Raw genomic sequence first — 71,284 nt, forward strand, 5'->3', positions numbered from 1 at the left:
ACGCAATTGATGAGCTGCTAGAGCCGTTAGGTGATGGAGATGAAAGGCTCTAATTGTGACACGTCGTCTCTTGTTCGCGGCTGTACTAAAAAGAAGGAATCCTGATGGACGCTTGCCAAACACGGCCTTGCAAACCATGCATTTTCACACACGTAATGACTAATGTACCCTTGAAATATTGGAACTTGCTGGCCACAGCCACACATTGATTTCAATTTAAATGACTCATTTATATATGTTAAGAACATTAAATTAATAGATTAAATTTGTAAATTAAATTATGCATCACCAATAAGAAATAATTGTGCAATTTTTATAAGAGTTTTTTTTTTTTTTTTTTTCAAATATAGAAAGTTTGAAGTGCACTATTAAATTTTTAAAATGCTAATAACAATTCTCTTAATTAATTACATTTCTATTGCCACCTAATACTGTGATCTAGTGATATTCTTCTTCAAATGGTCTTAGGTTTGATTTTTTCCAAAAGTAAATTTGAATCACATTATTGTTAACCAATTGTGAGGCTTAGCCCATTTTTTCATCCCGTTAATATAAATGGTATCGTTTGTTTAAAAAAATTCTTATTTATTATCGTGGTGTGCGGTGCAACTTCATGACTATCCATATTCTTAGAAGAGGTCGAGGTCGAGGTCGAGGTCATATATGTTAGGGGTACATCATTAATTTTGTAATTGACCTAAAACAGTATTTCTTAGCACACGGTTTCAAATATCCGGTTTAAGATTTCCTTGGGGAGCAAGTATGATGAGGTTGCGTGGATGAGATCGTATTTGCCAAATTGGCATTTCTCCTATTTTAATTGGGATAATGATAGGAAAACTAAATATGTAGACTATACTTTGTAAACTAAATGATATGAAAGTCGATTATTAGATTATTATTTAAGTATTGATTACCGTGATTATTTTTTATTTATTGATGATATTGCAATTTTAGTCTATAAATTTAGTTTACCGACCGTTACTCTTTCAATTACATCATGACAAATTTGATGAAACATTCATAATACCAAAAATGCCCCCTTTTTTACAATTTTTAAAAGTAAAAAGAAAAATTCTAAATTATAATTATGAAATACCTAATTTTACAAATCCTATTTTGGAATTATACAATCCCTAAATCTGCACAATCCTAACTTCTTCTTCTTCAATCGGAAAATATTACAATCAAATTAAAGAAATTACCTTTTGGGAGTATTAGTGGTCAAATATGAATGTTAGATGGGAATTTGTATCTCGATTCGTAACCTTGCATTGGATTATGGGCGGAGTCGATGGTGGTGATCGTGATTCATTACTAGTGTGGTGGTATCTTAGATACACATGTGTCGTGGTAATGACTTGGAGAGAGAGTGCGCTTCCAGTGTCAAGATAGAGAGAACACAAATAGAGTTGGTACTGGACTCTGGCCTAGGAAAGAGATAATATAGAGTGAGAGTGTACCAAAAAATCCAATGGTAAGGATTTAGGGTTGAGATTAAGTACTAATTTTGGGTATAAAAAAAAAAAAACTGAACTAAAAAAGGTGTTTGGTAAACACTTAAAACAACTTATTTTCAAAGTTTTGGATGAAAAAAAAGCTGAAAATGTAAAGCAGCAAAAATGAGTTTATTCTCATAGCATAGTAGAAACAGTTTATTTTTCAAAGTACAGCAATACCAAACCAGCCCTAAATCTCATGGCTATTGTAGTAAGGTTTTTTAAATAGTTTAAAATTATCAAATTAACCTTTTCTTAATTGGTTGAAACGAGTTACCTGTGGAATTTTAACGGATGACCCGATAACGTTCCAATTATTTAACATGTTGACCTGAAACCCGTTATTTTCGTGTTAAATTAACGGAACATGTAAAAAAAATTCTAGGGTGCAACTTGGATATTGGCGTATGTGGTCGGGGTCACATGTTAGGGGTACATAGGTAATTTTGTAATTGACCTCAAACAGAATTCTAGCACCGTTTCAAAAACCCGATTTAAGATTTTCTTGGGGAGCAAGTGGATGAGGTTGCGTGGGATCCAAGTCGCAACGAGACCGTAGTTGCCAAATTCGCATTTCCCTCCTATTTTTAATTGCACCTATATATTACAAGGGAGAAGTCAAATTTGATGAAACCTTCGTAATGTAAACCTGTCCCTTCATCTTACAACTTTTAAAATGTAAAAATGAAAAACTTAATTAAATAAGTGAAAAAAATTTCAAATAAAAATTCAAAAGAAACAACCTCATCCACGTAAAGAAGTTCGTGGCCTTTATTATGATTTCATTACCAAAAAAATTGTAAATTGTTTTTTAAGAATTAAAATGCAACGAAAAAAAATAACAATAAAAAATAGTCAATTTTTATAATAAATCTTATCATTGAATAGATAATTATTGATAATAATTAGGGTTACAACACGTTATCAGCATGCTCTTGCCAGAAGCTAAGGAACTAAAGGTTCGTGGTGGAGGTTCTTCTGCAAATTCAAAGGCTCAGTTGTTTTTATGCCTATCAGGTTCTTTAAAAATAAATTAAGATATTTGAAACGACCATGAAGCATGAAAACATACATTCCCTATGATGCATGAACCCCTTATATTTATATTTTCCTTCCGATATACATATATATATATTGTATATGTTAATATATTTGTCAATATATATATATATATATATATATATATATACACATACACATATTCATGCATTACGCAACTATAATTATACTATGTCACATCCCGGCCCGGGGTGGGACCACTTCCCGGACCCAACTCCACCATAGCACTATATTGTCCGCTTTGGGCCCCAACCACGCCCTCACGGTTTTGTTTCTGGGAACTCACAAGAGAACTTCCCGATGGGTCACCCATCCTGGGATTGCTCTCGCGCGCTACTCGCTTAACTACGGAGTTCCCGTGAAACCCGAAGCCAGTGAGCTCCCAAAAGGCCTCGTGCTAGGTAGGGATGAGAATATACATATAAGGATCACTATCCTGGGTGATGTGGGATGTCACATACTATGTGGAATTTGTGAGCCAAAGAATCAAAAGAAATTAGAAGCAATTAGGGTTTTTCGAAACCTAGAAATTTTGAAAAAAAAAAAAAAATTCTAGAATTTTGCGGCTGAGTTGCGGCTTCGAGCTGTGCTGCCTTGCTAAGCCACACTAGCTAGCATGCAGCCAAGCTGTGTCCAGAAAAAACGACCAGCCTCTGGCCTTGGTTTTAGGTTTTAGTTGGGTTGTAGAACATGTCTATAGTTTCCTCAAAATATTATAATACTAGTATGTAATAAGGTACCCTGCAACACAAGTGAGTCAAAATATGTATGGTACAACAACAAGATATCTCAACATCAAATCTAAATCGTTATCACAAGAAACCAATGCTCATTAATTTATGTAGGCACACAAGTCCATTGTAGAGATATTAAGACAATGGAACATACTAGGTGTAGGTTTTACATTCTAGTACTACATCACATGAGATGCGCTAGTCGCATCACATACGAGTCCAAAACATCACACAAAAGGACATGTTGGCACCTAACTCTAGATCCAAAGCGAATGTAAATGGTGCATGTAAACTACATGTGAAGCTGGTCCGTTGTCTAGGACAGTACAAATAACTAAGAGACACTGTGCAAACATGTAACAATACGCAAATAAGATGTAAGGGTGTCATGCCACAAGGTTATACTCACAAATAATATTATAAACATAAAGTGTACAAAAAATCTATTTGTAAAGCTAAACATGGCATGTCACATCATAGTATATAAAAGCAGTTGTCCGAAAAGACCCACTCACATATACATGCATGTCATAACGGTCCAACTATTCTGCTCGTGGTACACCTTCGGATGGTCCTTTCCTAAATGGGAAACTACACTAATGATTAAAGTAATAATAATTGAAGTAATAAACCTAATTTTCTTTAGGTTGCTCAGAACATAATTTTCGTCAGAAATTTGGAAAGAAATTCAACTGCCCCGTTTGGAGCCTTTACACAACCAAATTTGACCTATAATATATCAAAACGAAGCTTAGGATGAGAGGAATAAGATTATACCAATTTTAATGCCAAAAGCTGGTCGAACCTCATCGGAAAATGACTTGAAAGTGACAGTCTGAGTTGGAGTTATTCGTTTTCGTTGGTTTCAAAGTGGATTTGAGCATGCAAGCTCAAACCCATAACCTAGGGATTATGGGAAGTCATCCTACATCTTCAAAGTCAACCATATCAACAAGGTTTGGTTGGGTTTAGCTTGGAAAAATCCTACAACTCGCCAGAAAAACAGAGTTAGGAAGTTTGTCCTTCAAATGCACTAAAAAGTGCATGCATGCTAAGAATACTTACTAAAAACTCGAGGGAGAGTTTGAGAGAGAAATATAGGCTTACCATGGTCAGAGGAGTGATGGTTTCACCGATGTTGGTCGAGCTTCGAAACAGAATTTTCGTTTTCTTCCAAGTGTTGCAAGGCTAAGGAGTTGCTAAGAATGCTTTTGTAGCTTTCATAAAGTTTTTGAGGTGGTGATTTTGTTATGTTTGGCTGAGAGAAATAGGGAATGGAGAGAGAGGGAGCTACAGGAGAGGTAGAGAGTAGAGATGTGAGCAAGATAAGTGTACAACGAGAGGGAGTAGTGAGTGATGTGAGGCGTGAGAAATAATGGGAGAGGATGAGTGAAGTGTTAATAGGATGAATCTGATGGAGTGTGTAAATGATGTGGTCAATGTGGAAGAGTGTGAGAGAAATGTTGAGTGGATAGGTAGAGAGAGAGATGATGTCGCGTGAGAGAAAGAGAGTAGTGGCAAATGGTATCTGGTGGATTTGATGGGTGACAAGAATGGAATTTTAGAAAGGAAAACTAATGAAAATGGTTTGAAAATTTTGAGTTTTAAAGATAAAGACAAAATAAAGGGTAAAGTAAATAGTACCAGGATTGACTTTTTAGTGTGAAAATGTGGTTTTTCATTAAAATGAACAGTACCAGAAGCTTTTCATTAAAGTTTTTTTGTTTTAAACCCAATTAAAACAATATTAAATGGTCACTTGTTTGTCAAATGAAACCATTTCAGAACATTGTTCTGTTCGAAGGAAGAGGATCCTCTCCGGAGTCGGTTTCACCGGAGCCTCCGGATCCTCCTTTTTCCTCTTCTTTCTCTACAGGTTTTTGGCCCCTAGAGTCGGCGTCATGTTTGTTCCTCCAGAGTAGGCGTCGGGTGAAGTCAGTGTTGTGGCATCCCTGGAACTAGTTATCGGAAAACTTCAAAACCACACAATCAGCGACGACTACTACGACGTTGTCGATAACTAGCTCCCGGGAGGCCACGACGCCGACTCCGATCGATGCCCACTCCGGGGGATCACGACGCCGACTCCGGAGGGCGAAAAAGTGCAGAGAAAGAAGAGGAAGGTGGAGGATCTGGAGGCTCTGGTGGAATCGGCTCCGGAGAAGATCCTCTCCCCTGTTGGAAGCCTTTTTGAGGCTAGTCTAGGTTTCCTATGCAGCATAACGCACAAGATCAATCAGAAAACTGAACCAAAGTAGTGATGTGCGCTGCAAAGTAACGTTTTGAATTTAAATCAGTCCATATAAAAATATAAACTTCACACAGTTTTGTGCACAACATATTTCGTCTGCGTCACATGTTCGTAAAAATGAGTGTTATTTGAAAATAGTAAAATAAGAGTGAAAAAGTTAAAGGAAAATTGAGGTCCACGTGGAAGGCCTACATGGCATCTTAGGGGCATTTTGATAATTTCACCCTTACTCAAAATAAAATATAATAAATTTCGGAATGGGATGTCACACTGTGTTAACAAATGTATTGTAAAATAATTCTCAAGTAGGGTGAGAGAGGGACGACAGAGAGATAGAAGGGCTCATGTGTTTGTGAAACTGCGTTTTCATCCCTGATGGTTGTGCCTTTATTTGTACTAATACAAGTTGTAAAGGATTTGATCTCCCAAATCCAATGAAATTCCTACTTCTAGTTTACACAATCACATTCCTAAATGAATACTAATTATAACAAATCCATAATAAATTGTCGCATTTTTTATTTATTTATGAATATTGATTCACGTTGACATAAGGGTATATTTTAGTTAATTGTTAGAGAATTTGTCTTTGGTTAATTGGTAGATTCATTGTTAGGGATTGTTTTTTAGTTGATAAATCGAATACACATCAAGCTATAATCCTATGTTTCAAATTTTGATAATTAGTCATGGAAACTTTTAGCTTGCAATTTTGATTTTACAATTAATTTGAATGAAAGTACTATCGTTTAATTTTTATTGTTACTTTTTGTCTAATAATTTTTTTAACACTTTTACAAACTGATCTCTTGGGGAAAAATTAGATCCGCCATGGTATCCGCTCCATTAATCTATAATGTTTGTCAACGACCTATTTATCTTTCATAATTTAGCCACCAAAAATATGCATCAACCATACTCGAGAGGCGTCAAAATTGGCTTGAGTTGTTCTCGATGGCATCTCGAGTAGTGGGAAGTGAGACTTAGGTAAAGTTTTGTTTTTTTCAATATTTAGGTGTTCTAAGTGGGTCGGGAAGCCTCAATCTCGTATGAGGAGGTCCACAAGGTTGCTTATTTTCATGGTGGCACTAACCATCCTCAATTAGGTAAAGAGTTTGAATGTAACTAAAATTATAGGGTTGTTTAAGTGTTTCACGTATAAAACAGTACATATCTAAAAAAAGTTTGAAAAAAGTGGAACATGTTTTTTTTGGAGAAAGACTTTGCTCCCCAAGATCCTCCTCATTTCACTTAATTTTTTTTTTTTCCAAATGTAGAAAGATTAGGTGAGATTAGCTTTTCAGTAATGGTCGCGTGCGAGACACCTACCATCTTCCGAGAGGGTGAGGACCTTTACCCGCAGAAACCTCCTGTTCACCTCTCCTCCACCAAATTTATTGATAATAAATTCATGATGAAAGTAAACGATACAAGTAAGGGGACTATGCCAACACCCGTAAGACAAAACGATCAACAAAAACGATAATAAGGACAAAAAGAAATATCACAAGCATGGGTTGAAGCTACAATATCTGGAACTGTTGACCACGAGTAATAAGCGTAACTATCTATCCCAAATGAAGTTAAAAGATATGCAACTTGATTTTCATCTCTATAAAAATGTGTGCACATAAATTGTATTTGACGAAGTCATCAGAGGCAGTTCTTCCAATCCACCATAATAAACCAAGGGCACACATTAGGAATCTTAAAAAGATAGTGAATAACCAATATGGAATTTGTTTAAATCCATAAATGTTTCCAATCTTTGACCTAAGTTATACGCACGGCCTTAATGAAAGTAAGAATTTTTGCACCAATTGAACCTACAAATTTTATGTTTGATTCAAAAGCACCAAATGCCCTACCCTCCGATGAGCGAAAAATCCCTCAAAATCTGGCACATTCATTAGCATAAGACCCATCGACATTAACCTTGAACCACCCAACATTTGGCAACCTTCAAATGACTGGAATAAAGGATGGAGCCATAATAGAAAGCAACGAGATACCCAATATTGAGAAAATAGACAACATTGAAGAGGATGAGCTACCACTTCACAAACACAATAGAGCTGAGTCACAAAACCGAACGGCTAGCCAGCACTTAGCATCTGCCCTGAAACTAATTTGATTATGAAGAAACCAAATGCCCATATAAAAGTATGTGCCACTATAATCCAAAGTTTTCCATTACAACCAGAAAAAGTTCAAAACCGAACGGCTAGCCAGCACTTAGCATTTGCCCTGAAACTAATTTGATTATGAAGAAACCAAATGCCCATATAAAAGTATGTGCCACTATAATCCAAAGTTTTCCATTACAACCAGAAAAAGTTCTAAGAAATGTTTTCCAAAAAACATGTAACATTGATTGTACTACTAGAGAAGGACAACGAAAAAGCTCCAACAACCAAGACCAAAGACCAACAGTCCAAAAGCATTCTAAAAAAAATTTGAGGGAGATACTCAAGAGCTGACGTATCAGTCAGGAGACTAGTGTGTAAGACTTTTCCAAACAATTATGATTTGCTTTGGTTAAATCTGATGAGACCAAATGATTTTTGTGACATCCCGTCCCAAAATTCATATTAACGTACGTGTGAAATTACGACTTTGCCCCTAGTTCGTTTTTGTCACGTTATTGGTTGTTTGGTGTGGTGTGGCATGTGTTGGACCACACACACACACTCACACACACTGTCTCTCTCTCTCCCGTGTTTCCCTCTCCCTCTGTTTTTTCCCTGTTTCTCTCTCTCCCTCGAGTTCCCTTTCCCTTCCCACTCACCATAAACGTACGGACAACACACAACTCACCCAAACCTTAGTAGATCGAGGGAACCAACTACACCATTGAACTCGTGAGGTTGAGAGGAGCACAATCATACCATTTTCAGGTAAGAACTCTAACGTTTTCACGTCGATTCGAGGTGGTCCGATTTGAGTACTATTCATGCAACTTAATCTAGCATGTTTTTGGACTTTTGAAGCTCATAGGTGTCTTAGTGAGGTCCCAAGGAACCTCGGAGTGCTTCGTTGGACGAGTTTTGACGTCGGAATAACCTGGTTTGAAGTTGGCCGACTTTTGAAGTTGTTGACAGGTATGATCTAGTAGTTTTTAGGCTTTAAAAGTGGTTTATCGTGATTCTACTAGTCCTAAGCTTCATTTTGGTTCAAAAATCATGAAAATTGGTTGAGAAACGAGTGAGAAAACGAAGTTTGAAGTTTTTCCAGTTTTCCGGCGCCGTCGCCGGCGCCGGAGGTTCGCCGGAGAAGGTGACGGAATATTCCGTCAAATCTGACGGAATATTCCTGACGCCGTTGACGGAATCTGTCAAAACTGACGGAATATTCCTAACGACGTCAGTTGACGCCGTCCATGTGCACCGCACGTGCTTGCGCGTGGCCGGTGCGTGTGGCCGTGCCTTGGCCTGCGCGTGGGGGCGCGTGCGGCGGAGGAAAATTTTTCTAAAAATATGGTTGTGATCTTGAGGTTGTGTAGAGTATGTTGGTATATTCATTTGTCCATTTTGAGCAATGTATGAGAAGTTATTACGAGAAGTTGGTTATGTGCTTTTAAATTAACGTTTTCGTAGTTATTTCGCATATAGGTGATTCGTATCCCGAGGACGAGCGTGCACACTCGAGGCAGGGGGGCTACGACCCTTCCACTTACCAGTGAGTGGGCTTTTGGTTTTCCGTATATACCTATATACATTTATATTCCCAGAAATTGATTTAAAAAGGGTTAATTATGTTATGTCATGCACCATTTATTTTTATTTATGCATAATCACATGCATTAGTAGTGGCATACATATACATATGCATAATTGGTGTTGTGGACGTACAGGTAAGTGCTAGGTAAGTGTTATCCACGCTTATATTCAGTAGTAGCTTGAGATGCTTAGAGAGCTCATAACCTGCACCCCCGGTGTTAGTGCTCCCGCCCTGAGTAGGGCACAGTCCTTCACGTGATGTTCACCTCCCGCACCACACGCTCAACTTGGATCCAAGTTAGGTGTACAATCTTGTCGTACAGACCACATTAGGTGGTTTCGACTCGTAGGTGACCCGCGATTATTCGCACAGCCTTCACGTGATCGTAGCACTAGAGCGTACATATATGTTACACCCAGGCTTGTCGTACAGACCACTTTAGGTGGTTCCGACTCGTGGGCAGGTTCAGTTATTGAGTTTGAGATTTGAGCTCTATATGCAGCCGTACAGGTCACGTTAGGTGACTCCGGCTGCCAGATGTTATGCTATTGATGTGATTTATACCTGAGCACTTGCATATCATTTATGAGGCTTTGACATGGCACATTCTTGAGCATGATTGGTATACCCTTGAGTATGTTTGGCATATTTATACATACGTATATATGTTTATTTTCTGGGAAGTATACAGGTTTTACGGCGAGGGGTTAGAATGTATTTTGCTAAATGGTTTTCAAAGAGCTTTGTTTTTGCCCACTCACGCCTTTGTTTTTGCGCCCCTCCAGGTTCTAGTGGTCTAGCAGGTACGGTGGTTTTCCCCAGAGGGCGACCCGGCATTTCTGACAGATACTCACCATTGTAGGGTCACCTTCGGGTGTACTATTGTCGTATCATTTTCTTTGGACTGCTGTAAACTTTATGCTCTGAACTTAGCGTTTCACTTACGCTAGCACTTGTCTTAGTACTTTGTATGCTAGATTTTAAATTATTCGTACTTTTACATTACTCTCTTTAGCTTCCGCACGTGCACATGGCTACGTCTCCTCCGCGTGACGGCCAGCACGCCCTGATCTCGGTCGGGGTGTGTTAATTTTCCATCAAAGCACTTGGCTATCAATGTTAAGCAAGTGAGAATAAGTCTTTTTAGCTATAAGAATACCAGAAAAAGAGATAGAACAACATAAAGAGTTAGAAGATGCCAGCACCGGAAGAGGAGTAGTTGTAATTAAAGCAGCAACTTCAGGAAAAATAATAGTAGTGAAATGCTACGGCAAGTCCAAATGAGAACCGCATATAAAATAGCCCACCGAGGCTTTGATAGTATAAGCAAGAGCATTAGGGATGCTGAGATATGAAATCCAAGTGGCCCGCCCAACCAATTATCAAACCAAAATAAAACTTGAGAACCATCACCCACAATCCAAGTCAAATGTGAAGAGATAATAGAGAGAACCTTTTTTAAAACCCAGCCACACAAGAAGCGAGATCCACCATATCCCAAGAACGCTTTAAAATCAATGAGCGATTTAGAATTGCCAAATTCTTTAACCTAAAGCCACCAAGAAAGAAGCTTTGGGTGACAACAAACATGCAAAGAAATTAGAGGAGTGCCACGATAGTCTAGATCACCCAGAAACCAAATTATTTCGATTCTGTCTGGTTCAATTTTAGTTTACTTATTTATTTATTTTTGTTGTTGTTAACCTAGAAATTGAAGAGAAAATGAAGAAAAAAAAATATAGTGAATAAGGCTTTCAGTATATTTGGACCTTTAAGTGTGCTTACAATCTTGGATTGAAATTTGGCTAAAGATTGATTTGGAGTTGGGCTTGGAAAATAAATACTAACATAAACAACAATAACAAAACCTCGTCACTTCAAATGAAGTCCATTATGAATTCTAGAACACCATGACGCTTGATTTCAGACAAAATCTTCTATTAGTTACTAATACTGTATGTTTTTTCTTGAAGTATGTTTCGGCTGAATTCAGTTCAGTTCAATTCTGAACCACCAAAATTGAATCCGAATCAATAATTTTTTTTTTTTTTTAAGTGTCTAGGAAAAAAAAGAAAAAAAAAAGAAAGAGTAATAACTTTTAGCGTTGGAATTGTGTATGCTGTGCTGCATTGCGGTGAAAGCAGCAGTTCCGAATCACCCTCTCTCTGAGTCTCTCTCTGTCGCGTAAGGAGCTTGGCATGGAAACGGAGGACATAATAGCAGAAGAGCTGCAAAACGTAGAGGCTGAAATCCAAGGCGTCCAAGGTAACCAACCCCTCTCTTTCTCTCTCTCTCTCCCCGCTTTCTGTTCTCCTTTTCCCTTTTTTTCAATAATTATTTATTTCTTCATTTGATACTTTCTATGCTTCAGTTTTTGAAACCTAATTTACGATAGGATTATTATGATAAACCAGAAAAGAAAATGGTTTATGAGGAATTAAAGTATTAATCTTTACGAATTTTGAGTACTAGTTTAAGAGATTGGCTTTATTTGGAGCTGGGTAAATTTGTTAAGTCTATATTATAAAGCAATTGCAAGTGTAACCAATATTTTCTGGAGAGTAATCACGAATTCACTATAAGAGGAATTAAGTGCCAAGTGTCTGGTTGTTCAAGTCATGGAGCCTCTCTGGAGACAGGGGTATCGCTGCGTACGTATTAGGTGTTATTATTCCCATAAATCTCATGTCTGAAGCCTCGTGCGCTAGGCTGCCCTGTAATGTATGATGTTTTTGGTCTGTGTTAGGTTCACCTCATTTTTTTTTTTGTCAAACGATAGATTTTGTTAGATTAGATGTTTAGATTAGCCACCGACCGGGGTTTGAACCCACACCCTCATGCAAGGGATCAACACCTTTCCACCACTGTGGTAAAGGGCCACTTGCATAAAATCATCAGATTACGAGAATGGGGATTCAAATTTGGGTTCAGAAGACCTCATTTTTCAATTTTGCTAATATTGTTTTTCTTCCCGTTGTGTCTGATTTGATTCATTGGATAATTTGTATTTTAGCCTTCTAACTCATTAGAGGATTTAAAATGTATGTTTTGGTAGATCAATGCGGATAATATTTTCTGATAGACAATTCGTATTAAAAAATAGAAAAGATAGTAAATGTATGTTATCTGATATGATCTGTCTTGAATAAGTTACGGAAGTTTGTCCACGTTTTTCATATATATTAAGAACACAGTGATTTATGCGTATGTCTCGTTTTTCAGACCAAATTAAGATATTGCTTGACCAACAAGAGAGGTTATATGAAAGGCAATCTGAACTGCAAGCTTTACTTGAAGCATCTAAAGATTCATCATATCCTGTTAATGGTCCTTCAAATGCTGAGGAAAACTGGTCTGGGATATTTGAGTGGGATTCTCGAGCTAATGATGTTAGGTTCAATTTATTTGGCATATCCACATATCGTGCAAATCAGCGAGAGGTAACTTCCATTTCTGGATTGTTCTTTTTCAAATTTCCTGCTCCTTTGTTTGCTATCATATTGTCAGCTCTCTACCAAGAAAGAGAATATATGGGATCTTATTGCACTGTCTCAGTTGAAGGTGTGGAGATTGGCTGGCCAAAGGAGAGAAAAAAAAAATAGCTTAGTAATCAGTCGGATAAAAATTGGAAGAGCAGCGGAAAAAAGCACGACAGTACAAGCATTTTTCTTTTCATTTCACGTTTAAAGACAAAAACCCCATTATTTGCTCATTCTTCATAGAATCATATGGAAAGCTAGAAATTCTAGGGCAGCGGTGGCAGTAAACAGCTGAGCGTGTTGTATTCTTCTCGGGACGAGATTGACATGTCCTGGAAAATGGATAGATTTTGCTCACTGGGAAGATCACAGGGAAATTGGCTAACAAAAACTAGTTTGCCAACAGCTAGGGTTTGGGCAGGGGCCAACTGCTAGGTAAGAAGCACAAAGTCCTAGTTTTCTCTAGGCTTTGGTATATGTAGAGAATACTTGAGATTAATCTTTGTATGCACTTCTCCGTGAAAATGAGGAAGTCAATAGCTACACAAAGAATACAAAGAGGAAGTATTTCAGTTACTAGTAATTATAATTAATGAACTTATCAGTACTTCTGTAATTTGAAAAGTCAACTCCTACGCTCGCATAAATAGTTGTTTGCGAGTCTTTATAGCTGATTCATTGTGGTTTCATATGTCATTTTATTTTATATATAATACAAGTATTAGTTTTGATCATTCAAACTGAAAACTAATTCTTCCAATCAGATAACGTGGGCTTTGGCCCAAGTAGTGGATGGATATGGTAGCTGGAATTGTGAATGTTTTATCTTTCTCCTGTACCAGTTGTGTTTCTCTTGGTGGTATCGCTAATTGAACTCCAGTAGTTCTAGCGTTATATTAGTGCCAGTTTGCCCTTTAGTTGTTAAAGTTCAAACTGTTTTTTAGATGCTTATCCCCATCTCTTTCTTTAGATTTGCTGATAGTGGCTAATTCGTGCCAGATTATCAATGCTGTGATGAGTGGAAGAGATGTTTTAGTGATTATGGCTGCGGGTGGTGGCAAGAGCCTCTGTTACCAGCTTCCAGCAATTCTTCGTGATGGAGTTGCTCTTGTTGTCAGTCCTTTGCTTTCATTGATTCAGGACCAGGTTGTAATAAATTCTATCCATCACTTTACAAAAAATGTGTCTTGAAGATTTTAGTCAGGTTATTCAACAAACTACCATTGCTTCAGGTGATGGGTTTGTCAGCTTTAGGCATTCCAGCTCATATGTTGACATCAACTACTAATAAGGAGGAGGAGAAGTCAATATACAAGTCACTCGAAAAGGGGGAGGGAGATTTGAAAATATTGTACGTGACGCCAGAAAAGATATCAAAGAGTAAGAGGTTTATGTCAAAACTTGAAAAGTGCCATAACGCTGGTCGTCTATCTCTCATTTCTATTGACGTAAGTATGTTCCCTTGAATGATTCATTATACCTTGAAGTAAAAATAGGCATATTGGTATTTTGGCTTTATCATCCTATCAGCAATCAATAATTTTTGATTCTTTAGTTAGCAAGTTGAATATCTCTGTAGTGTCTAATATCATGGCGTATTTTTTCAGGAGGCACATTGCTGCAGCCAGTGGGGTCATGATTTTCGACCTGACTACAAAAGTCTTGGTATCCTCAAGACTCAGTTTCCCAAAGTTCCTGTGATTGCTCTGACTGTAAGTTTTTATTTTGTCTTTAATTCTTATATCCTCTTTAGAGGCACTATCACAATTCCATAGCTTCTTCCACTCCCATCTCGAATAAACAAAAAGTCCCCAATTTAAATTTTGGGTATTCAATAGAAGTTAAGGTACCTTGTTAATTTTATTTCTCTTTATTGGCGAGAGCTTTGATTTCATTGTGTATTGTATCAGTTTCCGTACTAATAAAATTTAGGGAATTGTTATTGGCACTCCAACAATCTCATGTTGCACTCCAAACTTTCTATAATTGGAAAGAAAATTACATTTGTGAGGAGTGTAGAATGAGATTTTTGGAGTGCTAATAACAGTTCCCAAAGTTTATGGTAATAATTTGCTGAATGCTGGTCACAATTTTCTCTTCCATGCTGGTGGTAGAGAAGCAAAGGAAAGCATGACAGAGGGGCTGTTATTTTTTGTTCTGTATCTGGCAAAATGATGCTATTGAGTGCTTTCAAATTTGATAATAAATTCCTTAAATTATTGGGGTATTTCAATCAACTCATATGAAACTAATAGAACAGGAAAAAGCAGTTTGGGGTTTGCGGTTTAACCTTCATTCGTGGATAATATAGAGGGATGAAAAGAATGGAGTAACCATGTGCTTGCTTCTAATCGTATTTTTTGGTTGACTTGATGGGTTTGTCATACTGCAGGCCACTGCTACCCAGAAAGTGCAAAGTGATCTGATGGAGATGCTTCACATTCCTAGATGTGTAAAATTTGTCAGCACAGTCAACAGGCCAAATCTATTTTATATGGTTTGTTTGTTTTTTCATTGTTTCTGGCTTTGAATTTGAAGAGGGGTAGCCATAATACTTTATGCTTTAGGTACGAGAGAAGTCTTCAGTTGGCAAGGTGGTGGTTGATGAAATTGCAGAATTTATTCATCACTCTTATTCAGATCATGAATCTGGCATAGTGTATTGCTTTTCTCGAAAGGAATGTGAACAGGTCTGTGTTGTTTGTTTATTTTCATTGTTGGTTGCTTTTGGTTGACTGTCACATAATTTGTAAAAAGTGATAACAGATATGGACAAAATAAATCCTGAAATGATGGAACTGTAAGCAGTTTTAAAGCAAAATGCCTGAATTTGGTTAGATAAACTTTTGATATGTTAACAAATTTCCAAAATTTTTTTGGAGTCAAAACAGAATTGCTTAAGTATCGCAGTTTTGAGCATATTTCCGAAATATAGAAATCTTTCCCTATAGATAATTTTCACTTAGAACACACTTTGTATCCTGTTTTGTAAACGTAAGTTTTATAGGATTCTGTTGTTGAGTCTCTCTCTCTCTCTCTCTCTCTCTCTTGTCGGCTACAGTGAGTCTGATATGACCCATGACCACAACTGTTTAAGTTATTTAAACTGGATTATTATATATATTTTTTGCAAGAATTTGCTTACTTAGCGTAAATTCACACATGATTGGGGCTTTAGCATAATTGTCATGCATAGAAAGGAGTTTTAGGTTGTAGCATCATACATAATTGCTTGTCCAAAATAGCATTATACATAATTCCTTACGTTTAGAATTCTAGGTTGCAAAGGAGCTGCGTGAGAAAGGAATATCAGCTCATCATTATCATGCAGACATGGATGCAAATGCTCGTGAAAATGTTCATAAGCGGTAAATTTATTGACTCATTATAGATATTTTGCAGAGATTATTTTTCCAGTATGATTTGTGGCTGAGGGTTGTTATTACTTCGACTCTCCTCTGGAATTTGCTCTTTGATGTATCCGGCAATAAATTAAACTTAGCAAATTAGAGAATAACCAGAAACACACAAGATTTATACTGGTTTGGTAGAACTTGTGCCTACGTCCAGTTGTGATTTCTCTAGGTAGAGAAGCCATGACTTCTTTGATAAATAATAGAGCATACAGTACTTTTGCAAACCCTAGAACTAATCCCTTTCTTCCCTCGGCTGTCTCTCTGTTTTCTCACTTTCTTTTTAGCCTTTCCCGCACCTCTATTTATAAGTATAGGGTGCGGTTTACATCCTATTTTCTGATTAGGTTTCCTATTCTATATGGGATAGGAAAAGTACACTTTCTTTCCTATCCAGTTTGGCTTCTAGGATTCCTAATCTAATTGTACAAGAGAACTTAATTTTTTCCTAATCCTAGTAGGACAAGAATCTGTGCTCCTTTTGGTTTCCTAATACAACCCTAAACAAGATAGGAGGTTAACAAAAGACGGATCAAAAAGCTAATAATCTCCACCTTGGTGAGTCGAACCAAGTCTTGACTGTTGCACCCCAGATTATGTTCGAACCTTCTTGAAGCAGCTCTGGAAATCTTCAAGGACCTTCACCTTGGCAAACTTCTTCTCGCCTACCTCAAGTGAGGAGGTGCTCCACCTTGATCATTCAATGAGATCAATCAAGTTCAAGCAATGCTTGAATTTCTTCCAAGTCCCCTGCAGAGTCAGCATCAATGTACCCTAACACCCTTGTCACCAAGAACCTCTCAAGTAATGCAGAATCAACTTTACTGCATCCCATTGTTGCTTTCCTGGATTTGCCATGTACTTGGAAATGACGCTGATTGCTTGAGTTAAGTCGGTTCGTGTCACACCATTGCAAACCATAGGCAGCCCCCAACCTTAGCATAGGGAACCTTCTCCATATCTGATTTCTCTTTTTCTGACTTAGGACACTATTGGCCACTTAATCTGAAGTGAGCCGCCAAAGAAGTCGAAACTGACTTTGCTTCTAGCATGTTGAACTTCACAAGAACCTTATGGATATATTTGGCTTGTGATATATAGATCCTACCACCGGTCCTATCTCTCTGAATTTCCATGCCAAGGATCTTTTACGCAGCACCTAGATCCTTCATGTTGAACTCCTTGCTTAACATCTTCTTCAAGTCTTGAATTCTAGACTTGGCTTGACAAGATATTAGTGTGTCATCCACATATAGCAGCAACAATATGCTCATCCCATCTTGGAATACATGATACTAACAATCATACAAGCAATTTCCTAAAATTAATTTTCAGCATAAAGGAATCAAATCTCTTGTACCACTGCCTTGGAGACTGCTTCAGGCCATACAGGGACTTCCTGAGTCGACATACTAGGTTTTCTTTCCCATATTTGGAAAACCCTTTTGGTTGAGCCATGAAATTGTTTCCTCTGGATCCCGATGGAGAAACGCAGTCTTCACATCCATCTGCTCAATCTCCATGTCATGCTGTGCTGCCATTGCTAAAAGCAATTTTCATATTATACATGGGATAGGAAAGTAAACTTTCTTTCCTATTCCAATTTTCCTTCTTGGGTTCCTAATCTAATTGTATAAGAAAACTTAATTCTTCCCTAATCCTTGTAGTACAAGAATCTGTGCACCTTTAGCTTTCCAAAATACAATCCTAAACAAAGTAGGACTTTAACAAAAGACGAACCAAAAACGTAACATGGGTATCATGGAATTACATGAATGTTGCTAATTATGCTGGTCTATTCTTTTATTTTTTTTAAGGGACAAAATCTTTCTGGATTGTTTGTACTGAGTGCTGACTAAAGTATACCATGGATTAACCTCTTATTTGTCACATTCCTTGAAATTCTGGATATCTTTTCCCTAAGTAAGTAAGTATCATATCCAAAAGTCAAAGTTGCCCAAAATTCAGACGATGTCACGATACACAGAATGAAGAATTGGATATGCATATCGTATTTGCTACCCAAGCATATGACCATTTTGATTGTTAATTACCATTCCTAGCTCATGTGTTAGGAGGTGGAGGACAGGGATTAGTAGTGAGTTTATCTAATTTTTAAGAGATAATTGATGGCAGACCGAGAGGTAGGTTTAGAGCCTCGAGAGGGCTCAGAGAGGGGCATTTTGCTCTCCACAATTTGTTTTACATTAGTTGTTGATCTTTAGATGCTTGAAAACTTGGTTTAGATTGTCAACCTTTATGGGTTACCTGCAGGATTGAAGATTAATATATAGTTTTATTAACTGAATGCCCAGCTCATATTATTCAAGCCCGCCTCTTAAAACTCAATTGTTACCCTTTATTATCTATTTTTAGCAACTAGTATTATCTTTATGGATGTTCAGGTAACTCTGTATGCGTATCGCCTATTCCAAGCTCACACATCATCACGTCTTAATGCATATTCTTTTGTTTAGTCACTTTCTCCTCTTTCGTATGTTTGATAGCACAGGTGGAGCAATGGAAAGCTACAAGTCATCGTAGGCACTGTATGTTTGTTTGCAGTTCCCTTTTTCACCATAAAGAACTTTATTGTTTTCCTATTTATCTTCCTTATACCTTAGCTTGCATATGCATTCCAGGTAGCATTTGGCATGGGAATCAACAAACCAGATGGTTAGTCCGTCAACATTATTTGTTTTGATTTTGTGTTGTATGAGTTCTCCAATCGAAATTTATCTTCTTTGCATTGACAGTGTGTGGGGACTTAATAGATTATGGTGGTTTTCTGGTCATCATATTTGGACTTGACTCCTAATGGGAGTCATTTATGAATCATGAAGTTCTGAAAACTATTATGCATACAGGTCAAGATATTCCTAATTTCCCAGCACATACACACTATCAGTACTGTACATAAGGTCTGAATCTGCAAAAATATTCACTAAACAGTAAACTAAGAGAACCTTAATAGATGATTGAATGGTGATTTGATTCTTTTAACATGGTGAGTCCCAAAAGGGAAATGATCTTTAGCTCGAATCTGCAACTTGATTTATAATTTACTCCTTTTACATCATAATGACCATGTTTTTATTTCTTCGATCAATAGTACTATCAAAACTGAGACGTAAGGGGCCCGAGCTGGTTACTTGGGTCCTTTGTTTCTCTCTGAATTGAGCATTATGACCAGCACACATAGCCCAACTCTTGGGCACTCGGTCTTAAATTTGCAATGTTCATGTATTTTCCCCAATAAAAGCATATTATCATTAATGTGTAGAAATAACCTAATTGCTTGGAATCTTTACAGAGCTAATACAACTAGAGGTTCAGAAAATAAAGAAAGGTGCAGTTTGATTCGGGCAATCCCATAATCTTGTATTGCATTATTTGTGAGAAGCCTAAGTTGGGAAAAAGGGCTTGGTGCTGGCAGTTTTATTTTGTTTTGTTTGAATGGAGAGAAATAGGGGAAACATTTAGGGTGTGAAGGGGGAGAATGTGGATTACTTGTGGGTTAGAGTTTGTTTCTGGACATCCTTTTGGCTCAGATAGTATGGACTGATTGTTTATGCGATTTTATTTCCTGATTGGGGACTGTTCTATGTTTGTTAGTTCTTTTGTTTGTTTTCTTGCTTTTATCTTTTCTTGTTCTTTAATTGCATGTAGTTCAGGGAACACCATGTCTCTTGTGTTGTAATTTCCTTTTGTTTTCAATGGAAATCTTAGCACCTTATAAATATAATGATATTAAAGGGGGAATAATTTTTCATAATAATGAATAACATAAGAATTTAAATTGTTAAGTATGAGTAACATTTTATGGGGAAAAGTTTCATATATGGGTGGATCGGGGACAAGTTCAGTCTAATGTTCAAGGTCTTGGGATCACAGACAGCAAAACTTGTGTAGTTGATGCTTTCTTTCTTCACTTATCTTCTATTTCCTTATGTTGTCTTGTTTTTCCATGCCATTTGAAGTTTGCATACAAATACAAATTTAATCTTATTTTTCTGTTCAGTCAAAGAAGTCTTTTTCTTTTCCTGTTATATCTAATACTTGGTAACTGCTTGTAGTCAGGTTTGTCATCCATCACAGCCTAAGTAAATCAATGGAAACATACTACCAGGTTTTTCACCTTCCCAGCTGCTAACTTACATATCCTTTAATTTTATCCCTTCTGTAACCTTCGTAAGTCCAGGAAAGTGGCCGAGCTGGACGAGATGGACTCCCTTCTCAATGCCTACTGTATTTTAGACCTGGTGATGTTCCTAGACAGGTATTATTTTCGGCTATCGTGCTGGTTCATGTATAATTTCCAAAACAATGTGATCTTTAGATATTATTTTCTCTGAGCAGAGTTCAATGGTCTTCTATGAAAATTCTGGATTGCAGAACCTTTATGACATAGTACGATATTGTCAGGTAGTATCTGTTTTCATTTTAGTCGTCCTACCAGTTACATAGTTTCGTAATATTTGTAGCCTTGCGCCACATGCATTTGATTTTTTGTAATAAAAGTAGTAAATCTAACATTAGTCTTATCAATTTCTCTTTAAAATTGCAGTCAAAAAGACAATGCCGCCGTAGTTCGTTTTTCCGCCATTTTGCTGAGCCATTACAGGACTGCAATGGTAATAAAGTGTTATTGGTTGTTCCTCTGTATGCTCAAGAGCACATGCATAAGCACACATGGGGACACACGTCCTTTGTTTGGTTTTACTAGTTCTTATAACTAATGTATGCTATCTCAGGGATGTGTGACAACTGTGCATTTTCCAATGAGGTTAAAGAACTGGATGTGTCACGTATGTTTCTTTGCGTTCTCTTCAAAAGAAAAGAGTACAATTCTTTATAATTGTCTATTAGTTTCGTTCATACTGTTGGCATGCTTTACAGGTCATGCAAAGGTTATTATTTCTTTGCTGCAAGATGTACAAGAAAATGATCAAAGATTGACTGTGCTGCAATTAGTTGATAAAATCAAAATAAAGCACAAGGAACTAGGTATGTTTATTGCTTCATTATATAATTCTTTTTGTATTAGATGATTGATTCTGGTGTAGTAGATCTAGGAATGAGTTCAGGGATTATTCTCTTTCTCATATAGTGTGGGATATGTTAGCAGCCGTAAAATGATTTTGATTCAGTTTTAGTTACTTGTAAATAGATCTACTTGAGAGGTCTTAGCTAGTTTTGCTGGATGGTGGATTTCTTATCCACTATTTTGTAATTCATGTTATTGTTTTAATAAATTGTTATCATTTCTTCTTCTAAAAAAAAGAAAAAAAAAATTGATTCCGGTGTAATAAATGTACCATTTTAGCTATCAAGGAAATGTTTGTACAACCAGAAAATAATGGTAAACTAATTCAGTTTTTTAATTTCAATCTGAGTTACATACTAGCACAATGCATTGATCAGCTTTCCCTATAATAGTGATATCTACTGAGGAGTGAAAAAAGAAATAGAGGGTTTTTAGTTTACTTAGGAAAAATGAAGTTTGTGTACGTCGAAGGCTGTGCCTTTATTATGTTATTATAAGAATGCTAGAACTGTCTCTGTCGTATTATATTTTGGTCTATTCACGATTTCTGCTTGTCTAAGATCTAGTGATGGGAACGAGGGGTTGTTTTCTGTAGTGTGTAGGCCTTGTGGGGTCAAAGGTGTGAGAGGCATGAAACTTTTGGAAAGAACTGGAGGGGCATATTGTATTTTCTATTCTGTAGTTCCAAGTGGTGTCAATGGCGGAGCCATATAGTTAGTTCACAGGGCACACTACTCAATTGCACATTATTTAGTAGTTACTATATAATTGACTTGTTAATCAGTTTTCTATCGCGTAAAGTAATATTTTTGAAAATATATAATGAACCAACAATCATATAGCCTTTCACTTATACATTAATAAATTATGGAACAAAAAGAAAAAAAAAATCAAGAGAGATTTAACTTAAAACACAAATTCTGACATGTTATCATTTAATAAATGGAAACTTATCATTGGTGTATGAATTACTCAGGTTCTGAGCTGAACAGAGAGGAAATAGAGAAGCTTGTCATACAGCTTATATTAGATCGATTTTTGGTAAGAAGTCGAACTCTTGGACCTTGAAAAAGTCGTCGTTCTCAATTTTTTGATTTTTTTCTGATCTGGTTTTTGACAATCACAGAAAACTCTTTAAGATTCCTAATTTTTAATGTTCCGGCATTTGCATGTATTTGGTCTTAAACCTTGATGTTCCTGCAAGGTTTTAAATAATATTTGGTAGTGTGATATACATTTTTGGCCATTCCTGAACCCCTAAGGTTCATTTGGCCCATTTGGTTTGCGGGATTTGCTCTTTGGGCAGGAAATACCCATGCTCATTCCTGGGGGATGGGAATAGAAGATTTTGAGTGTTCCAAAATGTGGAAATGAGAATGACATCAAGGAAAATTTCATTGTTTTTCATTCTGACTATGCAGTTATCAGAACCAATTTTTTTTTTTTTAGCCTTTGAATCATACCCCAGCATTGTGTATAAAAAAGTTGTATTCTAAATTGTCAACCAAGATAATTTAGTCACAAAAGATGCATTGTTTGCATTTCTCTAGTCATGGGAAAAACACCCCAAAGGGTATGAGATTCCCCTTTCATGTGCTTGGAATACATTGTGGCAGTTATCTGTTTCCATCAATGGTCTTCCTAAACATGAGAACGGGATCTCATTCTCGTCTATCTCATCAGCGAATCAAATAGACCCATAAGCCTTTTGGGGTCTGCTTATTTGCCAAAAATTATGGGAAGGCTCTGGTTTCGAAGGTCCTAAAATCTCCAATCTCTAGCTGCATTTGTTTGCTTGTCCATGCATAGGGTGGGGCTGCAGGTGAGGATTGTAAGTTTGATATACATTGATGTTGGCTCTCAGCTTAAGCTTTTGGGCCTCATAATTCTGTTACAGTGCTATTTTCTTTTAGTTTCTGAATTATTTCGTTAAAGCATATTGTTGTTATTATTAATTTTTTTTTTTTTTGCAAGACAAAAAATTTGTCTCCCAAGGTTTTTATTTTTCATTCTCTATAAATTATGCCCTGTTAAATCTTCTGTAAGCATGTTATTAATTTTGTTGAATCTTGATAACTCTGATATGGTTGTTTCAAGTACGTGATATAGAATCACACTGTTCTTGATGCAGAAAGAAGAATTTCAGCATACAGCTTATGCCACAAATGCATATGTAACAATAGGACCCTTGGCAAAGCAAGTATTGCAAGGTCAGAAATTATTCTTTCTTGAAAGATGCCGCGTATAAGAAGTTGTGTTGTCGAAATCTAATAAGAGATTTGTATTCCAATCTCTTTATATTAACATATTTTATACAGGAAAAGTTTATGGTATTATCTGAAATGCTACTTTTTGAAAGTTACAGTTTGAGGCATTTTATTTTAAGAACGACATATCTTGTAGCATAACTGGTGCCTTTGCAAGGACAGTACTGTCAAAACACCCATAAGCTTGTCATGATAATGTTAATGTCCTACTTAACGAGTTGATGTTGAACCCCCTTTAAGAAAAAAATCAGTCTTGTAATAGGCAGAGATTGATGATTTATCCATAATGCTTTGTAAATATAACAAGAATTTACCTAGAACATTTATATAGGGGCACACCGCACTAGAATTCAGTGATCCAAACTGTCAAATTTACAGCTCATTCTCAAAGACTACACCTGCTAGGATCACCCAGATCAAAAGGTGCTTGTGCCTTTAAGATATTGCCAATGAGACAGTCATGAGTCCTTTTGGGCTCTCCTATTTCAAAGTAATACTGCAGCATTTAAGTTCTAATTTACTTACCAGTTCTGTTATAGAAGTTTGCAGAAGCTTTAACCATGCCCTAGAGGATATCTTTGAAGGTGGAATGCTAACTGTGAGAATTGCGAAACTTAAGCCATTTTCCATCCCATTTGGAGTGAGTTTCTAGTTTTGCTGTTCTCAAGTCTAACCCTTATGTGAATTGCAGAACGTCAGATAGTTTTACATTTTGAGGTATTCTAAGAAAAGGAGTCGCATATTATCACAAGTTTCCTTGAATGCTATTCTTGATATGTCTATATTCCATTAATAATAGCAAAATAAAACATGTCGGTTACAGTATGAAAGTGATTAACTGTAGAAGTAAAGATCCGCTTTTACGCTAACTTTGGATATATGTCTATATTGGTCAATCTGGCCAAATTGCACGCCCCTGTAATTTGGTGTAAAATATTCTTACACCTATGGGTGCTACTGCACGTGATACATGTTTATTAAAGAAAATATCGTTGATGGTCCAATTTACCTAGAGCCTACTTTATACCTGTTTTATATCGGTTGTTTAGGTTCCTGTGCTGAAAATTTGGTCTAAGAGCATCTCCAATGGAGTAGGCAATTGATTAGGCAAACCCATTTGATTGCTTAATCCATTGGAGTGACACTTTTTCCATGGGGCAATTGAGTAGCCAACATGCCACATCAGCTTTTATAGTACAATTTTGCCTACTTTAATTGCCTATACCATTGGAGATGCTCTAATAAGATGCATATTTTCCTTTTTGAGCGCCGTACCTGCAAATAGAAAGAAAGAGAATTGTGATGTAACTTGACTCAATTTCAGTGTCATGATCACCTACATTTCACCTTTCACTGTCCATGAACTACTGAAACTCATAGTAACCGCTTGGAAAAAACGTTTTATGTTACTCTTGACTCCGTTTTCGCTTCTTTTCTGGTTAGCTCTAATTGACATCAATTCATTTCACATTTAGGTAAGAGAAGCATAAAGCTTGAAATGACTAGCGGACAAAAGAAAGTAGCTGGTATGAGATCAGTTAAACACAGTCGTGCTTCCTCTACTCTGGAATTGAAGCTTGACGAGCTGAGGAAGGAACTATCTTCAGTTCATGGAGGAATATTTCCACATTCTGTTCTGTCTACTCAACAAATCAGCTTGATAAGTGCCCAGAAGCCAAATTCAATGGAACTGGTTAGTTTTGTGAACACTATTCCATTTAAGATACATACAAAAAGTTTCAGCCTCATTACGTTAACATTTCAGCTCATTAGTTTGGGGGGGGGGGGGGGGGGGGGTGTGGTTGTGTAGGGGGAGATCTCTTGCAACAATTTAAGTAATTCGATATCTTCTGTTTGATGAAAACTTGTAGTGCGAGCGCTTCGGTGCAATGTATTATATGCTATTAATCTATGTTGTTGCTATGCAAACAAGGGGTAGGTGTCCTGAATTTATGCATGAAACATATTTAATTTCTTTGCAGTTGGAGAATATAATTGGAAAAGTGAAGACGGAGAAATACGGAAGTAGAATCCTTGAACAAGTGACAAAGTATGCTGATTCGGCGCAGCCTGATGAGGTTAAAGAAGAAGAAGAAAATGAAAACAGAGCCTCAAAAAGGCTAAAGAGCAAAAAGCAACTTATCCTTGTTGAGAGTAGTGATGATGAATCATGATAGGATCAGTTCTAACGCTCTTTTGTTTGACTTCCCACAACATAGACACTATCTGGGTATGGAGCTCGTTTGAGTGCATAATATGCTGGAGATGGAAAATTATGTTTCTTATCAGTTTTCATTGTAAAAGGGAAAAACGGTAAATGTACTAAAAAGACAAGCCAATTATAGCTCTGTCCTCGAAATCAGAAAAATTACGCAATGAGCTGTGAGTTTTTACAATTTATATGCGAGTATTTTCGTCATTTTGCTTTTGTGTATAGAGTGTGTATGGCTTGTTTGTCTTATTTTGGTCTAAAGATTAAAAAAATAGCCTATTTATGTCAATTTCCCAAATATATTTGTGTTGTGAATAATATCTAGGAATATGATTGTATAAATTTAATGTAAAATGGATTTGAAGATCAAATTCTTATAGACTTGTATTACTTGTAGGCAAGTAAAGTTCATCATGATTAATATAAATAAAGGCACAAGGCCCGAAGGTGAAACTCCATTATCACAAATCACTTGTGCCCTTCTCTCTCCACCGTTGTTCCTCTCTCATCCTACTTGAGAATTATTTTACTATATGATATTAGAATGAACGTGACTTTGTGAGAAGAAGAGCCAAAACCTCAAGAAACGTTATCGAAATTGCTCATCGTCCAAGTATTCTAACTTTTTTTTTTTTTTTAATTGCATCTTGTTATAATTATTTATTATTGTGATCCAATGGGTCGATTACTTGTTGAGATACAATATCGAAAAGCATAAACTAGAGGGTTTTCAAAACCCTAATCGCGCAGAAACCACGGCTTTGAGCCGGGCCACCGAGCCGCGAAGCCACCATCGTCCAAAACCCTAAGCCCAAGTGAGCGGCATGTCGTTTTCAACATGTATCCTTCCTTCAAGTTCAAACTTGGTGGCCGCCGCCATCTCCAAGTGGAGGGACCCGAGGCTGCAAGTTGATCGCTGCGTTGGTTAGCCTGCGGTCATCTTCGAGCACCATAAGACCATTCCAAAAAAAAAAAAAAAAAAATGTTAATCCACGTTTTTTTTTTTGTTGAAAATATAAGTTTTTTATTTTTGTAAAATATTTTTTGTTAGTATTAAAGGAAAATTTTATAAAGTATCTGGAACCTGATTTTACTATGATCAATAAATGTATATTTAATATATATTTAAGCTGAAAGCTAAGAAATTATGTAAAAAAATATAATAGTGAGGCTGAAAATATTGTTGGGGTTCCATCCTAAAGAATATCAACGGAAAATCTTATTTTAATTTTCAAATCTTCACAGTAAGGCAAAAGTGAAAATAAATAGTTTAAACAACGATTTATGTATAAATTTGCAAAACTGACTAAAATCCGTGATTACACCCATGTTTTTTTTGTCAAAAATACAAATTTTTTATTTTCACAAATTTTTTTCTCTAAGCATTAAGGAAAACTTTATAAGTGTGACATCCCACATCGCCCAGGGGACTGATCCTTAAATGTATATTCTCATCCCTACCTAACATGAGGCCTTTTGGGAGCTCACTGGCTTCGGGTTCCGTAGGAACTCCGAAGTTAAGCGAGAAGGGGGTTAGAGCAATCCCATGATGGGTGACCCACTGGGAAGTTGCTCGTGAGTTTCCAAAAACAAAACCGTGAGGGAATGGTAAGCCCGAAGCGGACAATATCGTGCTACGGTAGTGGAGTCGGGCCCGGGAAGTGGTCCCGCCCGGGCCGGGATGTGACAATAAGTCATTTGGAAGTGGATTTACGATATCTGTAGTACTATTTTAAACATAAAAATTATGAGAGGATTTCTCTGCTCGCCTTTCTGCTCGCCTTTGATCAATCGCCCTGATGGCAGACCTCTTTGAAAGCTTCTTTACTTTTTGTTTGATCGATTGCCAATTCCAGATTCGTATTCAAGACTTTAACTTTGAGCCGTAATTCACAATAAGGCTATGAATCATTAAAATGAATTCAAGTTTGTTGTTTGATGCGATTAAAGAGCACCAGAGACTGGATTTTCTATTTTAACATGGATTATGAGTTCAACACACGCTCGCTGAATATGAGGCTCCCTGTAGAGCACTCACAATGATCTATACTATGTGGGGTTTTCAAGTAAAGGACCCTCCTGACTCAGTTTGCATGTACTAAGAGGAGCAACGGACCCTCAAGATTCAGTCTTGATGGCTTACGTGACAATTTGACGTTTTGTAAAAGATAACGAATGTTCTTCATTCTTTCCACTCGAGTTTGAATCTCTCTTGCAATTTAGATAGTGTACCGTAGAATATCAGTTGTGTGTGTGTGTGTGTATACAAAAGTAATGGAACGGATATAGTGCATAAAACTTTATATTCAGGAGGCCGACGAATATGTTACTGTGTAAAATAATGAGATGCGATCCAATACAAAGAGTAAGTAATTAAGCGCATGTGTGGTGTAGTGTGAGAAGAGGGGTGGTGTGGGGGGGGGGGGGGGTGGGGGAGGAGGAGAAGCAATAATTATTTGGGATCACTTGATCGACTTTCAATTTCAATGGCCAACTGAGAAGCCCCATTTCACATATACCATTTGTTGACAAAAAAACTGTAATAAACCCAAGGATTAGTCTGGTGAAAAGCGAGCAAAGGTTTAAAACCCTCAACCCTCAATCCAAGTTTGAATTTCTATGGAGGCATAAAGAAAAAATAAAAAATAAAAAATAAAAGAAGTGTCATAAACATGTTCCAAGTAGGAATGAGCAAGGGTTATGGCAAACGGATAACCTTGATTGTTTACCAATAACCATTTATGCTCATACCTGTTGGAGAAGGATATGAGCATAAATGTATTATCTTGATTCGTTTTTTTGTTAGTCACTATCATGTTTAAGAGTACCCTGTGCTAAATGTATTATCTTGGTGTTCACGAAAATTTCCAACGGTGGTGATTTTTGCGTGTCTTGTTTCCCAAACTTCTTTATTTTTAACCGTCGGGTTGAATAAAACACACAAAAACCAATACGGTTAAACAGAGCTGTGAGAGGCTAAAAAGAAGGTGTTCCGCATAGACAAATTCAAATCCAGGTTAGCGAGAACCAGATTTCCTTGGACAATGTCAAACGACCATATGCGCCACGAATAATTCATCGAAGTTTCAAAGAAAGGAGGAGGGTGCATGTAGGCCATAATCATTATTATCATATAACATTATTGTAAGGGTATCCAATCCATCATACCACACTCGAACATCTCGGATACATAACATCAGGAACCAAACATACAGACACGGTGACACAAAAGCCAAAAGCCAAGTCCACACAATCAATAGCTTTCGGAGCTACAAGAGTTCCCTTGACGAGCATAATAGCGCCCATGATAATGTTCGAAACGACATAGAGACTTTTATAAGTACACCAGAACATCCTTCATGCAAGACAGGAGCAACCAAACACACAAAAGATGGTGACTCAGGCGCATCTTGCATCTTATGTATCTCTGTAGTACTATTTTAAACATAAAAATTATGAGAGGATTTCTCTGCTCGCCTTTGATCAATCGCCCTGATGGCAGAACTCTTTGAAAGCTTCTTTACTTTTTGTTTGATCGATTGCCAATTCCAGATTCGTATTCAAGACTTTAACTTTGAGCCGTAATTCACAATAAGGCTATGAATCATTAAAATGAATTCAAGTTTGTTAGTTTGTTGTTTGATGCAATTAAAGAGCACCAGAGACTGGATTTTCTATTTTAACATGGATTATGAGTTCAACACACGCTCGCTGAATATGAGGCTCCTTGTAGAGCACTCACAAGTGATCTATACTATGTGGGGTTTTCAAGTAAAGGACCCTCCTGACTCAGTTTGCATGTACTAAGAGGAGCAACGGACCCTCAAGATTCAGTCTTGATGGCTTACGTGACAATTTGACGTTTTGTAAAAGATAACAAATGTTCTTCATTCTTTCCACTCGAGTTTGAATCTCTCTTGCAATTTAGATAGTGTACCGTAGAATATCACTTGTGTGTGTGTGTGTATACAAAAGTAATGGGACGGATATAGTGCATAAAACTTTATATTCAGGAGGCCGACGAATATGTTACTGTGTAAAATAATGCGATGCGATCCAATACCAAGAGTAAGTAATTAAGCACATGTGTGGTGTAGTGTGAGAAGAGGGGTGGTGTGGGGGGGGGGGGGGGGGGGGGTGGGGGAGGAGGAGAAGCAATAATTATTTGGGATCACTTGATCGACTTTCAATTTCAATGGCCAACTGAGAAGCCCCATTTCACATATACCATTTGTTGACAAAAAAACTGTAATAAACCCAAGGATTAGTCTGGTGAAAAGCGAGCAAAGGTTTAAAACCCTCAACCCTCAACCCTCAATCCAAGTTTGAATTTCTATGGAGGCATAAAGAAAAAAAAATAAAAAAAAATAAAAGAAGTGTCATAAACATGTTCCAAGTAGGAATGAGCAAGGGTTATGGCAAACGGATAACCTTGATAGTTTACCAATAACCATTTATGCTCATACCCGTTGGAGAAGGATATGAGCATAAATGTATTATCTTGATTCGTTTTTTTGTTAGTCACTATCATGTTTAAGAGTACCCTGTGCTAAATGTATTATCTTGGTGTTCACGAAAATTTCCAACGGTGGTGATTTTTGCGTGTCTTGTTTCCCAAACTTCTTTATTTTTAACCGTCGGGTTGAATAAAACACACAAAAACCAATACGGTTAAACAGAGCTGTGAGAGGCTAAAAAGAAGGTGTTCCGCATAGACAAATTCAAATCCAGGTTAGCGAGAACCAGATTTCCTTGGACAATGTCAAACGACCATATGCGCCACGAATAATTCATCGAAGTTTCAAAGAAAGGAGGAGGGTGCATGTAGGCCATAATCATTATTATCATATAACATTATTGTAAGGGTATCCAATCCATCATACCACACTCGAACATCTCGGATACATAACATCAGGAACCAAACATACAGACACGGTGACACAAAAGCCAAAAGCCAAGTCCACACAATCAATAGCTTTCGGAGCTACAAGAGTTCCCTTGACGAGCATAATAGCGCCCATGATAATGTTCGAAACGACATAAAGACTTTTATTAGTACACCAGAACATCCTTCATGCAAGACAGGAGCAACCAAACACACACAAGATGGTGACTCAGGCGCATCTTGCATCTTATTTATCTCTCTGCTATATATTTATATAGACAAGACCAATCAACAAACCAACTGTGACGAAACCGCAGCAGTACTTAGCTTTCAGAGCTGCAAGAGCTCTCCCCTGATGATGCACTTTCTAGCTGAAGACGATTCATCTCCTCGTAAGCCCACTCAAGCCCAGGGCAGTAATGGAGGGGAGGGTTAAACCTACAATCATACATGTCATCTGGCAAGAACGCTCCATTCTCTACCAGAAATTTCACTGCTTCCCTCCTCCTCTCTTTGGCTGCACTGTGAAGCGGAGTCCCTGTTTCAACAAATAAAGGAAGCAGAACGCGTCAGATAATACCTTAACTATTACAATTTCTTCATCTTCTCAACTAAAACATATAAAACTTGAAAATAGCTACTCAGGAGGGAAAAAAAAAGGAAGGGTGACGCTACTTACAGCCACAAGCACCCTTAGTTCTGGCATCAATGTTAGCTCCACGCTCAAGTAATTCATCCATAACATCTAAATGACCACCCTCAGCAGCTAGGTGGAGAGGGGTAACCCCTTTCAATTTGCGACCCCAAGCAGCAGCATTCACATCCATTCCCTCGTCAAGAAGCCGCCTCACCTGCCGGAGGAAAAGAACAGACAGAAAAATTTTAAATAATTAACAAATTAGTTGGGGCAAAGCAGGTGAAAAAAAGTTCAAGAAAACACAAAGCTTGTGTTTCATATTAATTTGAAAAGGGTAATGCTTGGGAGACTAAATGTGTAGACTAAATTTTGTAAACTAAACGACATGGAAGTTGATGATTGAATTATTACTTAAGTGTTGATTAACATGCTTATTTCTTATTGGTGACACATCATTTAGTTTGCAAATTTAGTCTCCCTAGCATTACCCATTTGAAAAATAGATTGTACTTCTGACCAGGGTGCTAATTTTCATTTCCTTGTAGCCACTTAAATTAATATTAAGTTAAATTTTTTTTTTTTTGTCAGGAAAGTCCCCAAAAGAGACCTGCACTTTCTCTCCTAATTTACCATAGTTAGAAGGTGTTCAGAAAAGCAACCAAATAAGACAAAACAAGTGGGCTTTCATCAGGAACACAATTCATTTTACTCGTTATATAAGTAAAAACCACAAGAAGAATTAAAAAAGCTGAGAGTTCCATTCAATACACAAGTCTCTAACAAGTTATTTATCAATTTCACGATTTAGAGTAGCAATCTGAAAGTCAATTTACAGTTACTAATTTCGTATTCTGGAAGCCAATTTTGAGTAAGAATCTGCAACTCTTAAGTCGCTTTAGAGTCGCAATCTACAGTAGCGTATAAGTTTGGTTAATTAAGGGAGGAATTTGTATAAGTTAATTATTAATCCTAAAGCCAAATTATGCAATTTCTACTCAAAAGTCAAATCCAGAAAACCTCATTTGAAATACTCTGAAGGACCCTTCACAAAGAAATTACAACTACTTGTCTGAAAAAAGAACACGTTTGTGGTCCACCATAGCGCGCGCACAAATATATCTATAGTTGTAACGCATAAATAATGCAGATTGTGTCCATGACCAATTAGACCTTGCAAAGCGTATAGAAAACCTTGACGTTGCAAATTTTCTGATACTATTTTATCATCCAGACAAATCATAATCTGAGACTACACTTTTTCTCTCTTCTATCAATTAGAATAGAAAAGAATTATCCAATACAATCTCAACAAGGGACTTTATCATCGCGTCGTATTGTATATTAGTTGTGCAAATCCTATGTAGCCGGCTCCGTTCAATGACACAATAAACTAGATTCGCAGGGCTAATAACAGTTATGAGCTTAAACAAGATATTACAACATCCAAATCTTAACATATCACGCAACGCTTTTCCAACTTTACAACCAAACATCTAGCAACATTCTCAATATCGACAACATAGAATTTACCTGTTTCAGGTCGCCCTTTCGACAACCAATATGAAGCAGAGTCCATCCTCTATCATCCATGTCCACACTGGACCTAAACGACCGCCTGAGCGTGCCCATTACCTCCGTCTCTCGGGGCAATCCACAACCCAAAAACGCACGGTTCGATACCAGCAAAGAAAACACAAGCCCTCTTTTACGCAACTACAACAACAACAAATCTCAACCCCAGAACCCAAGATTTACATAATTTGTAGGAAAAGAAAAAAAAGGGACCGGAAGAACAATATTGAAAAGGAAGGGCGTGAGAGTGAAAGAGAGAGACTTAGCGAGAATGATTGGCCATGCAGTAGTTTGGAGCCAAAGGATTCAAGCCGGGACCGAGGACGCGAAGATTCTCAATCTCAAAGATGACGACGGCGGAGACGACGGAAGGGGATGAGATTATATTCATAGTTGATAAAAAACGACGAGAATTTGTGCTGGTTTTTGGGGGAAGAACAAGGATGCCTATATGGTGTGGGATTCCCAATCGATTTTGTGGCCAGAGGAGAAGGAATTTTGGTTGGATTGGGAGAGGGCTTGGCGGCGGAGGAGAAACCCGAAGAAAACCAAACCCTAAAACGAAACAGGAGGAATTGTGGATTTTTTGTGTGATGATCAGCTTCCCCATTTTTTTAATGTTGTTGTAGCCTTGTAGGGTGTCGGTCGGCACACGTACGGAAGGTCAGCGTAGACTCGTGCGAAACCACTTTCCTTCATTGTTCTCGCTTATTCTCTTTTCCAATCATTTATTTATTTATTTATTTTCTAAGTTCCACTTGCTCACCTCCTCACACACACACACTCTCTCTCTCTCTCTCCCTCTCTCCCTCTCCCTCTCTCCTGGCTTAGGCATCACCCAAATCTCAGAGACTGGGGAGTGCCAGACAGAGTGGTGCGGTGTCGTTTTGGCTTCTGGTGCTTACGTCTCTCCGCCGCTGCTCAATTGCTCAATCTGCATTGCTTTCGTCTCAGATCGATCAAAAACCAGAGCAGCCTCTTTATCTTTCAACATTTATCGGTAAATCTGACTTCAATTTCACTTCAAGATTTTACCTTTTTTTAACCATCTAAGCTTAACTGTGTTCCCTTGTAATTACTAGTGAATTGGAGGGCAATTGACTTGGTTTTAACTCTTAGGACCGGCAGTGGACATGGATTTTCAAAAGTTTCTAATTTGAAAAATTGAAGAGTTGATGATGAAGCTTAAGATGTTGTGTTTGTGGATGTTCCTTCTTTGTTTTAGGATAATTTCGATGCATTATTACTAATTGCATTTATTGATTGACATTGTTTGATTAACCCTGATTGCTGTGAGCTTGTTGTAGTGAATTACATATTGGATAATTTCGTGCTCAATTTCGTTGGCTTTTGACGGTTTAATACCCATTTTCCCGGGTCAATATGCAAGGACTTACTGTTTCGTTGTCTTTCCCTTGATCTTTTTAAATTTGGTTGTATATTGTTTTCTTGCAATATGTGCTTTACTAGTTCGTGAATGCACTTTTACTTCATTACTTACCGTGTGTGTCGTAATTTAATTGTACATGATGCCTGTATAGTTCCTTTTCATTTTGCACCCCATTTATGGGAATTCTATTGGTTAAGATTGAAGTGTAGAGCGTGACTATCATTTGCTAAGTCTAACAGATAATATTGTGTGATGTATTGGAATGGATGAGCAAGCAGCTATTCGTTTTTGGTCGCGTTCAAACTGCTATTAAAATTAGTCATGTTCATTTTCAGGTTTCCTTTTTGTTTCATTTCCAGCTGCTGGATGTCAACGTCAACTAGAAGGAAGCATTGTAAACCTTGGCTTGACAGATGAATTATTGTTGCTGTATTATGCTGGACCAGTGCCACTATGGGCATCTTTTTGGTGAAATGGAGAGGGCTCTGGCTTCTTTACGTTCTTTTGCTTTATATAACAAGGAACGAAATTAGAGCTATCAGTCCTGATGGTAATTTGACATATTTTAGTTTTTCATTTGTCCTTTTCTTTTCTTTTTTCCTTTTTCTTTTTCTTTTTTTTTTTTTTTTTAAATTTTGAGTCCAAATTATAACGGATGAGAAAATATTGAAGATATTCTGACACAGTGACATCTTATACCACGAGGAATGGTAAAAAAAATTCAGTGATGCCAAGTATGTGTCCATAGTAGTGTTTACATCTACTTAAGTTGAAAAATTGGTTGTGCTAGTGTATCTAGAAATTTAAAAAGATTGGATAGTTTGTCATCATAGAATAGAGCGGCCGAGTATATTTTTTGAGCAGGTATTACATTATGGCTTCTTTCTTTTGTTTTTTTAACAAATAGAGTTATTACATTATAGATATTGGTCAATCAAAGGATACGACATGCCATAATCTGATATAGATATTCATCTATTTGTAGGTGAGGCACTTCTAAGCTTCAGGACAGCAGTTGTTAGTTCAGATGGTATCCTTCTTCGATGGAGACCAGAAGATCCTGATCCATGTAATTGGAAAGGAGTGAAATGTGATGACAAAACAAAGAGAGTAATCTACTTGTAAGCGTTAATGCCTACAATTATGTTTTGTTAATCACTTTCTGTGCTTATCGAACAAACACTTGTTTCATGGGATTTATGTTTATGGTTTTGGTTTTTGTTTTTCGCTTGTGGTTGATATCCTGTATTTGTTTTTTACAAGTTCTTGTCTCCTACTAAAAGAACAAAAGATTATGTATTTCTCATCTCCACATTGGAGATGGGCACCTCTTTCGACATTGTTCTTTCATAAGACATAGTCTTGGTTTTGAGGATGTTTGGTATTTTCAGGCTTGCCCATGAGATTATTATCTTTTGTTGGAATATAATGCTCTGTTCTTGGGGGGTAACAAGAAAGCTGTGGCTCTCTGGAGGTGTACGATTTTGGCTCTTACATGGAGTCATGGACTATATGGTTGAAATGAAATAAGTAATGTTATTTTTTTCTATTATAATGCAAATTGAGGAGGCTGAGAACTAAAAGTAACCCCACAACAGAAATAATATAAAATGAAAAGTAGTGTAACGTAACTATCTAATGGGGGTCATTTTGATCGAATGGATATCCTACCTGTACAGTGGCATTGAGGCATATACATTACTTAGCCCATTCGCAAATAGACGATTGAGACCTAATTTATTGTTCATTTGATCTGCGGAGGGCGTATCATGCTTAAACCTTCTGTCCTTTTAAATAAAGATGTGTCCACTTTTCAATAAATTTTCATCCTTTTTAAAATTAAAAAAAGGTTACAATGCATGAGTGTCGTAAATTTTGTGTGTTACAGTTATGAGTTTGTTTCTCATGGCGTATCTTGCAGGAGTCTTGCTGGTCACAAATTAAGTGGATATATACCTCCAGGCCTTGGGAAGCTAGATCAGCTAATGATTTTGTATGTGATGTTAAGAGATATAATAGCAGTTATGGTAATTGATGTATCTTTGTTATATCAAATTTTCTTCTCTGACTGATTATGTCTGATGTATCATGTTGTAGAGCTCTTCATAACAACAACTTTTATGGGACTATTCCTTCAGATCTGGGGAATTGCACACAGTTGGAGCGAATGTAAGTCCACCTGTGCGAATTGTTATCTTACAATAATTGTTCTCATGTTCACTACTGCATGATGTTTGTATATGGTTCTAACCAGTTGTGGTCGGAGATCGTTTGATAATGTGATTTGGCAAAAAAATTGGTTGAATAACAGTGATTTGCCTATAGTTGAATGAAAAACTTTACTTCAGAAGGCTTTTTGTGAGAATCTAATATCTCCTGTCGTGACAACTAGTGCAGGAATAATTATTGCATCTAATCTCTTCTTAATAAAATTCTAGACAAATTCAATAAATTTTGGTCTTATCATCCTCAGTAGAATTGAGAGTTATACTGATTGAAGGCTTATTATCCATATGAAATTTCACAGGAACAGCTTGTTTAAAATTCAATTCCTTGAACAATATGTGTAACCAATAATAATTCACAAGTCCCGTAACCCATAACCTGAAATTTCTGCTTTCGCACTTGATATCGCAACAATTGATTGTTTCTTAGTTTCTGGCTGACAATGTTCACAATGAAGGTGTAGTAGCTTAGAATATACCTTCTATCACCAACAGAAACAACCTCCTAGGTGCCCCTGCATACTTCCTTTAAGTGTCCGTTCTTTGAAAATAAAAATCCCTATCCAGGAGCATAGTTCAAATATCACATGTAAAACTACCTCTGGATGGGGAGAATGGGGTGCATGCATAAACTGGCGGACTACACTCACAACTTAAGCAATATCAGAATATGTGTCCAAAAGGTAGATAAGTTTTACATTAAGCTTTTAATACCTTTCATCAACATGATTGGTTCATTTTAAGTATCAACTGGTTTACCTAGCATCCCTCTATCTTGAAGAAGATGCATTTTGTTTGGGAATATGCATTTTCCTGGGCAACGTCTTCTATACAAAGAAGTTATTTAATTTCTCCCAACCCTTTGATCTTTCTCATATTCATTGACAAAGTGAGTTTTTCAACATCTCCTAAACATCATTCCCAGCAACAATAGTATCACAAAATACAATAGGAGCTGCTTTATTACCTTGAAAATGGAAAATAAGTACAGTGTGACTAGTACAGCTTAGTTTATAACCAATTTTCACACTTGGCATAGTTATTTGAAACTCGTCAAACCAAGCACTAGAAAATTGTTTCAATTAATACCATATTATAGAATATGGATATAGTGTAGGAAAATGGTATATTTATCCTAATTTTTACTCACAAATAATAAGATAGAGCGGCAAAGAGTGCTCCTAGTTGATCCTCTGTGTGTTGCTGCTCTGCACAGTTTCAGATGTGACCTCGGGCACATCTTTTTCTTTTCTTTTTTGTACTTTATTTATGAAAAGAAAAAAAAATGATTTTTTTTCGTTCACATGCACTCCGAGACCATCAATATAAACTTCCTCCACCAGGGTTCACATTCCTCACACAAACTAAAAAAGATACCGATCTTGGATGGTTGTTGAAGAGGATAAGACATAGATGAAATTCATCTTGGCAGGTGGAGCAAAAGTGTCTCTGATAATTGGTACCATAAGTCTTCCTTTAAAAAAACATTTGTAGCTTTATGAATAAATCCTTTGGCTACTAGTTGTGCATTCTTTCATTCTATGGTACCATTTGCATTATGTTTGACCTTGAATGCCCATTCTACCAAACAATCCTCTTACCTTTTTCTATCATCCCAGTACCATGTTTTTTCAATAGCCATCATGCTTTCTACACAATGTTCTAAAAATTGCTAGGCGGTAGTCGGGTGGCGGGTAGGGTCCTAGTGCCTTGCGGACTGGGCAGGACCTAGGCAGTTTTAGTGTTTTTCTTTTCCCTTCATAGTATCTTTTATTTAACTTGTGCTTGAGTATATTTTGACCAAGTTGTAGCTTTCACAATTTGATTGACATTTGCAATAAAAAAAGTCCCAAATAATATCTGTATTTTCTTTTGAATTGGGCAATCCAGTTATGGAATTTTCAGTTATAGGATGTAGAATTTTCATAATTTGTTTACATTTCAATAGAAAAGTCTCCAGTAGTTATATCTGCGTTCCATTTTGAACTGTATAATACTGTTTGTATCATGCTGAAGTTGAGTTGTTTGGTTGCTGCAGATACTTGCAGGGTAATTACTTAAGTGGATTAATTCCAAGTGAATTGGGAAAGCTGTCAGCCCTCAAATTTTTGTGAGTTGTTTCTAACATGCTGATCAATGTTCAATAAAAAAAGTTTTTCAATTTATTTTTTACTTCATTCACCTATTTTCTGTGTGGGTTAAGAATAATTTGAACAAGGTAGATTTGTAGATGTGCTTACTACATTTGTGGCTACGCAATTTATTTTCAATCAGGATATGCATTCATTGTTGAACGTTTAAGTAATTATCTCATCATTACCAAATGTAAGAATGCCACTGTAGTCTGTAGATACCATACGACTAATGTATTTGTGCCTAAAATAATCTACGCATAAAATTTCGAGTTTCATATTATACCTTGTAGTTAGTGAAGTAGGATTTAAAGATACTGTTTGACACTTCTGACGCTTCTTCGTTCCTAGTTCAGCATTATGTCATATTGCTTTCAGTTAAAGCTTTGTTGTTGTTGTCGAGGATATCTCTGTTATTATTTTATCACTATTCTATGATTTTATATTGCAGAGATATTTCAAGTAACTCTCTCAGTGGAAATATTCCTGTGTCACTAGGGAAGTTGGATAAGCTTGTTGCGCTGTGAGTTGCCTAATTCCTTGTCTGTCTTGTTAAAACTTGAATATTGGTGTTTTATTGAACATAAAATCATGTAATTTATTGCTTAATGGAATCTTGACTTCCTGTAGCAATGTGTCAAACAATTTTCTGGTTGGACCAATACCATCTGATGGAATGCTTACCAACTTACCTGAAAGCTCGTAAGTACTAATCATCTGGTAAAATGTTGTGTTCTTTTTTTTTTTTTTTTTTTTTTTTTTTTGTTTGTGAAAAAGAGAAAGGATTATTCTCATGTCATTGCCTCTCTACATTCTAGATGGTGGGACTTAGCTTAAGATCTCTATTGTGCCCCAGTTACTAACTGACCTGTTATACCCATATTAAACTATGACAATGTAGTCCCCAATGATTTTCATGCTCTTTAGAGCCATTGACACATTTCTGTGCAGCTTTGATGGAAATCGTGGTTTGTGTGGGAAACAAATCAATCTGGTATGCAAAGATGTCCCTGGGGAATCACCAAATTCCCAATCTCCAAGCTCAGGTAAACCTCCTTGGATGTGAAATAGATGGGTGCAATGTTTGTGATTATCTAGAGACTCTTTAGAACGTGAAAGCCTTCAAATTATTTTGGTTTCACTATGACTTCTCATGTTGGTGAAGTCCTTGGAGAATTTTAAAATTTCCCTCTGGAGAATCTCAAGTGCTGACAACATTATGGTACTCATACTTAGTATTGAAACTTTTGTAGAGCAAAATCAAGGTGGAAAGAAGAAATACTCTGGTAGGCTACTTATCAGTGCATCAGCAACTGTGGGTGCACTTCTTTTGGTGGCTCTCATGTGTTTCTGGGGTTGCTTTCTTTATAAAAAGTTCGGTAAACATGACAGTAAAGGTCTTGCAATGGATGTTACTGGAGGTACTGGTTACTTTCTGGCTTATATTTGATTTACGTCAACAAATCTTGAGTTCCTAGTTTTTGAAATCTGACCAACAGTCTTGTTGCTCCAGGTGCATCAATTGTAATGTTTCATGGAGATTTGCCATATTCTTCTAAAGACATAATTAAGAAGTTAGAGACTTTGAATGATGAACACATAATTGGTGTTGGTGGCTTTGGAACAGTGTACAAGCTTGCAATGGATGACGGCAAAGTATTTGCATTAAAAAGAATTGTAAAGATGAATGAGGGGTTTGATCGTTTTTTCGAGAGGGAGCTAGAAATTCTTGGAAGTATAAAACACCGGTACCTAGTGAATTTGAGGGGCTATTGCAATTCTCCCACATCAAAATTGCTAATCTATGATTTCTTATCTGGTGGAAGCCTTGATGAAGCGCTTCACGGTTAGATGTCTTCTCTTGTGTTTATTTTCATTGCTTTAACATGTTGCATGTGCATCTGGTTTAGATGAATGATAAAGTTATTATCTATACATGAAGTTAGGGGGGTAATGAGTGTAGGACCCGGAAAGAGAAGGTTACAGAGAGTAAATTAAAAAAGAAACCATAAAAGGAAACTTACTGTCTGCAAGAAATTCAATACTTAAACCTGTCCAACAAAAGGACAGTGGTACCTTCGAGTTTATACAAATCCAAATAAAAATACTTGAATAAAGTTAACCATAAATGTGTCTAATAACCTAAACTCACCATGTGATGTTGCACATAAGTGTTTAGATGCACATCATGATCTCCATCAAAGGAACACGTGGCATTGATCAGGCTCAGTATTTGGTATACATATGTACTTTTCTTGATAAAAGTTTTTAAAATATTTTACTGCACATTATACATATTTGTTACAAGGAAATAAACCATTGGAACAATAATATTTCATAAACCATTGAACAGAAAGATCTGAGCAGCTTGATTGGGATGCACGATTGAATATTATTTTGGGAGCAGCAAAAGGCCTGGCTTACTTGCATCATGATTGCTCACCTAGGATCATACATCGAGACATAAAGTCAAGCAACATTTTACTTGATGGAAGTCTTGAGGCACGCGTATCTGACTTTGGACTTGCCAAACTGTTGGAGGACGAAGAATCGCACATTACAACAATTGTTGCGGGAACATTTGGTTATCTGGCTCCCGGTAAGAAAATGTTATTGTAGTTTCTGTTTTGTTATGCTGAGCTCTCAACTCTTTGAACGTGGATATTGTTCTATAAATTATGGGAATGATTCTGCACACCCCTGTTTAGTTCTTTCCATTGATTCCCCTTTGAAATAAGCAGGGGAGTGTAGGGGACAAAAAAGGTGTGGAAATCACTTCCTATTATAATGACTAGATCCATGGTAGGTGGAAATAAATTATTACGATTTTCACCTATAGCAGATTTTCACGCTCTTCCATAACAGTTTCTGTGCATAATTAAATTTGGAGTAGTAAGTGATACAAAAGTGTACTAAACTAAACAACCAAATGGAGCAGCATAGCAGCCTAAAATAGCCTGTACAGTGGCAGAATAACAAACAACACAATAGAACTCCCAAGTAAAAACTAAACACAATTGAATGCATTTACATGCACTTACAACTGCTCCAGTTATAGGTGTCTGGTAATGTACATGCTTACAAATCAGCTTCCTGATGAAATGTGTTTTTGTTACACAAAGGGAGGAAAACTTTGTGTGTGCTGGCAGTTATTTCTGAAGTAGTACGATACAGTTTTTGTTAAATTTATATACAACCTGAGTGATATGACCTCATTGGCAGAGTATATGCAAAGTGGCAGAGCAACTGAAAAGACTGATGTTTATAGTTTTGGGGTCCTTGTGCTTGAAGTATTAAGTGGAAAACGACCCACAGATGCATCATTTATCGAGAAGGGCCTCAACATTGTTGGCTGGGTATGTCTCTCTATGTGTGGTTTTTGTCAAAAATAATATTGCTTTTTGACATGAAGCTAAATCAGCAAGTGTAAATCATGTCCTCTAAAGTTGACTGCAGTATGGCCATGTTTGTTTTAGCGTTTATAAAATTCAGTTGGGAATAGTATAAGCATAGTGAATTGTGAACTGCATATCCATGTCAACTGCTGGAAATCAATTGCACGTGTTGAATATAATAGGTGAAAGAATGATAAAGAAAATATTTTGGTTTTGATTGATTGTTCCAGTCAAGTAAATATTATGTAAAGTTCCTTAATGATATCATTTTTGGAATGGGTATCGTTTCTTCAAGTTAGGTCTTCTAATTTATCTGCAATTCCCTCTGCAGTTAAATTTTCTGGTCACAGAAAATAGGCAAAGGGAAATTGTTGATCCACAGTGTGAAGGGGTGCAAGCTGAAAGCCTTGATGCCCTGCTTTCTGTCGCCATTCAATGTGTTTCTTCAACTTCAGAAGATCGACCCTCTATGCACAGGGTGGTCCAGCTGCTTGAATCTGAGGTCATGACACCATGCCCTAGTGACTTCTACGATTCCAGCTCTGAGTAAAAAGGCTTTGTGCAGATGGCAAGTCTGAATTTGCGTTTACATCGCTGTTGTATCAGATATGTAATGCAAACAGTGGAAGGGAATCAGAATCTGTGAAGGTACATTAGCCAATTCATTCGTTCATTCTTTCTTCAGAAAGACTACAATTAGAAGCTGGCATGCACATCTGTTGTCCACATTGCCTTTGTTCAGACATCGTATTCATCATCAACGAGACTCAGGATGCAATTTGCTCCTTTTGTTCTCCGTTTGTGCGGTTGCGTTCAAACTCTTGTAATTCCTCTTGCCCGTTCACCAAAATTAAGTGTATATGATATTTATACAAATAGGTCACTCTGCAAGTGATTTCTTGTTGATGCCATTTTTGTAAAATATGATTACGTGACAATAAACAGTAGGATGTAGGAGCACCTGCGCCCGCTGTTTTTCTTTCGTTTGTAATATTATGTTCCCCCCTTCATAATTTTAATTCTTAGTCTGCCTTGATCTTGATTTAAATGTTTTTCCCTAATACGATTTGCAATGCCTATTCTGTTTGCGCTGGATTGCCAATCGACGGGTCAATTTCTTGTTTGCTGTAAATAAATATTATAGAGATGGGGTTCCGACAAACATGGAATGCTTCCCACTGCCTATGCCGCAGGAGAGATTTCTCTTGCATCCAATTATAGTTTGAGTAGCGTAAGTGCGTAACTGGCCAATCAATTCTTGTCACGTATCTATAGGAAACGTTGAAAAACTATTAACATGCAAACAAGTGCATCAAACGTTTATAAACCAAAATAATATATCGAATAGAGGTGTATTTGAGCCAGAAGGGTAGCTTAGCCCTCACAATAGACTAGCACTAAAGTGGTTTAAATTCGTCTCTAGCGAGAATTGACTATAAAACTTCTGAAGAGGAGTACCATTAGACCGTAGTACTAAGTGACAGATCTTATGAATTTAAACCTGTTTAATGATAGCCAAAATGAAAAAAGAACACACAACTAAATGAAAGAGGAAAAAAAGAACAATGGAAAAAACTTTAATGTGTTGCAGTCATATTTAGAATAGGAATGTGATTGTGTAAATTCTAGTGTATCTAAGGATATCTTTCATATTCCCCTTAGTAGTCTAATTCCTATTAGAGTTGTAATCCTAAAAGGGTAAGGATTTTACCTATTCTACTACTATAAATAAAGGCACAATGGGGGTGATACAACACACACCTCATAATTAAGTCTCTCTATTCTCTTTCTCACTACCGCTGGCCTCCTTCTCTCTATTCCCTTAGAATATCTTAGTTAAATAGGTCTACAACACGTTATCAGCACGCTCTTACCAGAAGCTAAGAAACTGACGGATTGTAGGAGGCTATCTTCTACAAAATTCAAAGGCTCTTATTTGTTTTTTGCCAATTAGGTACAAAGGAAGATATTTGAAACATCCATGAATCATGAAAACATTCCCCATGATGCATGAACCCCTCTATATTTATATTTTCCTTCCATATATATATATATTGTATATGTTTCATATATTTGTCAATATATATATATATATATATATATATGTTTCATGCATTACACAATTATATTGCTATGTGAAATTTGTGAGTCAAAGCATATAAATAAATTAGAAGCAATTAGGATTTTTCAAACCCTAGGGATGTGGAAAAGAAAAAGAAAATTTTTTGGGAACTGTGCGGCGCAATCACTGCACCATCACCGTGGCTTCACCAAACCATCGCCGTTGGCCTGAAGCTTAGCTGCGTGGAACATGTTATGGCACGATGTCGTTTGACGCCTTATACCTCACGGCAGCAGCCCTTTAGGCTTTGTTGCGCTGACTCGAACCCTAGGCCTTCGGCCTAATTAGCTTTATAGGGCCTGAAGTCTCTTAGCCCAACCAAGAAAGCCTACAGCCTTTTTGGCTTGTTGTCCTGAGTCCTTAGGCCCAACTCCAGTAGCCCAAAGCTGCTAGGCTTCCTTTTTTGCCCATGATCTGGCTCGCTCGCAACAGCCCTTAGCTTACTGGGCTTTGCCCAAATCTCAGCCCACTCGTTAGCAGCCTTATGCTGTTGGGCTTCATTTGCCCCGGACCTAAAAACCCAAAACCCAGCGGTTGGGCTTCCCCGAACCAACCCAATGGCCAGCTTTCGCTGGGCCTGCACTTGTTTCGACCCAATGCCAGCAACCCTCATCGAAGCCCAATTAGTATGCAGTCGAACCTGTAGGGCTCTTCTCCCACATTATTTTGCTTCCACGATCGACCTCGTTTGGTCCCGATCTATTGAATTAATCAAAAGTAATCTGCAGTCCATTAATCTGATAATTAATCCAAAATTATTGACCTGAAGATTACTTTTGGACATTAGCGATTCAATAATTTATTTTTATATTTTGAACCGTTGACATCCTTTCGTAGTCCCGAAGCTCTCACACTTGAGTTTCTGAAGAAACTCAAATCCACTACACTTAAATCAGCATATTGCATTCTGTGTTCTTGCAGGAACCTCTCCTTTATGAACTAATCATTCATAAAACTAAATTGAACATGTAGTTTCATATTTAGTGCCTTTGAAACCCGAAGTTTTTACTCAAAACTTACCACATGAAACCTGTAGTTTTCATGCATAAATTAAACCGATACATGTCTATAGAACCCGAATGTTTTACGATATATGTCTATGGATTACCATATGATTGACCATGTTTTTGTTGTAACCTCTGTTTTAGGGACATGTTGAACTTGAACAAACTCGATTTCATCACTGTGGAAGCATGTAGAAGAAACTACCTGAAATGGGTTCCAGACATGAAGCTTCATCTTACTGCAAAAGGTATTAAAGCCACCATCGAGGCACCTACCGACGACAAACCTATCAACGAAGCTCGGAAAGCTACTTCAGTGATCTTTATTCGAAGACACATCCATAATGCATTGCAGATTGAGTATCTCACTGAGGAGCACCCACGCACCATTTGGCTTGCTCTAGCCGACCGTTTTGATCACCAAAAAAACATCTACTTGCCTGAAGCAAGACACAACTGGCAGCATCTTCGCTTCCAAGACTTTAAGTTTGTGAATGAATAAAACTCTGAAGTTTGTAGAATCCGATCACTACTGAAGTTTTGTAAAATGGAACTCACCGAATCAGATATCTTGGTGAATACTTATTCGACCTTCCATGTCACCAATACTGTCTTGCAACAACAATATAGGGCACAGAAGTTCACCAAATTTTCGAATTTGATCTCTGTTTTACTTCTCGCTGAAAAGCAGAACCAGCTTTTAAGCTAAGGGTTCACCACCCTGATTATCTAATTAAGATGATTTGACTGGATAACGCTGGAGAGTTTACGTCATAAACTTTTGACGATTATTGCATGTCAGTAGGGATTGATGTGGAACATCATGTACCCCATGTTCACACCCAAAATGGCCTAGCAGAAACTTTCATAAAGCACCTTCAATTGACAGCTCAGACTTTGGTTATGAGAACCAAACTGCCGATATCTGCCTAAGGCTATGCATTATTGCACGCAGCTATGTTGGTTCGTCTGAGGCCCATTGCTACCCAACCTTATTCCCTGTTACAGTTGGCTACTAGATACAAGCCTGACATCTTGCATTTATGTGTGTTTGGGTGCGCATTTTATGTGCCAATAACTCCCCCACTATGTACCAAAATGGGTTCTTAAATAAAAATGAGAATTTATGCCGGTTATGATTCGCCATCAATTGTTCGTTATTTAGAACCTTTGACAGGAGATCTCTTTATTGCACGTTTTGCAGATTGTCACTTTGATGAGACAGTCTTCCCATCATTAAGGGGATATAAGCATGCTAACGTTACTGGAGAACACCACGAATTGTCGTGGTATGCTTCAATTATGTCTCATTTAGATCCCCCCACTGCTCAGTATGAAACTGAGGTGCGACAAATTATAGATCTTCAGAGCATTACTCAGAGCACACCAAATGCTTTTACTAATCTAGCTAAGGTGACAAGATGAAATATACCCGCTGCAAACACACCTCCAAGGATAGATGTACCCAGCATATGTCATAATCCCGCCTGGGAAGGCTGGACCGTCCTCGAAGATGGGGAAGCCGCACCTTCCACACGACCCGGTACATTGGTGGCTAGCCAATCATCTACTCAGACCCTGAAGTGTGGTAGACTTCTTGGTTCAAAGGATTCACAACCCCAAAAAAGGAAATTGGCACTAACTAGTGACCCTAGTTTGAATCCAACCATCGCTCATTCATCTGTTCTAACACATGAGGTTATTTTAGATTACGATGATGTCTTGGTCGAGACAAACCGACCTCCCGAGAATCATGAGATTTCGGTCCACTAAGCAGTATTGGATGAGGTTTGGAATCAAAATGAGATGATCGTTGACTATGCATTTGCGTAGACAGTAGCTACTGACATCATGCTTAGTGATGACATTGAACCACGTTCCATTGATGAATGCCGACATAGAACGGATTGGTCAAACTGGAAACAAGCCATCCAAGTTGAACTCTATTAGCTCGCGAAACGTAAAGTGTTTGGACCTATTGTTCCTACACCACCACATATGAAGCCTGTTGGCTACAAGTGGGTTTTCGTGAGGAAGTGTAATGAGAAGAATGAAATAGTGCGATACAAAGCACGCATTATAGCTCAAGGCTTTTCTCAGAGCCTTGGGATTGATTACGAGGATACGTATTCCCTCGTAATGGATGTTATAACATTTCGTTACCTAATCAGTTTGGTAGTTTCTGAAATGCTGAATATGCAGCTTATGGATGTGGTAACCACGTATCTCTATGGGGATCTAGATATGGGAATATACATGAAAGTTCCAGAAGGACTTCCATTGACTGGTTCAAATAATTCTAGACCACGGAACACTCTCTCGATTAGATTGAGGAGATCACTCTATGGATTGAAACAATCCGGGCAGATGTGGTATAATCATCTGAGTGAATATTTGACAAGTCAGGGTTATGTGAACAACAAATTATGCCCATACGTGTTCATAATGAAGTCACATTCTGGATTTGCAATCTTTGCAGTTTATGTTAACAACATGAACCTCATCGGAACTCTCGCAGAGCTTAAGGAAATTGCCGCTCACTTGAAATTGGAATTTGAGATGAAAGATCTTGGGAAAACTCGATATTGCCTCAACCTAGAGATCGAGCATTGTTCAAATGGAATCCTAGTACATCAATTGAACTACACCCAAAAGGTGTTGCAACGTTTTAATGACGGTAAAATGAAGCTTTCGAGTACACCTATGGTTGTTCGGACTTTAGATGCTAAACGAGATCCCTTCCATCCAAAGGAGGACGAGGAAGAGATTTTGGAGCCCGAAGTTCCATACCTAAGTGCACTTGGGGCTTTATTGTACTTGGCTTAATGCACTAGACCCGACATCTCATTCATTATTAATCTTTTGGCTAGATACAACAATGTGCCCACATGCAGGCACCAAAATGGTGTTAACGATATTTTTTGCTACCTCAAGGGTATGATGGAGTTGGGCTTGTTCTATACCCGCAAATCTTCGAGTGTTGCCGTTCCCCTTGGTTCTCAAATTGATTCTTGCCTTGTTGGTTACATAGATGTTGGATATTTGTTTGACCCACATAGGACACATTCTCAAACGGACTATGTCTTTACTGTTGGAGACACCACTATATCTTGGAGGTTTACCAAGCAAACACTAGTTGTGACTTTTTTGAACCATGTTGAGATTCTCGCCCTGCATGAAGCATCGCATGAGTGTTTTGGGTTGAGAGCAGTCATGGAACATATTGGAAACTCTAGTGGTCTTACTTCCATCGTTGACCTTCCTATGACGATCTTTGAAGACAATGCAGCATGTATCCAGTAGTTAAAAAAGGGATACATCAAGGGAGACAACACCAAACACATAACGCCAAAGTTCTTTTATTCTCACCAGCAACAACAACATCAGAACATTGAAGTCAAGCAAATCTGTTCCCAGGACAACCTAGCCGATCTCTTCACCAAGTCATTGCCGATGTTTGTTTTAGACATTATGCATACTTCTTACTTTTCTGCTTAGTCTATGGGTTTTCCCCATGCCTTGATTTTTACCATAGGAAGGTTTTGTGAGTTTTACTACCAATGCATACTTTCTTTATATTTGAGACTTGCATTCGCCCGTTATGCCAACAACTTCATCAACTATTCTACCTTATTTGCTGAAGATCTGATGCGATGTTTTGTTTGAGTATTTACACACTTAAGGGGGAGTGTTGAAGTCATATTTAGAATAGGAATGCGATTGTGTAAATCCTAGTGTATCTAGGGATATCTTTTATATTCCTATTAGAGTTGTAATTCTAAAAGGATAAGGATTTTACCTATCCTAATACTATTAATAAAGGCACAATGGTGGCAATACAACACACAACTCACAATTAAATCTCTCTGTTCTCTCTCTCACTACCGCCGACCTCCCTCTCTCTATAATAGCTCAGTTAAATAGGCATACAACATAATGCATTTATTTTAATAATTGAAAGGGGCTGCAACAACATATATGCTAAACAACAATACCATTTGTTCAAGGGACCTTGGGTTTAAAGAACATCTCACTAGGTCACCATTGAGAAAAAAATAAGCATCCCACTAGGTGACCGGAGCAACAGAGCGAAGGTCACAAACTCGACACTTCATGTTATTTCAAAGTCTCATTGATTTTGTACATCAACACACTCAAATGCATCACCAGTCCACTTCTTCTTGTGAGGTCCTACGGTACAAGGAAAGAAGGATGTCATACAATTGAAAATAAATTAGGTGATCAAAATATGGAATAGGCAACAGAAAGTTTGGATAATGAAGAAAGGCATGTATTGAGACGCAGATGGAAGGAATAACTTGTTTAATGATCACATTAGAACTACATCGAATGAGAATTTGATGTGGAAGACGAGAGACTAATCAAATGTGGATTCACTCATGCTACAGCAGGAGATGAAAAAAAAATTAATCATGCAGGATTGTCTTTGAAACGGAAAAACAGTCAGCATCTAAACAAAATTGAAGGAAACACTTGTAACCAGCTACCATGCCTTCGAGATCACGAAGAACTGATAATCAGTCATGTAGGATTGCTATAAAGCTTAAGCGACGAAACTTTCGCCGGCTCAAATATATTTTTTATTTTTTTTTCAATAAAATAAAACTTTGCCCAATGAAATAGTTTGGTCGGTCATGTCAAGTTTGTTGAACAAAGTTGGTCAACACACTTTTGCTCAACAAAAGTGTCGTTGGGAAATTAGTCTGGCAAAGTGTTTTTGCTCAACAATTTGTTATTTTTATCGGGCAAAATTTCGCACATTGAAATTTGCCCAAAAATTTTGTCGGGCAAAAAAACACAAGGCGAAGAAATCTCATTTTGGCCGACTAGACCGATACGAAACTGAAGAATGTATCAGTTAAAACAATATTGACAATGAAAAGAAAATATTGGACTTTTGAGTTCGCGTTTGAAGGATTAGATTTGGCTTTTCATTTTTTTTCATTTTTTCATTTTTATCATTGATACCTGAAAAAAAAAAAAAAAATGTAACTGAATCTTGTATTTCTTACTGATCAGTTGAATTGGAATTCAATAAAATCTTAATTAACTTGATAATTATATGCTTTTGCAGCAGTTCTAAGCATAAAAACGAAAGTTCATAACATATTTTATTATTATTCAGATGATGAGAAACGTAAAAGAACTAAACTAATTTGTTAATCAATGCTTGGTGCAATCTATTAGTGTATAAGCTGTGAGCTAAGTAAAGTTAAAGTAAATAAGCCTTGTTTCTAATTGTGTATTCACTTAGTCTTAGATTATGACAAGTGTAAGGCTGAGATTGTATTGTTGGTGTGTGTACCCAGCTAAGCCTTGTTAACAGAGTTATTCCCTTTTGCACGATTGTGTGTGCTGTGTGGAAAAAATATACTTTACAAAAAGAATGAAAAGGTTCCTCTGTAACTTGCAGAGAGAATAGCAGCATTTCTTCATTCTCAGTGCATTTTTTCCTTCTTCCATTTTCAAAACGCTAACATGGCCTCAGAGCCAGGATCGATTGTTTGAGATCTGGGCGTAAAACCAATCGAGCTACACTCGAACTCGTTCCGGGTTGGGTGACGTTGCTGGAAATTTACAAAACTCGATTTCGATTTATATTCGCATCATCAAAGCTCGAAGATGGCTGGACCTGGAAGTTCTGAGGTGAGAACTCCGATCTTCTCCGGTGAGAACTACGAGTTCTGGAGAATCAAGATGGTGACGATCTTCAAATCTCATGGGTTATGGAAATTAGTTGAAAAAGGGATTACGATCTCAGAAACAAAGAAGAAGAAGAAGGCTGAAGGAAGCTCAGAGGAAGAAGAAGACGATGAGAAAATGGTCGCAGCATATATGCAAGATGCAAAAGCTCTGGGTATTATTCAGAACGCAGTCTCAGATCAGATATTCCCTAGAATAGCCAATGCAGACTCTGCGAAGATGGCATGGGATCTGTTATATGGTGAGTACCATGGTGGTGATCAGGTAAGATCTGTGAAACTACAAAATCTGAGACGTGAATTTGAGTATGCTAGGATGCGTGATGATGAAACTCTGTCTGGGTATCTTACTAGGCTAAATGAATTGATCAATCAGATGAAAACATTTGGTGAGAATCTGTCTAATGAAAGGCTTGTACAGAAAGTGCTCATTAGTCTCAGTAAACCATATGATCCCATATGTCTAGTTATTGAAAATACCAAGTGCTTAGAAACTGTAGAACTGCAGGAGGTTGTAGCAATTTTGAAGAGTCAAGAACAACGATTTGATTTGCATAATGTTGATGTCACTGAAAAGGCTTTTGCCTCATTCTCTGTGAGTTCAAAAGGACAAACCAGTGGAAATGCTCAATCTGGTACATTCAAATCCTATAAGCACTTGAATTCGAAGGGAAAGAAATGGGAATCTAAGCCTAAGTTTCAACAGAGGTCATTCACTAATTCTACACAGAACTCAAACTCTTCTGGGTATGTGAAGCAAGATATAGTTAAACCACAGTGTAAAGTGTGCTCTAAGTTTCACTTTGGAGAATGTCGATACAAGGGGCAATCCAAATGTCACAACTGTGATAGGTTTGGACATTGGGCTAGAGAATGCACAGCAGGCAAGGTTGTTCAGAAGGCAAACTGTGCTAATCAGGCAGAAGTGACAGGTAATCTGTTTTATGCTAACAGTGCAATTACTGAGGTCAAGGTGAATGAAAACTGGTACATTGATAGTGGTTGTAGTAACCACATGACTGGAAATGCTGAGCTACTTAGGGATGTAAGGACAAATGTCACTGGAAAGGTACAAATGCCCACTGGAAATCTGGTAGATGTTGCTGGAATAGGTTCACTTATAATTGATACAAATTCTGGTAGTAAATGCATCAAGGAAGTCATGTTTCTACCTGGTTTGAAGGAAAATCTGTTGAGTGTGGGACAGATGGACGAACATGGATATTATTTGCTATTTGGTGGAGGAGAGTGTTGTATCTTTGATGGTCCTTCACTTGATTGTCTGGTTATCAAGGTTAAGATGAAAAGTAATAGGTGCTACCCTTTGTTTTTAATGCAAACTGATCAAGTTGCATTGAAAACTAGTGTAGCTGAATGTACCTGGACTTGGCACAAGAGACTAGGACACCTAAATCTTAGAAGCCTCAAGCAGCTTAGAGAAAAAGAAATGGTGCATGGTCTTCCGCACCTTGAAAATGTTGATGGTGTGTGTGCAGGATGTCAAATGGGAAAACAACACAGAGATTGGTTTCCAAAAGGACAAGCTTGGAGAGCCAAGAATCCTCTAGAATTGATACACACAGATTTGTGTGGTCCCATGAATAATGAATCAATTGCTGGGAATAAATATTTCATGTTGTTTATTGATGATCACACAAGAATGTCATGGGTTTATTTCCTACGACATAAGTCTGAGGCACTAATCTGTTTTAGAAAGTTCAAAACAATGGTGGAGTTACAATGTGGATTTAAAGTGAAATGTCTAAGAAGTGACAGAGGGGGAGAATTTCTCTCAACTGAATTCAGCAAGTTGTTGGAATCTGAAGGCATACAAAGACAGTTATCCATTGCTTATACTCCACAGCAAAATGGAGTAGTGGAGAGAAAGAATAGAACAGTTGTAGAGATGGCTAAGGCAATGCTTCATGATAAGAGCATGCCATACTCTCTGTGGGCAGAAGCTGTACATACAGCTGTTTATATTCTGAACAGATCGCCTACAAAAGCTCTTGAGAACATGACTCCTTTTGAAGCCTATAGTGGGAGAAAACCAGGAATTGGTCACTTAAAGGTGTTTGGATCACTCTGTTATGTTCATGTACCAGCTGAAAGAAGACAAAAGCTTGATGTAAAGTCTGTCAAAGGTGTGTTTGTGGGTTATGCAACTTGTGAGAAAGGGTACAGAGTATTTGATCCATGTTCAAGGAAGCTAATTCTATCAAGGGATGTGGTCTTCGATGAAACTATGTCTTGGAATTGGAAGGAGAATTCAGAGAAGTCTATTGCAATAACTAACATTCAAGATCAGTATAGGACTGTGAATGATTTCAGTCTACAAGAAGTGACAGAAATAGTAGACAATAATCAAATGGAAGAACAAGATAGAGATGTCTCTGAAACTGTTGAGATCACTAGTCCATATGATCATACACCAGTTAAATGGAGAAATATCAGTGATATTCTAGCACAATGCAATCTTTGTATTGTGGAGCCAGAGAAGTATGAGGAAGCTGCACAAGATAAAGCTTGGATAAAAGCTATGAAAGAAGAATTGTCCATGATTGAGAAAAATGAGACTTGGAAGCTTGTAGACAGACCAAGTGATAAGCAGGTTATTGGTGTGAAATGGGTGTTCAAAACCAAACTAAATTTGGATGGCTCAGTACAAAAGAACAAGGCAAGGCTGGTTGCTAAAGGATATGTGCAGAAACCAGGACTTGATTACAATGAGACGTTTGCTCCAGTTGCCCGATTGGACACCATCAGAACACTAATAGCACTTGCTGCACACAGAAGCTGGAAGCTATTTCAATTAGACGTTAAGTCTGCTTTCTTAAATGGAATATTGCAGGAAGAAGTATATGTTGATCAACCTGAAGGGTTTGTGATTAGTGGCAAGGAAGATAAGGTTTACAAGCTGCACAAGGCTCTTTATGGCTTGAAACAGGCGCCTAGGGCCTGGTATGGAGAGATTGACAGCTATTTTGCTAAGTGTGGGTTTGAGAAAAGCTTAAGTGAAGCAACTCTATACACTAAGACAAGGGGAGAAAAGGATATACTAATAGTTTCCATATATGTGGATGATATTGTGTATACTGGAAACAATCAAGATATGCTGGATGAGTTCAAAGATGATATGAAGGAGAAGTATGAGATGTCAGACTTGGGTCTTCTTCACCATTTTCTGGGAATGGGGGTGATTCAAACAGAATCTAGCATCTTCATTCATCAAAAGAAGTATGCCTCTTCTCTGTTGGATAAATTTGGGTTGAAAGAATGTAAATCTGTCTCTATTCCTCTTGTGGCTACTGAAAAGTTAAGTAAAGAAGATGGAAGTGGTGCAGCAGATGAAGAGAAATACAGAAAACTTGTAGGCAGTTTATTGTATCTTACTGCTACAAGACCAGATGTGATGTATGCAGCTAGTTTGTTAGCTAGATATATGCATGGCCCTTCTAACAAGCACTATGGGGTAGCTAAGAGAGTGCTCAGATATATCAAGGGAACACTGGACTATGGTTTGCATTATATGAAAGGCAAGAAGGCAGTTTTGGTTGGTTTCTGTGATAGTGATTGGGGAGGATCAATAGATGACAGCAAGAGTACCTCAGGCTATGCGTTTTCTTTTGGCAGTGGAGTGTTCTCATGGGCTTCTGTGAAACAAAATTGTGTTGCACTATCCACAGCAGAGGCTGAATATATAAGTGCTGCCGAAGCAACATCTCAAGCTATATGGATCAGGTTTGTTCTTGAAGATTTTGGAGAATTACAAGCTGAGGCAACTCCTCTGCAGTGTGATAACACATCTGCAATCTCAATATCCAAGAACCCTGTGTTTCACCAGAAGACAAAACACATTGACAGGAGATATCACTTCATCAAGGATGCCTTGCAGCAAGGGATAATTGACTTGGTTTACTGTCCTACCAAAGAACAAGTGGCAGACATTTTCACCAAGGCATTACCAAAGGACAGATTCAACTATCTCAGGGACAAACTTGGAGTTATATCTGCTCAAAGCTTAAAGGGGAGTATTAGTGTATAAGCTGTGAGCTAAGTAAAGTTAAAGTAAATAAGCCTTGTTTCTAATTGTGTATTCACTTAGTCTTAGATTATGACAAGTGTAAGGCTGAGATTGTATTGTTGGTGTGTGTACCCAGCTAAGCCTTGTTAACAGAGTTATTCCCTTTTGCACGATTGTGTGTGCTGTGTGGAAAAAATATACTTTACAAAAAGAATGAAAAGGTTCCTCTGTAACTTGCAGAGAGAATAGCAGCATTTCTTCATTCTCAGTGCATTTTTTCCTTCTTCCATTTTCAAAACGCTAACACAATCAGCCGGCTTAAACGACACAGTTCTGTCCTCAAGATCATAACCCACCAGGAAGTTTATTTGAGCCAAGTTCCCAAATATTGCAACGTCACTGGACGGTATCATTGTCAGGCAAACCAAATCGTCCTCCATTCTAGCAAATGTGTTTACTGCCTGCAACTTCACATCCGCACCCTTGAAGTGCGCAGTTATAACGGGAACACCAATGTCATCGCTTTCGCTTCGAAAACAAAGGCTCAGAATCCCCCTCGGATCACTAACCCTCTCTGCGTTAATGGCAACCTCCAACGCCGATACCAAATCGTCATAAAATCCAGGTGGAAGGAATGTCAAAGTAGTACCTGAATCGATGATAATGTTACCCTCATTGCCAGCAACAGCAACAGCAACAGCAGGACTATCTTTGCAGTTCGGTGATTTGGTTTTGTAGGCCAACCTCTTCTCTCCAACGCTAATGGCCTCGAGTGTGAGGTAATAGAAAGTGTCGGGCTCTTTCGCAACTAGAGGAGTTGAAACAGCACCAGCACCCGAGACAATGCCGGCACTGCCAAAACTTATCTTGCTCGCCACGTTATTGTTCGGATTCTTACTATTTGATGCCAGAGGCACCAAACAGTAGGAAAATTTACCACCACCGGTCGATTTAGTCAGTTGAGAAGCGAGGGAAAGAGGACCGCCTCCGAGGCCAATCAAGCCAGAACCGGACTCGTCAAATGTGCCACCATTTTGATGCCCACAACCGAAGAGAATTTTCGGAAGCGAAACTGGATGACCGGTAGTTGATCCAATGGTGAAGGTCTCAACAGCTAGAGTTCCTCTAGTGAAAGAGCGGTCTCCGTAACGATAGCTATAGTCACATGTTTCGTGTTCGTTGTCTTGGGTGCCGCAGGCGGCTTCTTCGAGATAAGTACATGAATTGGACTGACACGGGATGGAGCGGTAGGTCGACGATTTCTTGGGATCGAAGAGAGGAGGTTTTTGGTTGAAGCATTGCTTGCATGGCTTGCATTGAGTCCAAATGAGATCACTGCCAGTGTCGGCTATTCCGAGGACTTCAACTGGTGGGGTCCCAATCGATACGTTCATTAGGTATTCTCCATTACTTGATATTATTCTGGACTGGATATCTGCTGATGACGACAACGACGATGATGAGGTGATTATTGGCTTGACGAAGCGATTGGCACGTGTGACAGAACGACAAAAGGCATCGTGCAAGCGATCGTAATGAGACACGGATGAATTGTACCAGGGAGAGAGGGTAGAGTCGCGGTGTATGAGATCAGCAGTGAAACCGTGGCTATTGGCTTGGGTGAGCAAAATGAAAAATGCAAGTAGGGCAAGGGGAAAATGATTCATATTGCTAGCAGAAGTAGCTAATGCCACCTTATCGGTTTGGTTTGGTTTCGATTGGAGATGGAATGACGAAAGCGTTGGTGTTGCAACAAGTATTTATAGACGTTGTGATGGTGAACAAAATTCAATTACGACATTATGATTGGAAGATCAACATGCAGAGCGGTTTTAGAGATGTAAAAAGACTGCAGGTCGACGAACAGGTTGTGAAAATTTAATAATCCAATTATATATTATTGAATAATTAATGTTATTACTGGATTATACCGCATTTGATAGATGACGACACATTTTCTTGATGATTTGATCGGAATGAAACAAAATGAGTTAAGGGTAAATCATATGATCACTTATTACAGAACTGATGGGCTGAACTCTTATGTATTCTGTCTATTCAGATCTCCTTGTTTCTGCTTTTCTGATGGCTCTCTCTATTTTATTGTGCCTTTGAGCTTTTTCCAATCGATGAGATAAGGGCTGGTTTGGTATTGCTGTGCTTTGAAAAAAAGCTGCTTTTACTGTGCTGTGAGAATAAGCAGCTGTGAAATAAAGCAGCAGAGTGTTTGATAAACTCTTTTGTAAAAGTGCTTTTGAAAAAAAAAAAAAAGCAGTATTATAGTGTTTGGTAAACTTTTATATAAAACAGATGTGAAAAAAAGCCGGTTTTTCAAAGCTGGGTTTTGCAGCTTCTTGTTTTTGGTTTTTTTTCATCCAAAACTGTGAAAAAAAGCTGAAGCTGAATGTTTACCAAACACAAAAACAGCTCCCAGCTTTTTTTGATACCAGCTTTTTTCAAAATCACCTCAGTACCAAACCAGGTATTAATATTCAAACCATTGTGTCCTGTAAATTTATTTAGAAAGTTAATGCAAAGTTTATTGTCCCATTTTTTTTTAATTTTTTTTTTCAAATTTAGAGTAAAATGGTGGAAATTCTATTTGAACTTATACTTGCCTCTCATTTGCAAGTGCCGCATGGCCTTGGTAGGTAGAGTTTTTTTCTCTTCAACCTATTGCTTCGTCAATTCATACCATCCTTTTCCCTTAGCATAAATTAATGTAAAATATCGTTTGCATTAAAAAGACATGTATAAATAGCATTAACATAAAGTAGGTTGATGTCTAGTGGAACATCTTTCACAAGAGAGATAGCTCACTAATAGATTGAGGGACAAGTAATTCGATTCATTTACATCCAAATCATGAATGTATGAAATCTATATTATACAAAGAGACCATGATTTTTGCTAATTTGAATTGAAAGGTGATATAAAATCGGTCTATTTATTAGGTTTTTATTTATTTATTTATTTTATCTATTAGGTTTTTATTTATTTTTATTTTTGTAATTTTATCAAATTTTATATATACTAAAACCTGGTGAAAAAAGCACTGTTCATTAACAGTGCACGGGCGGTGCTGTTTTGCTTTGGGTCTCTTTCTCTTCTCATTTTCATTGCTTTTCTTTGCCCACCATTGTCTTGCCACGTGTCGATCATCCTGGAATGGTTCGCTTCGATTCTCTGGAAATTTCTTTCGGTTTCCATTTCCTTGGTTCGATTATACTTCTTGGTTTTATTTCGGTTTCTGCTCCTCTTTGGCAAAACTTTATGCTTCTCTGTGGTTCCTGGTGAGATTTACCACTTTCTCGATTTTTTTCTTATGTTATTCTAAGGTTTTGTTTATGGCCTCCGATTCTACATGTGGCTATTTAATTTTGTCAAGTTTTCAGTTTCAGGGCACTGTAGCTTATGGTTTTTCTTGAGCCTTTCTTTTCAGCGTTTGAAGGCATCTGTGCTGCATTTGTGTAAATTAATTTCCTCTGCTTCATGCATAGTAGACCTGACATTTGTGTCGTGTTTTTCGTGTTCGTGTCGTTTTCGTGTCATACCCAATATCTTAACGAGTCGTGTCGTGTAACACCTGTTAAAATAAATAGATAAAATGACCCCACCCATTACCTGTTAAGGAAAATATATTTTAAACCAATAAATAATCAAATAAAAAACATAATACTAAATAAGTATATACATACCATATTGTTACGGGAATGTATACCATATTGTTACGGGAATGGGGAAAGAGAAAGGGATTATGGCTTTTATTATGATCAAATGGTAAAATTGGAAAATATTGGAATAGAGAGAGGTTTTTTCATCCAAAAATGTTCTAATAATATAAGTCAAATAGAATCCAACGGTACAGATTTACTCTCATTTATCTTACTGCTGTTATTTAAGTAAAATCTTTAATAGTTTTTTAATTAATGAAGAAGTGTAAAAAATATAGGAAAAATATATAAACACTCGTAATGATAAGCTTTACAACTATCGTGAAGAGCTTAACTTCGAAATTCGCCACTATAATCATATAAATCATAGATCAAAAGTTAACCGTTGATTGTTATTTACATTTACGCTTCATTTTTCTCATCAAATTTTGTTTTTTCAAATTTTGTTTTTTGAAAACATGATCTATTAGAGGATGTAGGAAGATGAACGGTTTGGATCGTTGATATTATGTTTAGAGTTTTATGGTTAGTGAAAATATTGTTTGATGTTTATAAAGTTTCTACAAACTATATGTGACACACCCCGAACAAAATTTTTGGAGCGTGCTGGCCGTCACGTGAAGGTGACGTAGCCAAGTGTGCTATGTAGAAGTAAAGAGTGAAAATACGAGGAAAATAAAGTCAACAAAATAATTTACAATAAAAAGATCAGTGAGTGCTAGGGACAAACACGTAAGGAAAATGCAAGGTAGGAGTTCAAGTATCCTAGGTGCAGTCTAGAATAAACACTACACAAGTGATAACTAGAAAATCCTACATGGAGGGTGCTTTGTCAGAAATGCCTCGATGTCTCTTTCGTCACCCACGTCCTCGCTACCTAAAACCTGGAGGGGCGCAAAACAGAAAACGTGAGTGGGCAAAAACAAAGTTTGTTTTCCAAACCATTTCAATATCAAGTAACAACCCCTCTTTGTAAAACCCGTATACTTTCCAGAAAATATTATACGTACTCATATATCAAATCATGATAAAAACGATAAACCTTAAATATGCCATGCCAGAAATATGCCGTGTTAGAAAATCCAAACAATTAGTATAAGTATCAAGCAGGTGATAAAAAACAATCGTAATATGCCAGTAATATCAGTACATCAGCTGGAGTCACCTAAAGTGACCTGTACGGCTGAAACTATAGCTCCTCAACCACTATCCTGCACACGAGTCGGAACCACCTAAAGTGGTATGTACGACAGGTTGGTGTATCTAATTACGCTCAGTGCTACGATCACGTGAAGGTTGTGCGATGTATCGCAAGTCACCTACAAGTCGGAACCATCTAAAGTGGTCTGTACGACAGGCTGGCACCTGCCTTGGATCCAAGGTGAGCGTACGGTGCGGGAGGTGAACGATCATGTGAAGGCTAGGCCCTACTCTGGCGGAGCACAATCACCGAGGTGCAGGAATATAAGCTATAACTCAATCTCATTAACACCACATCTATCACTGACAATATACTCACCTGACTTACCTGAGCATCTGTGGCACAAAAGCATAACCAACATAATCATAACAATAATATCGACGATATTCGACATGGCATTTCAATTATAAAACCATTTAAAACGTAATATCTGGAAAGATACCAATCATAATATATATATATATATATATATATATATATATATATATATATATATATATATATTGAAAACAAAAGCTCACTCACTGATACATAGAAGGGTCGTAAACCCCGAGCCTCGCGTGGCTGTGCTCGTCCTCTGGATAGTCCCCACCTATATGTGAAACAACTATAAAACCGTCAATTTAATGCACATAACCAACCTTAAGTAATAACTTCTCATACATTGCTTAAATGGGGTGTTTGAATATATCAACGTGATCTACTCAATCCCACGAACGCCCCCATATTTTTAAAATAATTTTCTGATCTCCCACGTGCCGGACAAGGAACGGCCAAATGCGCCGCCCATGCGCGGCACGTGCCTGGCACGCGTGTAGAAACCCTAACGCCGTTAGGGAATATTCCGTTAAAACCCTAACGGAAGTTAACAGTCGTTACTTGACGCAATTAGAATATTCCGTTAACTCTGACAGAATATTCTCCTCTTTCTTCAGTGAGTCTCGCTAGTCGTCGCTGTCCGCTGCCGTTTACAACTCAAAATTTCGCCGGTTTCTGGAAAAACTTTAAACTTCAATATCTTCTTCATTTCTTAACTAAATTCCTTGAAATTTGTACCAAAATGAAGCTTACAATGAGTAGAACAAAACCTTACCACTTTGGGGGCCTAAAGCCAACAGAATCTCGTCAGAGAAACCTCGATAATCTGGCCAAACCTGCAACTTGATGAACTCGAGCTTCTCGACGTCCAAAACACTTCAAAATTACTCCCCAAGCTTCATGAAGACATCCTAAAGCTCCATAGAACCTTAGAAACATCTAAAAACCTCACGATCACGTGTGTATGAATAGTGCACCGAATCGGTGTTCTTGGGTTTTCGAGGGTTTCACATCCTAAAAATGGTATGGATGAGTTCCTGGGCTTGCAAGGAGTCCAAACCAACCTTCAAACCTTTGATCCGTGCGTGGAAAGTTGGCTTCGAAGTTGTCTGTACACTTGTAAAGGAAAGGGAAGAAAATCCGAGAAAGAAGGGAGAGAGAAAGGTCCACAGTGTGTGTGTGTGGTGTGTGGTCCAGATGGCAGCCCACAAACAAAAACAATTCAAACAACACCCTACAATGCTAATTAACGTCCAGGGGTAAAATCCTCTTTTCACATTGACGTTAAAAATAATTCGGGACGGGCTGTCACAACCTTCCCACCTTAAGAAAAATTCGTCCCTGAAAATTACACAACAAAACAAACCACTAGTAATCATAAAACAAGCAGGGTACAAATCTCTCATTCGGTCTTCCGTCTCCTAAGTAGCCTCCTCCACTGAGTGATTCCTCCACAAAATCTTCACCAAGCACACTGGACGTAACGACTATAAAACCGTCAATTTAACGCACATAACCAACCTTAAGTAATAACTTTTTATACATTGCTCAAATGAGGTGTTTGAAACCCTAACACCGTTAGGAAATATTCCTTTAAAACCCTAACACCGTGTAGAAACCCTAACACCGTTAGGAAATATTCCTCACGAACCTGGCATGCGTGTAGAAACCCTAACACCGTTAGGAAATATTCCTTTAAAACCGTAACGGAACTTAACGGCCCTTACTTGACGTCGTTAGAATATTTCGTTAACTCTAACGAAATATTCTCCTCCTTCTCTGATGACCCTCGCCGGTTGCCACCATCCCCCTCCATCAACGCTGCCGTCTGCAACTCAAAATTTCGTCGGTTTCTGGAAAAACTTCAAACTTCAATATCTTCTTCATTTCTCAACCAAATTCCATTAAATTTTACCAAAATGAAGCTTACAACGAGTAGAACAAAACCTTACCACTTTGGGGACCCAAAACCAACAGAATCTCGTCGGAGAAACCTCGATAATCCGGCCAAACCTGTAACTCGATGAACTCGAGCTTCCCGACGTCCAAAACACTTCAAAATTACTCCCCAAGCTTCGTGAGGACGTCCTAAAGCTCCCTAGAACCTTATAAACATCTAAAAACCTCACGATCACGTGTGCGTGAATAGTGCACCAAATCGGGGTTCTCGGGTTTTCGAGGGTTTCACATCCTAAAAATGGTGTGGATAAGTTCCTGGGCTTGCAAGGAGTCCAAAACTAACCTTCAAACCTTCAATCCGTGCGTGGAAAGTTGGCTTCGAAGTTGTCCGTACACTTGCATAGGAAAGGGAAGAAAATCCGAGAGAGAAGGGAGAGAGAAAGGTCCACAGGTGTGTGTGTGTAGTGTGTGGTCCAGATGGCAGCCCACAAACAAAAACAATTCAAACAACAGCCTAAAACGCTAATTAACGTCCAGGGGTAAAATCATCTTTTCACACTAACATTAAAAATAATTCGGGATGGGCTGTCACAATATGACATCAACTCATATTTCAATTAACCGTAAATATCGAAACTTGATATCAAAGATTTGAACCGTTCATCTTCTTACATCCGCCAGATGATCATGTTTTAAAAAAAAAAAAATTCAAAAAATGAAATTTAGTAAGAAGAATGAAGCGTAAATGACAATCGACAGTTAAATATAAATTTAATGTTTATCGATTATAGTGTTGGATTTCGAAGCTGACCCCTTCATGAAAGATGTAAAGCTTGTCACCATGAGTGATTGTATATATATTTTTTACATTTTTTTACACTTCTACAATAATTATTATTAATTTTATTAATTTTTCCCTCAAATAAAAAACGTTATTCATGAGGGTTTGAAGCATTTTAAAAATCTAAGCGATAATGTAAGTGTAACCATTATCTACTCGTGGAGGAATAATGATGAATCACGAGTGTTTATATATTTTTTCATATTTTTCATACTTGTATGTATGTCTTCTTAGTTCTTGCCTATACAAATACTATACTAGTTTATTTTAATTTTGGACAACAACATGTTAAGTAAAATTTATCCTAGTAATGATAATAATGAACTCTCATAATAAAAATAAGTAATGACTAAAACTTTTTATTTTTTTATTTTTTTTAACTTATATAGAATAATAATACAAAACTATATTTTTAATATAGAATACATTGTTTATATTAATACGGTTATTGTATTTTATAATAAATCTTTTAGCAATTAAATTTTAAAATAATAATTTTTTTTCTTAACCGGTCGAAACGGGTTACCCACGTGTTACCCGCGTGTATACCCGTTATTAATGGGTTCTTAATGAGTCACCTGATTAATTATCGTGTTGATCCGAAACCCGTTATTTTCGTGTCGTGTCAGAATTTGCCGGGTCTAATGCATATTGCAAAGTCCCCATGAATTTGTTGTTGACCCATCTGAGTTGATCATGTCTTCACTGGTCATGATTGCAGTTTGTCAAGGATTCTGAAATTTAGTAAATTGCAACTTTTTGGTAAGTGAAAACATATATCAATTATTTAGGTCTGTTAGGGTTTTTTGGGCTGTTTTATTATTGCCGAGTTTTATACAACATAGATAGTGAAGCTAGAGGTAATTGAGAAATATTTAGTGGTGTGGTAGATATTTCTCATCAAAATTGAGAGAGTAGTTATATTTTATTTAAATATTTGTATAGTTTTTGGTAGTGATTAAGTTTATGGTACTCCAGATCTTCAGAGACTGATGAGAGCCTATTACCAATCTGCTGCTACTTTAAACCTTCTCAGGGTGTTCGTCACCGGAAGTTTCCCAGCTATACAGAGGGTCACGTTGTGGAACTTTGGATTTCACATATCACAGTGAACAGGGTGATAGGTATATTTCCTCTTTTACCATTTTAGAGCTTAGATTAGTGATAAATTGATTCGAATCATGTGGCATGAACTTAAAGCTCTGTTTGGGAAAGTAGGCTCTTTACCCCAAAGTTGCTTGCTTTTGGTAATATTTGGAATTGTGCTTCTAAGCTGTTTTTCAAGCTTTTGGACATACTAAATGGAGCTAAATCGAACAGCTCTTTCGTTGCATTGTATTTGCTTTTGGTAATAGATATGAATTTTACACATTCAAGGTGTTGAATTCATCTTTATTTTGGTGTATTGTGGTTTTGAATGTCATTTAGTGCAATATAGCCTTAACTTAAATGTAGTTTTGTATATATTAAGTACTCATTTGGATTTTGAGCAGTAAGAGAGAGTTTAGCACGTATTTGAGGAAATGCAAAGAACTTTTTTTTTTGAAATGGCTAGAGTTTGAGATTCTCAGAAGGAAGCTCCTATAAGTTTTTGGTTTTTTGTGTTGATTTGAACAAATTTCAGTTTTTATATTTATTAATTTTTGTTGTGTGAGTAGGATTTATTGGGCTTGATGTTTCTTGAAACACCGGGTGGTTTGGAGATGTTTGAAATAATAAGAAGAGTTGAAGATTTAAGCGAGGTTTGAATCAAAGTACCAAATGAATTCTTCTTCTAGGTGATGATTAAATGTTCCCAACTTTTTTAGTTGTATAAAGACTTGGGTAGTTAGAAATTTGTTTTTACTCATGTGTTTCACTAATTCTTTGGTAATAGATAAATCTTCATGAACAGTCTTCTGCTTCTATCAGTACCCATGGTAAATTCTTATCAATTTACTTTTAACAGTCAGGTCATTTGCGACCAAATATTCTTTTTCAACTTATGCTGGTTTGTCGATGCAAATTTTTGCCATCTTCAACCTTGATGAAAATGCACCTGCAAAACAATCAACACCTTTGATCAAAGACCTAAGCCTCACACGCCCACAAGGTTGGGGGGGGGGGGTTAGGTCAACGAATCTCCAGTGCCTAAGTTAGTTTCTCTGAGAGAATAAAGTGTTTAGGACTTTTTAATAGGGATAGGGCCGACCATCTTGTTTAATGGAGAGATATTCTCTAAATATTCCTAAGATATTAAATAGGAAATAATATCTTGAGATAATGGTATAATTATCCTTAATTTATTTAAATTCGGATTACTTACTTGATTGGAGTCAATCTTCAATTAGGAATGTATTAAAGATAGGATTTGGGTAATTAATCCTTATCTTTAATTATTTGCCAAGGGTAGATGAGTTGTGGGTAGTTGCATTCAGCTACTGAGACCTCCATAGATGTGAGCTGTGCATGGGAGATCTGAGAAGCCTGCCTATTTACTGAGGGCAATCTTGTCTTTCTTGAATAAAAGTCCATATGTCGTCACTAAAATTTTTGGGATTATTTTAGGCTCCACAAATGCCCCCCACACCTACTGTGCTACACGTAGGAAAAGGATAGTAGGTGTAGGAATCCCAACCTGCTTATGCTTGTAGAATTGTTTCCCAATTTGAACTTGATCTGCTTTATTGATTTGGAGATAGACTTCTTCCAGGAAAAGGAAACCAATTGCCTTCAATACCTATTTAATTCTGACTTAGGCAGGGGATTAAATAAATTAAGAGAACAATTATTATTCCAACAGGGAAGAGAAGCCAGAGGAAATTTTTATTCCCCTTACCCTAGCATTCTTCGTTTCTTGCCATTGCAAAGAGTTGTCTCTGGTTGTTCTTTTCCTTCTCCATACCGCACCAAGGTAAGAAAATTTGCATTTTCTTCTTCTTGAATTTTTTGGAAGTTTTCGGACTTGAAAAATTAGCTCGGCGGGGGCTGAGGAGGTGAGAAACGCATGGCAGGGAGGCCATAGTGCAGCTTGGTGGTGCGACATAAGGGTCAATGCGTTGGGGCGCTGAGCTCTACTCGGCTTGGGATGAAAGGGAAGGGCGGTGCTGAAAGGTTGGCACGGGCTGGACCTTGTAGGCTGCTGGGCAAGGGCCCGTTTAGTAGAGAGGCGGGAAAGAGGGAGAGCCCGGCTTGGGTTGGCTATCAGGTTTAGGTGACCAAGGCCGTGTGGCCCAGCCTTGTCTCTTGGGACGCCTAGCGCATGAGTGAAAAGGGGAAAATGGGAGATGATGCATAGGCCTTCCTCGCGTTGGGTCAGCCTACATGAAAGAAATAGGGCTGTGGGGCCCTGGGCCTAGCTGGAACGCTTGGCGCACGAGGAAGAGAGGCGCGAGCCTCCTCTATGTTGGGCTTAGCGGTGCGGGCCGCATGTAGGAGAGAGAGTGAGCACTTGCGAGCTGGGTCATAGGGCCTAGCGCTGGGCTCTGCGGTTCGTGGGTTTTTTTTTATTTTTTTTATTTTATTTTATTCTCTTTTCTCGAGTTGCCTTCTAAATATTTTCCTTTGTACTTTTTGCAAAGACTTTGAAATGTCTTTCTCTGACTGCAAAAGTGACGAATATCTTCCACCTTTAGACCGTCAGGGTGGTTATTCCGGCAAGGTGGGTTACTTCAAGGCTACACATGTCAAGATCAATTCTAATGAGTTGTTTCGGGATATTCTTGAGGTGTACAAACATGCAGTTCTGTCGGGGGTTCGCGTCAAGCGGGTGAAAGATGATAGCAGCCATGAACCATGTGGCGAGGGTGCCTTTGCTAGGAAGAAAGCTATCAAATTTCATCTGTACTACTTCGTGTTAGGATTTTCCAGGAGGTGATATACTCCATGAAATGCACGCCTGCTCAGTGCTCCCTCAATGCAGTTCGTGCGATGGTGGGATTCTCGAACTTGAGCAGATTCTTCGATCTTGACTTGACCATGAATGAGTATTAGTACTTCTTTAAGATCAGCCATAAGGAAGGTGTGGGACAACTGAGATCTTGCCATAGGCTGCACGATGCTTTTAGCAAAGGTGATCATAAGTGGGCGAGAGATACCTTGGATGTGAGCGGAGAGTGGGAGCCTGACTTTTCTTTTGAGCTGCGTGTCTCGACTAACCTTATCAATAGTAAGTGAACTGCTTCATTCTTGTCTTGCTTGAATTTTTTGTTGAGTTGCTCCATGACTTCAATTTATTGATCGTCTTTCTTACTTTGCGTAGATTCGGTGTTTGGCACAACTCCAAGGACTTCGGCAAATATGAAGAAAGTCCACATCGCCTTGGGCATTCCTGCTGAGTATCGTGAGTAGTGTTGGCTACTCAGCCCTCTTCGTTAGAAGAAATGTGGCCTGCCTTCCAAGGAAGAGATAAATCAGATAAAGGACGAGGTGTTGGCTCGTCTAATCGTTGTTGTAGAGCCTGCTGCCAATGAGGGTGGAAAGAAGAGGTCTTCCTCACCTGTTTGTGAGCCTTCGGCTGAGAAGAAGCCAAGAACTTTTTTTGCTGTTGTTGAGAAGCTTGTCATTGATCTAACTTCCCCTAAGGGGGCGAAGAAGACAGTTTAGTCTGAGCCTATGAAACCTGCTGCTTTGAAGGTGACCGTATTCATTGCCAAGTGACTTGCCCAGCGGAAGGGTTCGGTGACGCCTTCGATGTCCGGGTTTGTATCGAAGCGTCTGTCGGGAGCTAAGTCTGGTTCTGCTTCTGAGAGGCTCCCCATTATGAAAAACGGGAAGGTGAATTTTGTTGCTAAGCTGGCGCTTGAACTTGTTCCTCCTTTTGCCGTGACTGGCTCGTCTGCTGAGAAGGGGAAATCTGCTCGCATGGGCAGTTGTGAGAAATCCACCAAGTTTGAGGCTGAAGAGTTTCCCAAAGCTGAAGGTTGACTTGCTTGAGGACGTCGATGCATACGCCAAATTCGTTGACAATGTTGGGAAAGTTGTCATTCGCTCAGACTCCTTTGTGAAGTGTCCTCCCTGATTCCTACAATGCATAAGACTTTGATCCTGGCAGTTGAGTCTATGTGCATTGATCAAGATGCTGTTAAGTGTTCTAAGGAGGCTGAAATGGCATTAGTGGCTTAGCTTCACTCGGCTGCTGAAAAGATCGATAAGCTCGAATCTGAACTCGCCATTTTGAAGGGGTTTGATGTTTCTGCCCCCACTTCTTTACAACTGAAGATCACTCATCAGGATGACGCCTATTTTAATGCTAGGCTTAGTGCAACTCAGGCAATATTGGAAGCTGCAGGGAATGAATCCTGTCGTGTTTCTTCAGTGGTTGAGGACCATGAGCTTGTCAATTCCAAACTATGATCTGCTTGTTTTTCCAAGGATGATAAGCTTATCTTCATGCATGTTGAAGTGTCTTGTCTCAAAGAGGTTGTCAGTAAGCTTGAATCTAAGGAAGTTGATTTGCAAGGTGTGCTGTTTGCTAGCGAGAACCTGAAAAAGAAGCTGGATAAGTTGCAGGGTGCTCACACTAGGCTTGTTGAGGAGAATGTGCAGCTGAAGAATGAGAAAGCTGGTCACGAAATGGTGTTTGCTTCTTGTCAGGCTGATTTCTACAAGCTTGGATATGTAGACGATCTTCAAGGCAAGTCGTTAGATTATGAGTTTTTCGAAAAGGACTTCGAGACTTTTTCCATTTCTCCAATTGATTTGCTTGATTTCTCGTTTGAAGCTGCTTTTGGTGGAGTAGCTAAGGGTTAGGCAGTCCAGGCAGGGGCGGCTGAGGATGAATTGATAGAAGCTTTAGCTGCTAGGAGCGGTGCGGCTGCTAAAGGCGTGGCAGTCGAAGAACTAGTGGTTGCATAAGCTGCCAATGAGTAGTCTTTTTGCTTAGACTTAGGAGTTTTCTTCTTTTCCTTTTTGTTCTGCTTTATTTGAACTTTGTTAGCCTTCGAGCTGGTTTATCAATTTGCTAGAAATTTAATAAACAACTTTCCTTTTTTTTTTTTTTTTTTTTTTTTTTTTTTTTTTTTGCCTTATCCTTCTATTTTGTCGTGCTATTTACGAAGTCACCGCTTAGGTCTTTGCGAAGTCGCCGTGCTATCAGTGAAGCAGTCGATCCTTTGTTGCCGCTTAGGTCTTAGCTTCGACTTTTTGGGCTTCAGGAGCCTTGCCTGCTGGAGGTGACTTGCAAAACTTTGTCGTAGGACGGGCAGTTGAGTTGGCTACTTCGATGGAGCAGTTGACTCGCGTGGTCACTTTAGGCTTCAGTTTTGGCTTTGATGCTTATAGAGAATTACCTGCAAGAGGAAAAATGCGAGACTTTTAACTTATAGAGCTGGCGGCCAAACTCGTTGCCTCCGAAGGAAGTAGGTAAGTTCGCGTAGCTACTATAGTTGTGAATCTTGGCATTGGATAGCTTCGTGAGCTTTAGCCCTCCTGGGGCGTATTGTGAAATTTTTAACCTATAAGACCAGTGGGCGAACACGTACTTCGCGTAGAAAGCAGAGGAGTTTGCATGGCCACTATGGTTGTATTCCGACTTTCAAGTGGCTTTTTGAGCCTATGCCCTCCCGGGGTGTGTTGCGAAGTTTTTGACTTATAGAGTCATTGGCGGAACTTGTGCTTCTCGTGGGAAGCAGAGGAGGTCCGCGTAGCTGCTATAGTCGTGCCTCGACTTTGTTCCAGCAAAACTTAAATCGTAGACTATCGGCTGCAAGCGCTGCTTTTAGGTAAGTAGGCGAGTCGTCATAGTCATAGAAGGTGTAAGTCTCGACTTACGGATTGCCTTGGGTTACTAGTTGTTGTGTTGTCAGCCGGGCATCTTACTTATAGAAGCAGACAACTTGCGTAACCATTTTAGGCATTGTCCCTAGCTCTCGGACTTGTTTTAGGGGTGAGGTGTAGGTGGAATCGCGCCTCAGAGGCCACATTCTTCTGAGTCGCAACTTGATTCTGTAGGTTGCTTAACTAGTATTGCAACACTTTGAAACCAAGCCACTTCATGAAGAATTGTGTGTCAACGATGTACCATCTTGTCACGCAAACTCTTTCATGGGCAGGGGTCCTGCACTTAGCGTCTCTTCTAGTTAGAGACCCGAGATCCCGCAGAATTGAATCCTTCAGTTGGCTAAATCTATTCTAGGAGAAGGACTATCGTGGCCAATTTTGGGATTCGTCCAGTTCAGGTAGTCTCTGTATTCAGGGGCAACTAAGTTGTCGTACCACCCATCTACGTCTGGATATTCTGGATTAGTTTAGCCTCTCATATTGGAGACCACATGTTATGTTTAAACGGGCAGATGGCATCTTCTGCTTGTTACAAGGGTGGTTGAGGAATTAGTTTACCCTATCACGCTGGAGAGCTTACGCCATGTCTGTAGGGCAGCAGGCATCTTCTGTTTGGAGAGCTTACCCAGATAGGTGTCGGGGGAATTAGTTTACCTTCTCGCACTAGAGAGTTTACGCCATGTTTGCAGGGCAATGAGTGTCTTCTGCTTGTCACAGGGTTGGTCAGTTTATTTATGCATTTGGCCCAGGCTTGTGAATAATTCCTTCAACATTCATTAAAAATAGGGGCTTTTATTAACTTTGCTCATAGGTAATAATGACATAACAACTGATAATTCTTGGCATGCAAGGTCTTGTTCGTCGAGCTGCTTGAGTCTTCGAACCTTTTTCATCTTGAACGGGGTCCAAGGAATGGTGGGAGGTTACGCGTAGTGCTTTCTCATGTTGTAGGCATTCTATTGCTTGTCAATTTCTTTGTCGCTCATAGTGGTGAAGGTGTAACTGCCTCTTTTGCCTACTCAGCTGATTTTGTATGGACCTTCCCAGATAAGAGCCATCTTTTTGGAGCCTTCCCATCGAGTGGTGATGAAGGCTTTTCTGAGGACTAAGTTTCCTGGCTAGAACTGCCTGATTTTTTCCCTCTTGTTGTAGTTGGAGAGGAGCTGTTGTTGATAGGCCGCAATGCGGGTGATAACCTTTTCGCGCTCTTCCTCTGCCAGGTCTAAATTGGTGGCCATCTTTTTCTCGTTTTGCTTGAAATTCGGCAGTACGGTGGTGATGCTTGGCATCAGGGCTTTAGAAGGAATGATCACCTTGTAACCATACACCAGGGAGAATGGAGTTTCGCCGGTTGCTTGTTTTTTGGTAGTGCGATATGCCCATAGAACACTAGAGACCTCGTCTGGCCACTTGGCCATTTTATCTAAGAGGGTCTTCTTAAGGCAGTCGATGATGGTCTTGTTGGATACCTCGGCCTGCCTGTTGCCCTGCAAATATCTGGGCATGGACACGTGTTGCTAGATGCCATATTTTTCAAAGAACTTCGCTAAGTCTTTGCCCACAAACTGCAGATCATTGTCGGTGACGATGGAGTGTGGGATCCCGAAGTGGCAGATGATGTTCATCCATGTGAAGCGCTTTATGTTCGTCTGGGTAGTTGTAGTCATGAGTTTGGCTTCGATCTATTTTGTGAAGTAGTCGGTCACTACGATCATTATGCCTCTGCCCTCAGTAATAGGCGGCATTGGTCCTACCAGGTCAATCGCCCATTGCATGAATGGCCAAAGGCTTATTTGCGGGTG

The 71,284-nt window shown here is 38.2% G+C and overlaps 5 protein-coding genes across 7 annotated transcripts; 2 read left to right on the forward strand and 3 right to left on the reverse strand.

Moving 5' to 3' along the window:
• The first annotated feature begins 11,314 nt into the window (after window positions 1-11,314).
• Window positions 11,315-25,865, forward strand: LOC137730919 (ATP-dependent DNA helicase Q-like 2). Of its 3 annotated transcripts, none has more exons than XM_068469922.1 (20): window positions 11,319-11,528; window positions 12,486-12,703; window positions 13,742-13,888; window positions 13,975-14,190; window positions 14,350-14,454; window positions 15,135-15,239; window positions 15,310-15,432; window positions 16,022-16,110; window positions 18,668-18,704; window positions 18,798-18,831; window positions 20,232-20,284; window positions 20,357-20,434; window positions 20,515-20,580; window positions 20,723-20,789; window positions 20,910-20,963; window positions 21,055-21,162; window positions 22,179-22,243; window positions 23,334-23,412; window positions 24,945-25,162; window positions 25,452-25,865. In XM_068469922.1, exons 1-20 carry the CDS (start codon window positions 11,462-11,464, stop codon window positions 25,641-25,643), a joined length of 2,121 nt encoding a protein of 706 aa, XP_068326023.1. In that variant the 5' UTR covers window positions 11,319-11,461; the 3' UTR covers window positions 25,644-25,865. The 3 variants fall into 3 exon arrangements, with proteins under 3 accessions (XP_068326026.1, XP_068326023.1, XP_068326025.1); XM_068469924.1 differs by lacking the exon at window positions 11,319-11,528 and adding an exon at window positions 12,819-13,177 and having other exon boundaries at window positions 12,574-12,703; XM_068469925.1 differs by lacking the exons at window positions 24,945-25,162; window positions 25,452-25,865 and adding an exon at window positions 24,794-24,831 and having other exon boundaries at window positions 11,315-11,528.
• A 4,641-nt stretch (window positions 25,866-30,506) lies between these two features.
• On the reverse strand, window positions 30,507-33,389 carry LOC137730702 (phytochrome-interacting ankyrin-repeat protein 2-like). Its single transcript, XM_068469662.1, has 3 exons — window positions 32,734-33,389; window positions 31,246-31,417; window positions 30,507-31,104 (listed from the first exon to the last, which is right to left on the reverse strand). Exons 1-3 carry the CDS (start codon window positions 32,830-32,832, stop codon window positions 30,890-30,892), a joined length of 486 nt encoding a protein of 161 aa, XP_068325763.1. The 5' UTR covers window positions 32,833-33,389; the 3' UTR covers window positions 30,507-30,889.
• Window positions 33,390-33,552: 163 nt separating this feature from the next.
• Window positions 33,553-42,954, forward strand: LOC137730701 (LRR receptor-like serine/threonine-protein kinase FEI 2). Its single transcript, XM_068469661.1, has 14 exons — window positions 33,553-33,775; window positions 34,501-34,715; window positions 35,151-35,286; window positions 36,087-36,158; window positions 36,263-36,334; window positions 38,429-38,500; window positions 38,974-39,045; window positions 39,153-39,224; window positions 39,474-39,568; window positions 39,776-39,943; window positions 40,036-40,368; window positions 40,876-41,121; window positions 41,745-41,878; window positions 42,249-42,954. The coding sequence occupies exons 2-14, from the start codon at window positions 34,619-34,621 to the stop codon at window positions 42,465-42,467; spliced, it is 1,788 nt and encodes a 595-aa protein (XP_068325762.1). The 5' UTR covers window positions 33,553-33,775; window positions 34,501-34,618; the 3' UTR covers window positions 42,468-42,954.
• Window positions 42,955-54,945: 11,991 nt separating this feature from the next.
• LOC137732943 (probable aspartic protease At2g35615) lies at window positions 54,946-60,455 on the reverse strand. The gene is made up of 4 exons (XM_068472180.1): window positions 60,425-60,455; window positions 60,191-60,257; window positions 59,993-60,000; window positions 54,946-56,474 (listed from the first exon to the last, which is right to left on the reverse strand). Exons 1-4 carry the CDS (start codon window positions 60,453-60,455, stop codon window positions 54,946-54,948), a joined length of 1,635 nt encoding a protein of 544 aa, XP_068328281.1.
• A 10,145-nt stretch (window positions 60,456-70,600) lies between these two features.
• On the reverse strand, window positions 70,601-70,987 carry LOC137732944 (uncharacterized). Its single transcript, XM_068472181.1, has one exon. It carries the CDS (start codon window positions 70,985-70,987, stop codon window positions 70,601-70,603), a length of 387 nt encoding a protein of 128 aa, XP_068328282.1.
• Between the last annotated feature and the right edge of the window lie 297 nt (window positions 70,988-71,284).

This window comes from Pyrus communis, chromosome 4, assembly GCF_963583255.1.
Source record: "Pyrus communis chromosome 4, drPyrComm1.1, whole genome shotgun sequence".
NCBI classification, from domain to species: Eukaryota; Viridiplantae; Streptophyta; class Magnoliopsida; order Rosales; family Rosaceae; genus Pyrus; species Pyrus communis.

Bases quoted from the DNA above. Each gene is read 5' to 3' on its own strand.
- LOC137730919 (XM_068469922.1), top strand. From the start codon at position 11,462: ATGGAAACGGAGGACATAATAGCAGAAGAGCTGCAAAACGTAGAGGCT. The intron at 14,191-14,349 runs GTAAGTATGTTC...GTATTTTTTCAG, and splicing joins TATCTCTCATTTCTATTGAC to GAGGCACATTGCTGCAGCCA. The intron at 15,433-16,021 runs GTCTGTGTTGTT...TTAGAATTCTAG, and splicing joins CTCGAAAGGAATGTGAACAG to GTTGCAAAGGAGCTGCGTGA.
- LOC137730702 (XM_068469662.1), bottom strand. From the start codon at position 32,832: ATGGGCACGCTCAGGCGGTCGTTTAGGTCCAGTGTGGACATGGATGAT. The intron at 31,418-32,733 runs GTAAATTCTATG...TTCCTCCGGCAG, and splicing joins GAAAGGGCGACCTGAAACAG to GTGAGGCGGCTTCTTGACGA. The intron at 31,105-31,245 runs GTAAGTAGCGTC...TTGTTGAAACAG, and splicing joins AACTAAGGGTGCTTGTGGCT to GGACTCCGCTTCACAGTGCA.
- LOC137730701 (XM_068469661.1), top strand. From the start codon at position 34,619: ATGGGCATCTTTTTGGTGAAATGGAGAGGGCTCTGGCTTCTTTACGTT. The intron at 39,944-40,035 runs GTACTGGTTACT...TTGTTGCTCCAG, and splicing joins TGCAATGGATGTTACTGGAG to GTGCATCAATTGTAATGTTT. The intron at 41,879-42,248 runs GTATGTCTCTCT...TTCCCTCTGCAG, and splicing joins GCCTCAACATTGTTGGCTGG to TTAAATTTTCTGGTCACAGA.
- LOC137732943 (XM_068472180.1), bottom strand. From the start codon at position 60,455: ATGGGCGGCGCATTTGGCCGTTCCTTGTCCG. The intron at 60,258-60,424 runs GCACGTGGGAGA...TTTCACATATAG, and splicing joins ATTTGGCCGTTCCTTGTCCG to GTGGGGACTATCCAGAGGAC.
- LOC137732944 (XM_068472181.1), bottom strand. From the start codon at position 70,987: ATGCCCAGATATTTGCAGGGCAACAGGCAGGCCGAGGTATCCAACAAG.